Source organism: Myotis yumanensis, unplaced genomic scaffold (assembly GCF_028538775.1).
Source record: "Myotis yumanensis isolate MYYU_CA2020_CCGP unplaced genomic scaffold, mMyoYum1.0.hap1 SCAF_2, whole genome shotgun sequence".
Classification (NCBI taxonomy): domain Eukaryota; kingdom Metazoa; phylum Chordata; class Mammalia; order Chiroptera; family Vespertilionidae; genus Myotis; species Myotis yumanensis.
The window spans coordinates 66582282-66654370 of NW_027223753.1; positions in this window are offsets into that span (position 1 = coordinate 66582282).

Below are 72089 nucleotides of genomic sequence, written 5' to 3' on the forward strand. Positions count from 1 at the left end.
CCACTGGAAAGCCAGGCCACAGGCAAGGCGGCCCCCGGGACCCAGAATCCGCCTTGCCTGCAGCCTGTGATCGTGATCGTGATCGTGATCGTGATCGTGATCGTGATCGTAAAGCCGGGCCACAGGCAAGCGGCCCCCTGGAACCCAGGAGCCCGTTGGCAAGGTCTGCAGGCGAAGCAGCGATCAAGCTATGAGAGGGAGGGTGGGGGGTGGAAGGAGCTACAGGAGCAGCTCTAGCCAGAGACTGAAGACTCCAGCCAGAGAGAGGAGTGAAGACTGAAGGCTCCAGCATCAGTAAAGACTGTGTCCAGAGCGAAGATGGAAGGCAGTGGCCAGAGTAAAGGTCTGGGTCTTGGATGCCAGAGGAAAACTGGTGCTGGCAGCCAGGGGAAAGAAGGCCTATTGCACGAATCTTCATGCAACAGGCCTCTAGTATCAGATAACTAGAGGCCCTGTCCAGGCAGACATCCCTCTAGCAGTCCAGGACCCCTCGCTCCTTACCACCTGCCTGCTCACACTTCCTTAGCACTGCCACAGAAGTGGGAGAGTCTCCCACCACCCCCTGGTGGTCAGTGCACATGATAGTGACCGGTCATTCTGGTTTGCCACCATAATGGTTGCTTAGGCTTTTATTATATAGATATTTATTCATATGTACCTGTGTAATAACAGTACAAAACATTCGTGGAAATGATGAACTTCCAATTTAGGATAGTGATTTTTCTGGGGGAGGGAGCAGTATTGAGGAGGGCCAGTCAATTATATCTACAATTTATTATTATATTTTTTAATCTATAGCAAAAATGATGAGTTTAAGAGTTGATACAAGAGAGATTAGGTGGGTGTTTATTGTAGTCTTCTCTATAACTCTCTGGGTGTTGGCAATATTTAATTTAAATAAAAAACATTAAAATCTGTTGAAGTTGGAAGAAACCTGATGTCAGTTTTTAGTTCTAAATTGAACACTTGCTGTTAAAATTTAGAGCTTGCCATTGGTTCTATAAATAAGATAATAAAATGTAAGAATTACACTTAATCCCCTAATTACTCTAAACTTTAATCAAGCCTTTATTAACATAATGTGTCTAGCTTGGGGTCTTAAAACCTGAGAGGGGATTTAGAGAAGAGTAATCAAAACAATGAAAAATAAGTAGGTAATATAAAGGAAGGCTAAAGGAACTGGGATGATTTAGACTAGTGAAAGAAAGCAAAGGGGAAAATATATTGAGGAGACTGTAGAATTTGCTCTTTTATTACTGAAGTCTGTGCCTCAATTAAGGCCCAACATTAGCTGTTTTGGTTATTTATTGCTAGGTAGCAGACCACTCTAAAACATAATGACTTAAAGCAATAATAATCATTTATTTTGTTCTTGAATCTGTAATTTGGTCAAGACTTCAGTGAGAATGGTTCTTTACTGATCCTTGTGGCATCAGTTGCAACAGCTCACCTGGGGCTGGAAGATCCAGTTTCAGGATGATTTACTCTCATGTTAGCAAGTTGGTGCTGGCTATTGGCTGTAACTATGGGGCAGGACTGTGGGCCATGATCCTTGCGGGCCTCTCCTTGTGGGCCTATCCAGGGCTTGGACTTCCTCACACCATGATGTCTGGATTCCAAGAGGGAGAGTCCCATGGGGGAAGTATATGACATCATTATATATTATCCCTGGAAGTCAGAGTGTCATTTTCACAAAGACCCACCTGGTTTCAAGACAAGGGAATGTACTCTCCACCTCTTGATAGGGGAGGGCCGTATTTGTAGAACTTTGGGTGGAAAGGCATTGTTGCAGCCATCTTTGTAAGATACAATTTGCCCCACTGACCTCCTTCCTCAAATCTCTCTCCAAGTCAATCTATTTTTCTCACTGCTCCCAGAAAGAGTTCTGATCACATCATTCTCTTATTCAACAACAGAGGAGAGTGTTCTCTGCTCTTCATCCCACAAAATCAGGTTTGTTCTGTGTGGCTGCAAGTCTTCATGGAGTCAAAATGCATATAATTCATTCAGAGGTCTTGAAACTTTCACTTCTGTGAAAATTTAGGAAAGGCTGACCAAAATATTGATGTTTCAGATGCTTCTCTACTTGAGTTTAACAAAGATAACATGACAGGGCATTCCTATTTCATGGAACCTGTTGTCAAGTTCATGTGCAGACATATGAGCAACCCAGGTGAACTTGAGGAATTCACACAGCACTATTACCGCTATGCTCTTCACATTCAAACAGAATGTAATTCATCAATCAAATCTGATTTTTAAATTTTTCTAAGCCAGAGAAAGACAAAATAGGCTTTGGAAGTTTTTCTTTCCATTCCTTTCTTTAAATTGTTTGATTTGAGATTTTTTAGCACAACAGTCAAAAGTGGAATTTGTCAACTCAAGGGTCTGATACTTGGTCACAGCATTAGGTTTCCATTTTTTACCCAGTCCACCAAATAAATACATCATCTTCTTATTCTTTTACTAAACTTGGAAAATTAACTACCATTTCACATCAGAACAAGTTCTCCCAATTCTTTCTTGCTGAAATTGCTAAGCATGCTACCTAAATGGATACCAGCTGGAGTTGTCTGATATGTGAGATTAGTTTGCCATAGGGACAAATTCGGACTCTACCTCTATTAGGTTGAACCATATTAAGTTGCTGTTTTGACCATCAGAAAATGGAAATTTCAGATAGTTTGATTTGTATTCATTGATCAGATTGAGAAATTTCCTTGCAGAACCCAAGAAGTCATGGATTTGAATTGAGGTCAGTCTAGAATGACTCCTAACTGAAGATACAAACTGCTTTTCCATGCACATAATGTTTTAATATAAAAGCCCAGGAAAGTGGTACCCCTAACTCTTGAGCAAGTTAACCAGTTGAGTTCTATATGTGGGGGTCCACCTATAAGGGAAAAAATAAGAAACCCTTGTTTATCTAGACTGTTTTTTAGCTGCAGCAATGCTATTGGTTAGACCTTTTATGGATTTATTAATAAACAATATTTAACTGGGTGGTTGAAGATTTTTGTTTCCTAATCTATGAAGTAGAGAAACGAATTGTGTTATATCCCAGAATTAGAAGCAATGAAAAGAATCTTTAAGCAATAATTAATAAGTACTTAATACTATTATTATTATCTGTAAATTAGGTATCCATAAAAATATGACCACAATGATTGGGAATTATGATTAGTGAAATGTAATAAGGCTGTGGGCAGAGTATAGAAGATAAGCAACTATTTCAATTGTTTTTTAAATATCATATGCTAAGAAAATTAACATAAAAGAGATGTATAATTTAAAAACACATTAACTTAATTTGGTAATCTTTGGGAATAAACATAGGATTAGGATAAAGCCTTTGTGAGTGTTTTTGGAGGAATACGATGTTTACCAGTTGGTTAAACTTTCTGATTAAGTTTTAGTATTTCTAATGTTTTTTTATAAAGCCCTCATTCTACATGGGGTATTCCTAGTTCTGTGGCTTAACAATAAAAGGATAAAAATTACATTGAATCTAATATACATAATATAATACTTCTTCTAAGTACAGTAAGTAGCTAATAGCATGACCCTCTGCATATCTGAGGAAGACAGGGTATTTTGCACAACCAACCACCCAACTCCATCCCGCCATTCTTCTCTCTAATCACAGTTAGCAGATAGAGAAATATGAGGACAATTCACTTATTTTTTCACAATGGTGACAAGAACCCCATGATCCACATTTGAATCTATACTATTCATATTTATTCAAATTCCTCAAAACTTATGTATAGATTGCCCTATCTTATCTTGAAGGCTGGAGCATTTTTGAAACAGCATTTTTGAAAGTTTGTTTCATGGAAGTCTAACTCCACAAGATGTTAATAGACTTCCGGAGAACAAAGATGGCAGCATAGGTTAACGCTGGAGTTTGCTGCCTCGAATAACCACTTCAAAAATACAACTAAAAGATGGATCGGACATCATCCAGAACCACAGGAAGGCTGGCTGAGTTGAAGTTCTACAACTAGGAGGAACTGAGAATCAGAGGAGGCGCAGTGCTGAAGTAAATACTAAGGTGCGGAGTGCGCGCGCGGCGTGGGCTGGTGGCGGAGGGCACTTTTGTCTGTTTCAATCCGGAGGGAGCCTCAGACTCTGAGCTCCAGATCCGGGCAAGTCTCTAGGGACCCAGACGCAAACGGGAGAAGTGGGACTGTCTGGCTTCGGTCCCTCCAAGGTTTGCAGCAGTTGCTGGGACAGAGAGGCAGAGCCCCTGGAGACGGACTGAGAGCAGCCATAACTGCTCCCTCCTCCGCCCTGTTGATCCCGTGGGACCCCTTCCCGCCCCCCCTGCCCCCCCCCCGACCCCGCTGAAGCCCTGCACAGAGCCATTTGCCGGATAGCCTCAGGCAAAAGCTAGATTAGCACCTCCCTAGAGGACAGAAGTTCTCCCACTGCAAACACAGCTGATTCTCACAACCAGTCGGCCTGGAGGTAAAATCCCTCTAGTATTAACTACAATAATCAAGGCTTAACTACAACAAGACTGCCCACAAAGACCACTAGGGGGTGCACCAAGAAAGCATAAAAAATGCGGAGACAAAAAAACAGGACAAAACTATCAAGGGAGGATATTGAGTTCAGAACCACACTTTTGAGGTCTCTCAAGAGGCTTCTAGAGTCTGTTGATAAACTTGATGAGATGTACAGGAAATCTAATGAGACCCTCGACGGTGTGATAAAGGACCAACTAGAAAGTAAGCATACACTGACTGAAATAAAGAATATTATACAGACTCCCAACAGCAGACCAGAGGAGTGCAAGAATCAAGTCAAAGATTTGAAATTCAAAGAACCGAGAAACACCCAACCGGAAAAGCAAAATGAAAAAAGAACCCGAAAATACAAAGATAGTGTAAGGAGCCTCTGGGACAGCTTCAAACTCACCAACATCAGAATCATAGGGGTACCAGAAGATGAGAGACAACAAGATATTGAAAACCTATTTGAAGAAACAATGACAGAAAACTCCCTCCACCTGGTGAAAGAAATAGACTTACAGGTCCAGGAAGCGCAGAGAACCCCAAACAAAAGGAATCCAAAGAGGACCACACCAAGACACATCATAATTAAAATGCCAAAGGCAAAAGACAAAGAGAGAATCTTAAAAGTAGCAAGAGAAAGAAACTCAGTTACCTACAAGGGAATACCCATACGACTGTCAGCTGATTTCTCAACAGAAACTCTGCAGGCCAGAAGGGAGTGGCAAGAAATATTCAAAGTGATGAATAGCAAGAACCTACAACCAAGATTACTTTACCCAGCAAAGCTATCATTCAGAATTGAAGGTCAGATAAAGAGCTTCACAGATAAGGAAAAGCTAAAGGAGTTCATCACCACCAAACCAGTATTATATGAAATGCTGAAAGGTATCCTTTAAGAAGAGGAAGAAGAAGAAAAAGGTAAAGATACAAATTATGAACAACAAATATGCATCTGTCAACAAGTGAATCTAAGAATCAAGTGAATAAATAACCTGATGTACAGAATGAACTGGTGATTATAATAGAATCAGGGACATAGAAAGGGAATGGACTGACTATTCCTAAGGGGGAAAGGGGAGTGGGAGATGCGGGAAGAGACTGGACAAAAATCGTGCACCTATGGATGAGGACAGTGGGTGGGGTGTGAGGGTGGAGGGTGGGGTGGGAGCTGGAAGGAGGGGAGTTATGGGGGGAAAAAAGGAGGAACAAATGTAATAATCTGAACAATAAAGATTTAATAAAAAATAAATAAATGAAAAAAAAGATGTTAATAAAATTATGATGATAGCTCTGGCTGGTTTGGCTCAGTGGATAGAGCATTGGCCTGCAAACTGAAGGGTCTCGGGTTCGATTCCAGTCAAGGGCACATGTCCAGGTTGTGGGCTCAATCCCCAGAAGGAGGTGTGCAGGAGGCAGCCAATCAATTATTCTCCCTCATCATTGATGTTTCTATCTCTCTCCCTCTCTCTTCCTCTCTGAAACCAATAAAAATATACTTTTAAAAAGTTAAATTATTTTTGTCATCATCTTTTATGATGACATAAAAGAATTTCATGCCAATGCCAGGTTAAGCAAATTAATTACATTTAATATATGTATATTATCCTAATATATAAAAATCCTGGGTCCGTCATGACCGGAGGCTTGACCAACCGGAAGTCAGTCCTGCAGTCAGAGCTGGGTTGCTGTGGTGACCCAGCACTGACTGCTGCAGCTGCAAGCACAGTGACCCAGCACTGACTGCTGAGGGGCCTGCAAATCAGGCCTGGAGAGAGGCCTGAAGAGAGAAGCAAGGCCTGATCCATAGCCTGTGTGGCAGCTGTTGATCAGCACTTGCCTCTCTCTTTCTCTCCCGGCCGGGCCAGCAGTGGTGCCTCCATTTCTCTCCAGGCCTCCACAGGGGCTGTTGATCAGACCTGCCTTTCTGATCAGGCTCTTTGATAGGCCCAGAGATGCTGACTGGCATAGAAACTGAACAATCAGAACCAAATCTAGGTGAACTGTGAGGAGCCAATGGCTGCCTAGGATGTGGAGCTTCTTTTTGATTAAGTTATTATTTATTGATTAAGTTATGACATATGTGTCCTTATCCCCACATTAACCCCCCATCCCCCCACTCATGCCCTCACCCCCCTGTTGTCTGTGTCCATTGGTTAGGCCTATATGCTTGCATACAAGTCCTTTGGTTGATCTCTCCTCCTTACCCCCACCTTCCCCTACCTTCCTTCTGAGATTTGACGGTCTGATCGATGTTTCTCTGTCTCTGGATCTGTTTTGTTCATCAGATTATGTTGTTCATTATATTCCATAAATGAGTGAGATCATGTGATATTTATCTTTCTCTGACTGGCTTATTTCACTTAGTATAATGCTCTCCAGTTCCATCCATGCTGTTGCAAATGGTAAGAATTCCTTCTTTTTTACCTCAGTGTAGTATTCCATTGTGTAGATGTACCACAGTTTTATAATCCACTCATCTACTGATGGGCACTTAGGCTGTTTCCAAATCTTAGCTATGGTGAATTGTGCTGCTATGAATATAGGAGTGCATATATCCTTTCTGATTGGTGTTTCTGGCTTCTTGGGATATATTCCTAGAAGTGGAATCACTGGGTCAAATGGGAGTTCCATGTTTAGTTTTTTGAGGAAACTCCATACTGTTCTCCACAGTGACTGCACCAGTCTGCATTCCCACCAGCAGTGCACAAGTGTTCCTTTTTCTCCACATCCTCGCCAGCACTTGGTCATTTGTTGATTTGTTGATGATAGCCATTCTGACAGGTGTGAGATGGTACCTCATTGTTGTTTTGATTTGCATCTCTCAGATTATTAGTGACTTTGAGCATGTTTTCAAATGTCTCTTGGCCTTTCTTCTGTCTTCTTTCAAAAAGTATCTATTTAAGTTCATTGCCCATTTTTTGATTGGATTGTTTATCTTCCTTTTGTTAAGTTGTATGAGTTCCCTGTAAATGTTGGAGATTAAACCCTTATCAGCGATATCATTGGCAAATATGTTCTCCCATACAGTGGGCTTTCTTGTTTTGTTGATGGTTTCTTTTGCTGTACAAAAGCTTTTTATTTTGATGTAGTCCCATTTGTTTATTTGCTCTTTAGTTTCCCTTGCTCTAGGAGCAGTATGAATGAAGAAATTGCTTCGGCATATGTCTGAGATTTTGCTGCCTGTGGATTCCTTTTATGGTTTCTCATCTTATGTTTAAGACCTTTATCCATTCTGAGTTTATTTTTGTGTATGGTGTAAGTTGGTGGCCTAGTTTCATTTTTTTGCATATATCTGTCCAATTTTCCCAACACCATTTATTGAAGAGACTGTCTTGACTCCATAGTATGCTCTTGCCTCCTTTGTCAAATATCAGTTGAGCATAATAGCTTAGGTCAATTTCTAGGTTCTCTGATCTGTTCCATTGGTCTATATGTCTATTCTTGTGCCAGTACCAGGTTGTTTTGAGAACAGTGGCTTTGTAATACAGCTCGATATCTGGTATTGAGATCCCACCTACTTTGTTCTTTCTCGGGATTGCTGCAGCTATTAGGAGTCATTTTTTATTCCAGAGGAATTTTTGGAAAGTTCGTTCTAGGTCTGTGAAACATGCTGTTGGTATTTTAATGGGGAGTTCATTGAATCTATAGATTGCTTTGGGTAGTATGGACATTTTGATGATGTTGATTCTACCAATCCATGAACACGGTATGTTCTTCCATCTGTTTATGTCTTCCTCTATTTCTTTTTTCAATGTCCTGTAGTTTTTCGCATATAAGTTTTTTACCTCCTTAGTTAAGTTTATTCCTAGGTATCTTAATTTTTTTGGTGCGATGGTAAATGAGATTGCTTTTTTAGTTTCCCTTTCTGTAAGTTCACTATTGGTGTAAAGAAATGCCTTAGATTTCTTGGCATTAATTTTGTATCATGCTACATTGCCAAATTCATTTACTAAGTCTAATAATTTTTTGATGGAGTCTTTAGGGTTCTCTATGTACAGTATCATGTCATCTGCGAATAAGGACAGTTTTACTTCTTCTTTTCCAATTGGATGCCTTTTATTTCTTCTTGTCTGATCACAATGGCTAGTACTTCCAATACTATGTCGAACAGGAGTGGTGAGAGTGGGCATCCCTGTCTTGTTCCTGTTCTTAGGGGAAATGGTTTTAGTTTTTGCCTATTGAGTATGATGTTGGCTGTGGGTTTGTCATATATGGCTTTTATTATGTTGAGGTATGATCCTTTTATTCCCACCTTGCTGAGAGTTTTTATCAAGAAAGGGTGCTGGATTTTGTCAAATGCTTTTTCTGTGTCAATTGACATGACTATGTGGTTTTTATCTCTCAATTTGTTTATGTGGTATTTCACCTTTATTGATTTGCAGATATTGTACCATCCTTGCATCCCCAGGATAAATCCTACTTGGCCATGGTGTATGATCTTTCTGATGTACTGCTGGATCCGATTTGCTAGAATTTTGTTGAGGATTTTGGCATCTATGTTCATGAGGGATATTAGCCTATAATTCTCTTTCATTTTGTTGTCTTTATCTGGTTTTGGTATTAGGATGATGCTGGCTTCATAGAATGAGCTTGGGGTTTCCTTCCTCTTGAATTTTTTTGAATAGTCTGAGGAGGATATGTTTTATTTCTTCCTTGAATATTTGGTAAAACTCCCCTGTGAAGCCATTGGCCCCAGACTTTTGTATGCTGGAAGCTTTTTGATGACTGCTTCAATTTCTTCCATAGTTATTGGTCTATTGAGATTTTTAGAATCTTCCTGATTGAGTTTTGGAAGGTTAGTAGGCAGAGCTTTTGACACTGACTGGCATAGAAACCAACCAATCAGAACCAAATTGGCCGGCAGAAGAGGGCAGTTGGGGGCGAGATCAGACTGGCAGGGGAGGGCAATTAGGGTGATCAGGCAGGCAGAGGCAGTTGGGGCGAGATCAGGCTGGCAGGGGAGGGCAGTTAGGGGCAATCAGGCGGGCAGGCAGAGGGGTTGGTGCAATCAGGCAGGCAGGCAGAGGCAGTTAGGGGCGATCAGGCAGGCAGGCAGAGAGGTTAGGGGTGATCAGGCAGGCAGGCAGAGGGGTTGGTGCAATCAGGCAGGCAGGCTGAGGCAGTTAGGGGCGATCAGGCAGGTGAGCAGTTAGGAGCCAGCAGTCCCAGATTGCGAGAGGGATGTCCGATTGGAGAGGGTGCAGGCTGGGCTGAGGGAACAACCCCCCCCCCCCCGGACAAATTTCATGCACTGGGTCACTAGTACACATATATAAAAACAAAAATAAATCTTCTATGGTCTATATAGCATGTATAATTTCCCAGAGTTATTTCAATCATGAAAGTCATTTTACAAAAATATTTCAACAAACTAGAACATGCTGTGTGAAACTCAAATGTAAGGCATTTCTTATAATATTTTCTTGATACCAATGTAAACTATGCCTCATTTTTCTCTTTCATGGATTTTACTCTCATTTTACAGAGTAAAACATAAAGTAATTTTCTAAGCAAGAGTGACTTCAAGAATTCCAAGTCCTTGTATATTTGAAAAAGTCTGTTTTTGCCTTCATACTTTGATTGGCTATCACTCCTTGTCAGAACTTTGCAGGCCTGGTTTACTCTATTGTCTTCAAGATCCCATACATTTGGGATTGCCAAACGTCAACCTGATTCTTGTCACTTTGTAATTGACCTATATTTTCTCTCTGAAAGCTTCTCAGACATACTGTTTATTTTTGATATCTGAAGTTTTTATGATCCCATGTTTAGATGTGTAAGTCTTTCTGTACTCCTTTATCTCAACATTGCAAAGTAGGATTTTAATGCAACAAAGGCTTCTGTCTTTCTACTCAGCTCTGGATATATTTCTCCTATTGTTTTGATCAATTTCTTCCCTCTCTTCTGTCTTTCTGGTACACCTATTAGCTAAGGCTAAATATCTGGATGGATTCACTGTATATGCCAACTCTGAACTGAAGTTCCTTTATTTTTTCTTGGCAGGTGAGTTCTTTTCATGGTTGCAGACCCTGCTTTAGGGCCCTGGGCTGGCATTTTCAAGTTAAAAGAATAAAAAAGTGTATCAACAGGTTTCTAACCTATTCTCCTTCCATCTTTCAGACTAGTTGAAACACTTCATTCACAGATGGCACCCTCTCTTTCTCCTGGCTTATTCCTGTATAGTTCCTATATTTTATTTCATTTTCAGACATTTGTGTTCAGTCTGCCATTTTACCAGAACACACTAAAGTTTACCATGGGTGGCACAGTTTAAATAAAACCGCTGCACCAATTTCTCAGCAATACTGTCTTTAATATTTATTTTTACTTTTTTAATATGTTTTTATTGGTTTCAGAGAGGAAGGGAGAAGGAGAGAGAGGGAAACATCAACGATGAGAGAGAATCATCAATAGACTACCTCCTACAAGCTCCCTACTGGGGATTGAGCTCACAACCCAGACATGTGCTCTGACCGGGAATCGAACTGTGACCTCCTGGTTCATGGGTCCACACTCAACCATTGAGCCACACTGGCCAAGCAGCAGTGCTGTCTTTAAATACAAGAATATGTTGTACAACTTCAGTTACACAAAAACACAACTTTAAGTATGTAAGTATTTTATCACTGTAAAATAGGATCTGAACGGCAAAATACACCCAGGGTTTCTTTTCTTTAAAAAAAAAAAAAAAGACTGCTATTCTTCTTCTTCTGTTGTTATTTTTCATTTTCATGTAGAATGTAGCACTTGAACTTATATAGCTTTAAAACCTTTTTTTTCATCTAGGTGATTTCTTAAAAGCTTCTCTGTACAAAACCTTAAATGATTTTCAGTAGAGATTTTTCGTGTCCTTGGACCAATTTCTGATTCTTTTAAGACATGCTACCCACTGTGATATTAACGTATTACTGTAAGAGTTGTAACAGCGGGAGACAGCTTTTTTCTTCCTCAGAGAGATAGAAGGGATATGTGCCTACACTTTGTATGAGAATTTCCTTGACATCCAACTTATACTGTTGGCAGTCTAAGTACTAGAGTAACAGTTCTCTACTTTAGCGGGCTTTTAATGAACTCAAGGTTATATGAGCAAAACATATTTTTATATATCTAATACTCACATAACTAGTTGTTTATAGATGACTTAAATGTATATATTCAATAAATATCTGTGCTGAGCACTATATTTTTCCCAGGGATGCCACAGTAAACAAGGCATCATGCCCTTGAGGAGATCTAATGAAGGGATACAAACAAATAAACAGTAAATTTCTAAAATAATTAAGCAGTGCTATTGTGGAGTACCCATTAAGTGTTTAAGAGCATATAAAAGGACCAGTGAACACCATGGAGGAGGATGGGGAGTTTAGGTGACAGATGGCTCCCCAAGGAGATGAGTCCTAAGATTAGACCCAAAGGCCAGCACAGATTAGCCAGAAGGAAGTTGAGGTAGATGAGTTAAAAAGAACAGTCCAGATGTTCAAAACAATATGTGTGAAGCCCTGAGGCAGGACCAGGGCCTCATGAACCACAAACAAAGATGGAAACAGATGAAACTGGAGAAAAAGCAAAAGCTAGGTTTAAAAGAATTTGTAGTATAGCGTATCAAAGAATGTGGACTTTCTCCTGAAGCAAGCATAAAGAGCTATGCTCAGTATAAAAGCAAATCCTTCACGCTCTCTTCGAGCAAGTTCTAATTTTTCTTCATAGAGGAAGTAATAAAGTAACAAATTTTCATTATGGGTTTACTGTGTGCAAGACACTTGGCAGGAAGGAAGTAAAGATATTCAACTTCAGGAGTCAGTGTGAAAATACGTCAGAATATTTGGGGCTGCTGTGTATTCTGATGCAAAGAAAGCATATAGGAGCTCTGGGTGGTAGGAGATAAAATTAAAAAGTTATGTTACAGGCTACTATCATAGTAAGGATGTGGACTTTAAATGATAAACATGCTATCCAAGTGGTTCAGCAAGGAATAGACCTGACAATATGTGTGTCTTACCTAAAATATATATTCTTACTTTTTATTATAATGCATATGTCAAGAAATATATCACTTGGCTTGAAGCAATTAAAACTTTGCTCTCTTTTAGTTAATTAAAGACCCAGGTTATCTAAATGAGCCACTGTGGCTTGTTTTAAATATTGATGTTGGAAACCACTGCTTTCCAAATTGAAATTGAACATTTATTCAATTTGCCCTCAAGAAGTTCATAGTCTAAAGTTACAACCAGAACTTAATTTCCGGAGAGAAACCAAGATGGCGGCATAGGTAAACACGGGAGTTTGCTGCCTCGAACAACCACTTCAAAAATACAACTAAAAGACGGAACGGACATCATCCAGAACCACAGGAAAGCTGGCTGAGTGGAAGTTCTACAACTAGGAGGAAAGAGAAAAGCATACCGAGGCTCAGAAGAGGCGCAGTGCTGAAGTAAAATACTAAGGTTCGGAGTGCATGCGGAGTGGGCTGGAGGCTGAGGGCATGGTTGTCATTTTCAATCAGGAGGGAGTCTCAGGCTCTGAGCTCCAGTTCCGGGCGAGTCTCTAAGGACCCACACTCATACGGAAGAAGCGGGACTGTCTGGCATCGCTCAGAACCCTAGGGCAGCTTTCTCTCCGTGGAGCTTGCAGCGACTACTGGGACACTGAGAAGCAGAGCCTCTGAGGGCAAGACTGAGAGCAGCCATAATTGCTAACCCCGCCCTGTTGATCCCGTGGGACCCACCCCGCCCAAGCCCTGCAGGGAAGGCTCTTGCTGGATAGCCTCAGGCAAAGGCTAGATTAGCACCTCCCTAGAGATCCAGGAGCCAGGAAGCCCAGAGGTCAGAGTGGGACCATCCAGCTTGCAGCTCCATGGAACCATAAAAGACACACTCAGGGGGCAGACTCAGTGAGCACCAAAGCCCCATCGAAGCAAGTCTAGCCCCAGAGGGGTGTCTCCAGCACAGAAGTTCTCCCACTGCAGACACAGCTGATTCTCATAACCAATTGGCCTGGAGGTCAATTCCTCACAGAGATAATTACAACAATCAAGGCTTAACCACAACAAGACTGTGCACAAAGCCCACAAGGGGGTGCACCAAGAGTGTCTACCTCAGGTAATTGGGACACTTAGCACAGAAAGGCACTCTATCAACACAGCGAAGCATAAAAAATGCCGAGACAAAGAAACAGGACACAAACGACAGAATTGGAGGAAAGCAAACTGTTGGATATAGAGTTCAAAACCACACTTTTATGGTCTTTAAAGAACTGTTTAGAAGCCGCCAATAAATTGAGTAAGGCCCTCGAAAAGACTGGTGAGACCACTGATAAATGTAGTGAGATCTTCAAGAAGACTGGTGAGACCGCCGATAAATGTAGTGAGATCTTCGAAAAGACTGGTAAGACCGCTGATAAATGTAGTGAGATCCTCAAGAAATCTAATGAGACCCTTGATGTTGTGATAAAAGACCAACTAGAAATTAAGCATACTCTGACTGAAATAAAGAATATTATAGACTCCCAACAGCAGACCAGAGGGTTGCAAGGATCAAGTCAAAGATTTGAAATATGAAGAAGCAAAAAAACACCCAACCGGAAAAGCAAAATGAAAAAAGAATCCGAAAATATGAAGATAGTGTAAAGAGCCTCTGGGACAGCTTCAAGCGTACCAACATCCGAATTATAGGGGTGCCAGAAGATGAGAGACAGCAAGATATTCAAAACCTATTTGAAGAAATAATGACAGAAAACTTCCCCTACCTGGTGAAAGGAATAGACTTCCAAGTCCAGGGAGAGCAGAGAACCCCAAACAAAAGGAATCCAAAGAGGACCACACCAAGACACATCATAATTAAAATGCCAAGAGCAAAAGACAAAGAGAGAATCCTAAAAGCAGCAAGAGAAAGAAAATCAGTTACCTACAAGGGAGTACCCATACGACTGTCAGCTGATTTCTCAACAGAAACTTTGCAGACCAGAAGGGAGTGGCAAGAAATATTCAAAGTGATGAATACCAAGAACCTACAACCAAGACTACTTTATCCAGCAAAGCTATCATTCAGAAGTGAAGGTCAGATAAAGAGCTTCACAGATAAGGAAAAGCTAAAGGAGTTCATCACCACCAAACCAGTATTATATGAAATGCTGAAAGGTATCCTTTAAGAAGAGGAAGAAGAAGAAAAAGGTAAAGATACAAATTATGAACAACAAATACACATCTATCAACAAGTGAATCTAAAAATCAAGTGAATAAATAATCTGATGAACTGGTGATTGTAATAGAATCAGGAACATAGAAAGGGAATGGACTGACTATTCTTGTGGGGGGGCGAGGGGAAGAAAGGGGTGTGGGGATGAGTGAAGAGATTAGACAACAATCGTGCACCTATGGATGAGGACAGTGGGTGGGGAGTGAGGGCAGAGGGTGGGGTTGGAACTGGGTGGAGGGGAGTTATGGTGGGAAAAAAGAGTAACTAATGTAATAATCTGAACAATGAAGATTTAATTAAAAAAATTTTTTTAAAAAGTTACAACCAAAAGGAAGTGTTATAAGCTCCCATTATATTTTTCTCTGTTATTATTCAATGATGGTATAATTGAACAAGCACCAAATCTCCCCATGGCTCTTTCTCCATTTCTCCATCCATTTCTCTGGGATTCTTATTGAGTAATCAAACTAAAGATAGTGATTTAAGTCCTTATTCCTTCTCCTACCGAAACTGTCAAGACATCATTTATTTTCTGGAAACGAACAAGTCCTTTCTACCTCCTTCTCGTGAGCAGGAGCAGATCCAGTTTCTAGGGACATGGACTTTATTCATTTGGGGGAGGGCAGGACTCATTAAGAAAACAGAATAAATTTATACCTACAGATTTCCTAGCTTTTCTCTCTGGAAGAACTTGGAAGGGGTTCTTACAAATAAAGAACAGGCCTTTACTACCTTTATGGTAAACTCTCCTCTCCTGAAGAGCAAATATGTTGATATGCAATGTACTTTCAAGAGTTATCAGTAAAATGGCATTGGCCATTTGGGTGTAAGAAATATAACAGAAACATGAAGGTCCCTTAAAGGCCCCTGTATTCTGTTATGCTCACCTTCATTTGCCAAAACCCTGACTCATCACCAGGAGCAGTTGTCATCTGAATATTCAATGAACAGAACATTTTTGTGTATTGCTTATCCTCTTTCCCTCTCTCCTGGTCTTTTAACTATTTTACAGATTCTAGATTCCAGTCCCCAACACTTTAGCAATTAACCTTTACTTCATATCTGCCTTTCCAATAAGTTCCACCCAGAGAGGTAGGCCATTTTCAAATGCTGGCACCCATAGAGCTAAGATAATAAGGTAGAGGAGATGTGTTTTATCAGGTAGAAAAAAACAACAAGGAAAAAGCTGTTTGGGCAATGTCCTTAAAAAGTCTGTCTCTGAAGCCAATGTTGGCTGCTGCCTTTAGCTGCTTAGTTCCGTGGAAACCAGTTGTATGACTCTGCAGATAAAAGGCTGAAGACCTCTGAAATACAAGCAAGTAGCACCTCATTATACAAATAGAAGCAACTCAACTATGCGTGCCCTCAAACTGAGCTCGGTGTTCTGTTGCATTTCAAAAATATCCATCTGTTCCAAGAGAAGAAACAGGAAGTTTTGTTAATTATCTCTTACAACCCACTAGTTAGTTTCCAGAAAAATCCCTAAAGCCATATTTCCTGAATAAATTTAACAAGTAAGTTACAAGATGCAGCACAGTAGATAAACCTTACATTACTCCTTCTAAATGAACCATATCTATCAGTCGGCTAGTTGCATCCTCACTGCCGCTAAGCCCCTTCCCATGCCCTCAGCACTCAGCAGACAAATATTTTCTGTACGTATGTTTTTTTCATATGACAATATTGACTAATAAGGCAATATCATACTAGAGATACACAAAACACTACTGAGATATGAGACAAGCACTTGAGAGATATTTCTGATTTATTTGCTGTAGGCACAATTTTGCTTCAAGATTCCATTAAAATACCTCACAAATTTTTGCACTATTAGATAGAATAAATTCATGGGCAATATTTTGTTGTTGGTTATTAGTTAATTTTAGGTATCTCTAAAACTTCTTCCCCAGTCTAATCATGTTGCCTTAACTAAGATTCTACACCAGAGTATTCTAATGTTGTTAAGGATACACATGCCCAGTTGGACTCCTGCCATTATTCTATAAATCATTGCCAATTATGCCAATAAAGCAGGCTGGGTAATGATTGATTTCTTTAGTTAGGCGGTCAGCTGTTCTTCAACACTTTATTTTCCTTCACATGTCTCACCCATGGCCTAGTTTCCTGAAACCATGATGGTTTACATTGCCCCAAAAGAGACATTTGTACACATCTGTTGGTGAGAAAAAGAGTTTAGAAATTCAGTGAAACCTCATTAATCCCATCTAATTGTTAGAGTGGATAACCCAAATTTGTGAAAACTCTGGATTGTAAAAGATGTTTTTAAAAATACAAAGTAGTTTTTTTTTTTCTTTTTAAAGTGCTCAGAGTTTGTGAAATGTATGGTAAGTTTATAAAACTGTAACAAACATTTAGCATTATCATGACAATTGACTATTAACTACATTCATTTCACTAGCAAAGAGATAATAGTATGGAATTTTTGAAGCAATCAGCTCTTTTATTTTCAGTAGAATGAATTATTTTGCCAAAACGTAAATGCATTTTTGATCAGATATCATGGATTAAGGCTGAATGTTTGATATTTATTCAGATATTAATACTAGACCAAGCTGGAAAACAAAGTGATAGCGTGGAAAGTCCTTAGACCGTGAAACCAAACAGGCTTGGGTTCAAATCCCAGCCTTATCCTCTGCTAGCTCTACAGCAGTGGTTCTCAACCTGTGGGTCACGACCCCTTTGGGGGTCTAATGACCCTTTCACAGGGGTCACCTAAGACCATCGGAAAACACATTTATAATTACATATTGTTTTGTGATTAATCACTATTCTTTAATTATGTTCAATTTGTAACAATGAAATTGGGAGTCACCACAACATGAGGAACTGTATTAAAGGGTCACGGCATTAGGAAGGTTGAGAACCACTGCTCTATAGGATTTATCTATTAACAAATATGCATTGTACAGCTACTCTGGGCTGCAGATACAAAGGTAGAGACTATACCAAGTTCCCTATTTCATGAGGGTGAAATGTCCATGGAGAGAAGGAAATAATCAAATAAAGGAACAAGATAATTTCAGACAATGTTAAGTCTATAAAGAGTGAAAGGAGTGAGGGTCGGAGTGGGATGATATGTGTAGGTGGTGAGGGAAGACCAGTAGAGATCTGAATGACAAAGAGAGCCAGTCATGCAAAGGCTAGAATGGGGCAGATTATTCAAGCAACTGGAACAGCAGAGTGATCCCAAGTTGGAACAAGATTGGCATATTTAAAGAAAAGAAATGAGGCCATGGCACTTGCTTTCTAAGAGTGACAAATGTCTTCAGATGTGCAGTGGAAATAATAATCATGCCAATTTTTTCAGGATTATTATTAGAGTTTTTATTTGCAAAGAACCTCAGCAATGCCTAGCATATCTTAGAAACTCAAACAAAGTAAACATTATTATTATCATTATAATTAATGTTTGGGGCACTGAAATCTTATAACTATTTCAATATCTACAAAACCAAAAGAAGTTAACCACCCAATTATAGATGATTCTCAGGTAATGTTAGCAAGCTGTGTTTATCTAACATGCCAAAACTGAGTTTTGCTTTATTTCTTCATAAAAGCAGTCATTCATATTTAATTTTAAATACTCATGAATATATATATTTTTTTAATTTTAAATATTCATGAATATATGTCTGCCATGTTCAAAACATTTTAATAAAACCAACATTGAAAGGTGCTTCATAAGCCTTGAGGATGTGCAATAAAAATTAGTATTAATAAAATGGCAATGTGTCCACCTAAGTAATTTATAAATATGCATATTCTTTGCATTATCAATACAAAATGGTCCAAACAAATAGACTTGTTGCACCACTGTAACTAGAATTAAGTGTTAATAACACACTTTCTAAAATAGCAGTCTAAACCTGTTAATAGTACTAAGCACAAGAAAATTCATAAGCATGCCTCTTAACATTTAACTTTAAGTCAACCCTGGGTGATATTCAACTCAATCATACTACTTCATAATAATTTCCCCAATATTTACTAAGGCCTAAGCTACTTAATTCATTCAAACCATAAAAATGCCTGCATACCAAGAAAGCTACTTTCAAATACAATTCAAATCAAATAGGCAAAACCTTGCAACTGTAAAAAAGAAAAAAACAAGCAGTTTCTAATTCAGTAAGAAATTACTAATTAAAAGAAGCCATCTTATTTATTAAAAATGCTAGAGACAAAATGAAAACTTGCCAGCATGCATAACCTTCTCTCTCTGGGTTCTTTGAAAGCCACAAATCACAGAGAAAATAAATCATCTCATTTCCATTTAAACATCTGTCTTAAAAAAAAAAAATCAAAAAAGAAAATAAGTTTGAACGACAAAATAAAGTAGCATTAGATTATAATCCAAAACATAAAGTAGATATCAATGTGTCCATACTAATATAAATGATTAAATAAATAAATAAATAATCTATAGATAGATAGATAGGTAGATATGTATATATATAAAAGCCTAATATGCTAAGTGTCCCTCCAACCATCCAACCAGTTACTATGATGCACACTGACCACCAGGGGCAGATACTCAATGCAGGAGCTGCCATGACGTGCACTGACCATTTACCAAGAAATGGCACCACGCACCTGGCGCCGACAAAGTAACACTCAGTTTCCCTGAAGTGGGACACAGACCCCACCACCACCCCAGAGTGACAGCCCACCAAATCTCAGTCAATACTGCCGAGACTCCATGGCGCAAAATGTGGCCCACAGCCCAGCCCAGAAACGGTGGCTGTGGGCACCAGGTAAAGACATCACGTAGCAATGCCCAGCTTCCTCTCCCTAACAAGTAGCCTCCTTGCAGTTTCTTCAGCCCAGGAACACAACTTGCTTTATAGCTAGATGCAAACATTTTACACTTTAAACAAATGTCTGTGAAGCATTTTCCCATGCCTCATCTCATTTGATCCTCACAGAAGTCCTGGAGTTGATAGATAGGAGACTCAGTAGAATCCTATTTTCTTTTCATTAGCCAGAAAATGAAGGTTTAGAAAGTTTAGAAACTTGACCTGACTGAAAAGATGTAAAAAATGGACCTTGAAAATGACTTCAGGTTTTCTCACTGCACAGAATATAGTCAAACACTGCTGCAGTTAAATATTTTACCCTTTGTTCTCCCTGTATGATCTACAATAATAATCTGCTTCGTGTTGATATTTACTGCTGTGTTGTTGACAATTACCTGAAAGAGAAGTTGGGGTGCTTCACGGGGCTGGAAAAAGTTTAGCTAAACCAGAAAGCAGGTCTAATTAAGCAAGTTTATTCTATATATATAAAAGGCTAAGTTGACTCGTGCATGCACAATACATATAAAGCTCTCGCTGGTGCCAATCACACGCATGTGTTTCAATCTGTCATTGTTGATCATGAATTTGGTTGACACTTTTATTATAGAGAAAGCGGTGAATAGCAATATTAAAATATTTCTTCTAATTAATTTCAATGTGCATGAATCTGTGCACGAGGCCACTAGTAAATACATAAATAAGTAAATTAATAAGGGAGAACAGACTAATATTCCATTCAGAAAAAGTTTAAATAATTGATGTATTATTTCCACAAACAGATTAAGCATAACTTCACTTCTTAAGCGTGGGCAACACATAGTAACTTCCTTCCTTAGAGTACGGTATGGAAAGTAGGCAAAAGGGTAATTTGACAGTGGAGAAGTTTGACAGATGCTACCACAGCCAGGTGATCAAGGTCAGCATCAATGGCAATATCATGTTGATGGTATGCACTCCTGGTATGATGCTCTGAGAGGTGACATGTTGAGAGTTGTACTTTACCTCTGTGGTCTTCCTTCCAAAAATCCATAACCCCAGTCTAATCATGAGAAAAACATAAGATAAATCCCAATTGAGGGGCAATCTACAAAATACCTGACTAGCATTCCTCTAAACTGTCAAAGTCATAAAAAACAAGAAAAGTCTGAGAAACTGTCACAGCAAGGAAGGTCTAAGGAGACATAATGACTAAATGTAATGTGTATCCTGGATGGGATCATAGAACACTAAGGAAATCTCATTAAAATATAAACTCTAGCTTTAAAAAAACAAACAATGCACATTCACAAGGCTCCTGAATCCTTTGAAATGAGCCTAAGTAAACCAGAAGTGAAATGTACTATTTTCATTATCTTATTTTCAGGTGATTGGTTAACTCAACATAAGACCCTATCAATAACTGAGAGGTAACTTTTGAGGAAAGCATTAAAGTCGTCAAAACTGTATCCTCGCCGAAACCAGTTTGGCTCAGTGGATAGAGCGTCGGCCTGAGGACTGAAAGGTCCCAGGTTCGATTCCGGTCAAGGGCATGTACCTGGGTTTCGGGCACATCCCCAGTAGGAGATGTGCAGGAGGCAGCTGATCGATGTTTCTCTCTCATCGATGTTTCTAACTCTCTATCTCTCTCCCTTCCTCTCTGTGGAAAATCAATAAAATATATATTTTTTAAAAAACTGTATCCTCATAAGTTGCTTTAAAAATGTACTGATTTAAATAACAATGGAAATGTTTGCAAGTGATCTATTTGGAGAAGCAAGAAAAGAAAGCTCAGGAATCTCCACTACTCCACAGGAATTGTTCCCCTTCTGTGGTGCTCTTCATAATATGAATGCTTAAAACAATATTAAATATTGGCAGACTTTTATTTAGCACTTACTATGTACCAGGAATTATTATAAGTCCTTTATAGACTATATAATAAAAGTCTAATATGCTAATTGACCAATCAGAAGAACGACCAGTCGCTATGATACACACTGACCACCAGGGGGCAGACGCTCAATGCAGGAGCTTCCCCCTAGTGGTCAGTGCACTCCCACAGGGGCAGTGCTGCTCAGCTAGAAGCCAGGTTCATGGCTGGAAAACACAGTGGCAGTGGTGGGAGCCTCTCCCACCTCCACGGCAGCACTAAGGACCCCTTGGAGAGTGTCTGACTGCTGGTTTAGGCCCACTCCAGCAGTCAGACATTCCCTGAGGGGTCCCGGACTGTGAGAGGGCACAAGCCAGGCTGAGGGTCCCCCCCACACCCAGTGCATGAATGTCATGCACCGGGCCTCTAGTACTATATAAGCTCATTTAAGTCTCACAAAATCATCATTATTATTATTATCATCATCTTCATTGTAATAATGAGGTGAGTCACTGAAAGGTTAAGTGGTAGGAAAACAGACCAGTGACAGAGCCAGTTTTGTAACTCAGGCAGTCTGGTTCCAGAGCATGTATACTGGTTTTCTAAATGGACTACACACAATCCTCACTTCTTTCCCCTGAAGCCTCTATCTGAGCTGCTGAAAGTCTGCCGTGACCATTCCCCTTGTCCCATGCTGAGTGCTCCCTTTTTCAGCCACCACCACCAACTTTGGGAAAACTTACCAGGATTTCCGAGTAGGCAGATCAGTTTCTTTTCTATAGAAGTTTAGTTTTCCAGGAAGCAGATTCCGAAACAGCTTTGAGTACAGGATGTTCATTAAGGAATCCCAAGGAACCGACACTTGTGGGAGGGAATGGTGAAAAGCACAAATGGGCGGAGGGAGAAGTCAAGCTGTGTTGTGCCCCAAACAACCTCAGCAAATTCTACAGGGGCCCTGGGTTTAAAGTGGCCCTTGAAGTTATTTTCAGGTGGGCTAAGGTGGTCAGACTTTCCTAAATTGCATGATCACCCTACCTGAGACCCACCACAATCAGCACAGAAGGTACAAACTCCAGTTCCCTTTGTAAGACAAGCCAATTCTACAGCTGGATTCCCGTAGTTTTGTCCAAGGAAGACCAAACTGGAACAGATAACAAACAGAGTGATTTCATATCATAGATATCATCTCCCTCTCTACCTATGGGTCAAGCATGAAGTTTGAAATTCCACCACTAGAAATACATTCTTTTTTTCTACTCTGAAGCTTTATTGTCATAAAATAACCTTTACCAAATTTTAAATACCCCTTCAAAAAAGGCAATATAAATTATTTTCAGCTAATCTTAATGGAAATTAACTGATTATAGCTGAAAACAAAGAACAGAATATCTTGAAAGAGAAATGAGACACTAGAAGAAATAAGGTGGTGCCAACAAATACTACCATACTTCACAACATTAATTTCAACCCTACCCCTGACTTCTCACAAAGAGGCTATTCCCTTCTCTTTCCTACATATGTCATGTTAGTTCCCTCAGACCTCTAGAAAACAACATAAAGACATTGCATGAAACATCATCCTATATAATAAAAGCCTAATATGCAAATTGATTGAACGGCGGAACTACCAGTCGCTATGATGCACACTGACCACCAGGGAGCAGATGCTCAATGCAGGAGCTTCCCCCAGCCCACAGGCCTCAGGCCAGCCAAGGTGGGTGCCAGCAGGGACCCCCCGCCCCAATCACCCTGCCAGTCACCCCACAGATTGGCCCTGATCACTGGCCAGGCCTAGGGACCCTACCCGTTCATGAATTTCATGCACCAGGACTCTAGTGTTTCATAATTACATTATAGTTTATAAGATAGAGTCTAATTATTTCTCTGAAATTGACCTCTTCCCACTCGGACAATGTTTGTTTCTTCTTAGATCTTCTTGATTTCTGTTGCATGCTGCCAGGAGAAATATGCCTAGAGATATCTTTGACGAAAACTTTAGTCCTAGCAGATCGTGGGTTCCCACAAATATAACTAAGGATTTAATATGTACCCTTATATTTACAGATGTCAATGCAAGTTGAAGAAGATGTAAAAATTACTGGAAACCAATTTACAGCAGCTGAAGCAAATTAGGGCTTTAGGGCAAGTTGCAAATTTTAAAAAGAAAGGAATGAAGTAATGAAACAACCAGCTGTAGGCAAACCATATGTGCCATCAAAATCTTTATTAATGAAAGTTTAGCTACATGTTAAAGAGAATTTAGGTCCTACGGCAAAGATCCCAATAGCGATAAGCAGATTGTAATACTTTATTTTCCAGATAAGTTGCCAAAATTTTTACAGAGATTTAGGGAAGTTCCTATAGTAGCCTTATACTCATATGTTTGAGAGACCTCCACATTATTCACTACACTGCCCAAATATCAAGGTACATTTTGAAATTTGAGAAAATAATACATTTAATTTGCCAACTTAATTACCTACAAAGAATGTTCAAAGTAGTTGGCATATATAGCTTGATTACAACTGAGATTTTTAGCAGTTACCAAAACTATGTTGGTGATAGGTCAAAAGTTACCTTCTAGTATTAGTGTTAATCTATATAGGGTCATAGTTTTTATATATGTTAAGGGACATTGGCTAGAGAATGTGGCATCTCTGAACAACATTGAAGAACCAAAGGAATTTTTTGCTCAGATGATACCCAAAAATGACCCTTCAAATGAGCTAATTATGCACCAGCCCTTACCAGCATACAACAGAGGCAAAAAAAGATTATACAGCAGACATAGCTAAAGGTCAACTTAATCTCAGCAACTTTTAGTCAGTTGGATTCTGACTCATAAGCCTTGCTCAACTTTAGAACTGATCCAGCCATTTTAGACTTTATCTGAAAGGTTCTTTGTCCCCAAATAATCACATTTTGCAGTTGTTTCAGTGAAAAAGAAAAAAAAAACAAAACATGGAAATATCATTGTAGATGAGGACTGGATTAAGACCTATTATGTGTTATTCTCATCAGAATGATTTTCTTCTGGTTCTCAGCCCCATATACATGCCTAAATTCCTCTGGTTAGATTTTTTAGCTCTCCAACAGGTTGTTCTATATGTGAGGACAAAGTCAAATTGCCAAATGTCTCTTAAACTTACCCAGCCATTGGCTACAGTTACTTTCAAAAGTTTTATTATTAATTACAACTCACTATTATCTTGAATTAAATATTATTAAAATAACACTGAAAAGATACAGATTACCCAATTCTCCCCATTATTTGTAAATTGGTATTACAAATTAAAGTTAGATTATAATTCTTATAATAATGCCCGAATGTTACGTTATTAGTAGTGTGCTTTATCTAGTATATTTGAAGTGTACTTGTTGATATTCCTAATCATTACTTATGAATTAGAATAAAATATTATCAGAGTCTTACTCTATAATTTGATTTCTAAAGAGGAATCAGATGCTCTTTGATTCCTCCAACTGCTAGATCTGAAGGTTGCTCTTAACATTTGAAGATAGTGGCACAAAACCCACCAATCACTAATCATTCGTATACATGTCTCTCTGGAACACTCCATTACCAAGGCAATAAAAAATGATGGTGCTTTTGAGTGCAGCATCAGTATTTATATACTGGAGATAGTTTTACAGTTGAACATGTTATTATGTTTATGCCTAGCAGTTATAGCAATGTTCTCTGTTTAGTGATGACATACTATAGGAGAGTACTCATAGTAAAGTGACTAGAAATAATTCACAAACATTCATCATGAGATGGACACGCTCACACTAAAAATCCTATTAGCTACAACATTAAATGATCCTTTGTATATTGCTTACTCTAGGATTTAGATACTCTGAGGTCAACTAATTAAAAAATTAGACTGCCTTGTAATTACACAAGCCCATTTTTCCTATTTAATGTGTTGAATCTCAATGTGTGGTTTTAATCATTTTACATCATTAAACCCTTAACATGTAATTCATGTAAGTTATGATGGCTGCAGAAGTTTTGATCCGTGTGGCATACTGATCACATGGTCTTTAGCAAAGTTCTCTCAATTTCTTCATTTCACTCAATGTGTGTGGCACACATGTTATGCACCTATCAAAAGTTTCACTACTGTGTTTTATTAAAAGCATGGAGGGTGTGATTTCCAATCCTTTATAATTTCCGGATTTACTAATTAAATTGCTTCACTCATGTCAAAAGCACTTTTTATCACTTGGAATATTAAAATCAGCCCTTTTTGGAGAACAAAGTCAATCAGAAAAACTCTAAAAGCATGAAAAAGTGTTTCCTGTGTTCAGATGACTTGAAAGGAACTCAAAGGAAATCTACCAAATTAAAATAAAAATCCATTATCCTACAGAAAATAAGCCTGCAAATTAAAGCCACAGCAGCCAGTACACTGAAAACAAGCCTAGGTAAAAGGCAGTCCCAACCTACAAGGGGCACACTCTCCTACTGTTCTTATTATCATCTTTTTCCATGCCCCTAAATCTGTTTAGACACATAGTTGATTTTTTATCTTGAATGGTCAGCATACAGGGTATTTTGTTAATATGTTTAACTCTTGTGCAGGGAGACAGGAATTAAACATTTTCCAAACCTGTATGTGGTTAGCATGGTCCAATGTATTTTAGATCATTTTGTCTTCACAGTGTCCTGCAAAGTACATATTCTCATGCCCATTTTTCAGATGCAAAGACCAAGGATGAGTGATATTACATGTTACGTAACTCTTCTGAAATTATTGGTCTAGCTCTAGCCAATGAAGAACTGTGATGTAAATCAAGTTATTTGACTCCAAAGCTTCTGCTTTTTCATTTACTAACCCGAATATATATATACAAATTACTACTTTCCGGAGAATTAGCATATGATAAAAAATTAACTTGGATCATAAGAAACATAAGTTATTCCCTTTGAAGATTCAAAAGACATTTAAGAATTTAGTCATACCTCAGAGTCATCATTAGAAACATTAGCCATTTTTTCATTATCAGTGTATCAGAAGTTCTTATTAACAGGGTTTTATGATGAATGGAATGACAAGGAATATATCTGTATATATACAGTCTTCCTATAGAAATATGACAAATTTCAGATTTCCAAGACTATCTAAGTAAGCACTTCATGATTGTACACTACAGTATGATTTCTCAGTAGCATGATTGTACAGGGTTCTTTGCATATTGGTCTTGCATGAAGACTTTAAAATTTATTCAAATCACAGAACATGGTCATCATACTTTTGCCCTTTAAACTCCATGGCACATTAGGTTCAAGCTTAACTTTCAAATGCCCAGGAAGCTACTGTTTTTCATTCCTAATTAGAGAATGATCTCAGGTAACCCCTAACATCATTCAAAGGAAAAGATTGTTTCATTTGTTTTTCCAATTTGTCAGATTAAAGATAACCCTAAACAAAGTCACTTTCATCACATTACCACCTTAGGGCCAAACACTGCTCAGCTCCTCTAGGCAGAATTTGGATTTTTAAAGTTGTTTTTAATGATTAAAATTTTTCCTGACCCACAACATAGATTCTCTACCAATAGCCATTCTAGCCCTGGGTGTGAGTTGAGATTACCCTGGGATTCCCTAGCTCTTCATAGAAGTTGGAGAGTTGCCAACTCTACCAGGCTGACTCTGATCCCCCCCACCCTAAACTTGATTCTTGGTGAACACCTATCTCTTCCAAATACAAAGTTCTAACCATTTCTGTTTCAGTATATTTGTATTTCTGCATTGCTGTGGAGTGTTCAAATAGGCAACCTGATAAAGCAGAAAAATAGGAATGTGTAACCTATGCATATTTACATTATACATGAATCTAGATCTATTGGTGTTTTCTCCCCAAGTTCCATTTTAAATGATACAAATATATGCCATAGATGGAAACTTTTCCTCTTCAAATGACTTAGCTGAAACTATGATTAATAAACCATTTCTGATTTATAGGAACTCCCTAAAAGATCTCTTATTTGATATGTGTGAAAACTAGGAAATATGTAGCCTTTCATATCAGAGAAGGAGGTAAACTGGGAAAAATCATATGGTCAGATTTATTAGTGATCTAGGAGATGCAGAGAAAGCAAGCAAATTTAAAGCTTTGCATATAACATGAAGCTTAGGACATATTTCAAACTTTCAGTGCCTAGTGATATTTGGGAAGTTGTAACAATTTAGAAAATCAAGGAAGTTGCATTTGTTTTCTAAGGTTGCCATAACAAAGTACCAGAGACTGCATGACTTAAACAGCAGAAACTTGCTTTCTCAAAATTCTGGAGGTTGAAAGTCTTAGATCAAGTTGTTGCAGAGTTGGGTTTTTTTCCTGTGGCCCCTCTCCTTAGATTGTAGTTGGGCATCTTCAATCTGTGTCTTCACATGGTCTTCCATCTGTGCATGTCTGTGTCAGAATTTCCTCTTTTTATAAGGATGCCAGTCATGTTGGATTAGGGTCCACTGAGTGAGTTCATTTTAACTTAACAAGCTCTTTAAAGACCCTAGCTCCAAATACAGTCACATTCAGAAGTACTGGGAGTTATAATTTCAATATATGGATTTGGGGTGAACACAACTCAGCCTTAAGGGAATGAAAAGTATAATCCCATTCCAAGAATGCCTGTGCCCTCAGATGATTTCTGTTATGAATGATGCAGAGCAAAGTGACCTACTTTGGAATGAGAGATCTGGACCTGTAGTATAGATATCAAAGATGGTTACATGAACAAAGGTAATATTAAAAGAAGCCAGGAGATCCAAGATGGCAGTGGAGTAGGTGGAAGCTACCTCCACCCAGAACCAAACAGGAATTACAACTAAAATATACAAAAATCAACCTGAATAACCAACTGAGGACTAGCTGAACAAAAGTCTTAAAACCAACGATTTATAGAAGAAACCACATTACAACTAGTAGGAAGGGGCAGAGACGTGACAAGGGCTGGCCCCACCTCCACGGACAGTGACTGAGGTTCCAGAGGGATAGCTCAGCTGCACAGGTTCCACCTGAGGAGTATGGGGTGTCAACCCCACACCAGGATCCCCATCCCAGAGCACATAATATCTGGCTGTGAAAATCAGCAGGGATTCTGTCTGCCAAGGAGAGACAAGAGTTTTCTAGAGACACAGGTGCACTCTTAGAGGGCCAATGCACAGTCATCAGGATCCCTGTGCTGTCCTTCTCCCATACCTCAGACACCATCTTTCTTGGGTAGAGCACTCCTTTCCTTAGACATCAGCCTCGGGTAATAAAATGGCCCCAGCCTCTAGACTCCCTGTCACCCCACCCTGCAGAGCTCACTTCCTGATGAGGAGTTAGCTGCCTGGGCAGTGGTGTAGAAGTCCAGGCAGACTCAGAGGGTGTCAGTTACTGAGTTATGTGTCTCTGGGGCAGGAGCCACAGCTTCATCCTTCTCCCAAGCCTGACTGGCACTCCCCCTGAAGGGAAATCTACTAGCCCCACCCTCCTGATTTCTAACAGCCCTGCCCTGCTGATCTCAAGCTTCTGACTAAAGCTGCTCCAGATTGAGTTGTGTGGCTCTAAGACAGGGGGCATTTTTCCCTCAAACACCCAACTGATGCAGAGCCCATCCTTCATGTGCCTAAATCTTGGTCTGTGTGGGCTTCACCCTATTTCCTGAGACCCTGCTCTACCACAAATGTCTGTGGACACCAGGTGGGTGGCAGCAGACTTGGTATACACTGAGACTTTGCTGTGTGGCCTCAGACCAAGCACTGGCACTGAGATTGAACCTGTACCAGAGTCCCTCCTAAGTGGTCCCGTAATCAACACATCCAGTGGCCGGCTTCAGACAACATCAGAGCAGGATGCAGTTAGATTCACGAATGGACTATTGAAAAGGAGATCTCAGCAGGCACCAGACCCTGTTGAAGTAAATTCTACTTAGTATGTTCAGCACCTACAAAGCAGCTCATACATTGTGGTCAAGGTCAATCCTCACACTCACAGTCAGTCATCAGCCTAAGGATTGAACCCAAGCACAAATGGGCCAATAGCAATCAAGACTAAATTACAATAGGAGGGCTCACATAACTCACACAAGGGACATTCTTGGAGGACCCAGCTCAGGTGATCAAGGAGAATGTGCCAATGGGTCCCACAGGGTATCTACTACACAAGGCCACCTAACAAGACTGGGAGACATAGCAAATCAACCTAATGCACAAAAACAAACACAAAGAGGCAGCAAAAATGGAGAGACAAAAAAAAACATGCCCCCAAACAAAAGAAGAAAAGAAATCTCAAGAAAAGGAGCTAAATGAAATGGAGGAATTTATCAAATACAGAGTTCAAAAATATGGTTATAAGAATGCCCAAGAAACTTAGTGAAAACCATAATAGCATGAAAAAGGGCAAAGAACCATAAAAAAAGAACAATTCAGAAATAAAGAATACAATACCTGAAATAAAGAATACACTAGAAAAAATAAATAGGTTGGTTGAAGGATATGATCTAAACAGCAATTTGGAAGATAAGGTAGCAGAACACATCCAATCAGAGAGACAAAAAAAAGAAAAAGAAAGAAAGAAAGAAAGAAAGAAAGAAAGAAAGAAAGAAAGAAAGAAAAGAAGAAAGAAGAAAGGGAGTAAAAAAAGAATTTTAAAAAATGAAGATAGTTTAAAGGATCTTTGGGTCAAGGCAACATGAAGCTTACATCTACATTACAGAAAGAGAAGAGAAAAAGCAAGGGGTCCAGAACCTATTTGAAGAAATAGTCACTGAAAACTTCCCTTACCTGGTAAAGGAAAAAGATACACACAAGTTTAAGAAGCACAGAGAGTCTCAAACAAAATCAATCCAAAGAGGCCCACACCAAGACACATCATAATTAAAATGGCAAAAGTTAAAGACAATAAGAGAATCTTAAAAGAGAGAATCTTAAAAACACAGCTAGTTACCTACAAGGGAGCTCCCAGAAGATTTTCAGCTGATTTTTCAATAGAAACATTTCAGCCAGAAGGGATTGGCATGAAATATTCAAAGTGATGAAAAGCAAAAACATATAATCAAGACAACTTTACCCAGCAAGGCTATAATTTAAAATTGAAGGAGAGATAAAGAGCTTCCCAGACAAGAAAAAGCTATAGGAGTTCATTACCAACAAATCAGTATTACAAGAATTGTTAAAGGATCTTTTTGAAGAAGAGGAAAGAGGAGGAGGAGGGGAGTGGGACAAAGAGAAGAAGGAGACAAATAAAATCAGAGGAACATAGTTATAAAGAATAAAATGGCGCCCTAACCGGTTTGGCTCAGTGTATCCACTGCAGATTCAAGCGTCAGCCTGCGGACTCAAGGGTTCTGGGTTCGATTCCGGTTAAGGGCATGTACCTTGGTTGCGGGCACATCCCCAGTGGGGAGTGTGCAGGAGGCAGCTGATTGATGTTTCTCTCTCATCGATGTTTCTAGCTCTCTGTCCCTCTCCCTTCCTCTCTGTAAAAAATCAATAAAATATATTTTTTTAAAAGAATAAAATGGCAATAAATATGTAACAATCTATAATCTCTTAAATGTAAATGACTTAAATGCTCTAATAAGAAGACATAAGGTAGCTGAATGGATAAGAAATAAGACCCATATATAGTCTGTCTAGACGACACCCATGTCAGAATGAAAGATACACACAGACTAAAAGTAAAAAGATGGAAAAAGATATTTTATGCAAATGATAATTTTAAAAAGCTGAGGTAGCAATACTTATATCTGACAAAATAGACTTTAAAACAAAGATGATAATAAAAGACAAAAAAGGATATTACATAGAGATAAAGGACATAACCCTTTTAAATATTTATGCATCTAACACATGAGCACCTAAATATATAAAGCAAATCTTGAAGGACATGAAGGGAGGATAGACCTAACAACCCATTGACATCAATGGATAGATCTTCAAGACAGAAAATTAACAAGGAAACTGGCCATAAATGAAAAACCATAGCAATGGATTTAATTAATATTTCCAGAGCATTTTACCCCAAAGAAGCAGAAAATACATTATTCTCAAGTGTATATTGAAACATTTTTTAGGGTCTACCACATGCTAGGACACAAAATAAGTCCCAATAAGTTTAAGAAGATTGAAATTATATCAAGCATCTTCTCTTACCATAATGGTATGAAACTAGAAATCAATTACAAAAAAAAACCTGAAAATACACAAAGACATGGAGATTAAATAACATGTTACTAAACAATGAATGAGTTAACAATGAGATTAAGAAAGAAATTAAAAAACATCTTGAAACAAATGAAAATGTGAACACAACAACGCAAAACTTATAAAACACAGCAAAAGCAGTCCTAAGAGGGAAATTATAGGCCTACCTCAAGAAGCAAGAAAAATTTCCAATAAACAATCTAACTTTACACTGAAAGAAGCTGGAAAAAGTACAACAACGCCCAAAGTGAATAGAAAAGGGGAAATAATAAAGATAGGAGTAGAAATAAACTAGAGTCTAAAAAACAATACAAAGAACAATGAAACTAAGAGTTAGTTAGTTCTTTTAAAAAATAAACAAAACCAGACTCTTTAAGAAAAAAAGATAGAGGACCCAAATTATTAAAATCAGAAATGAAAGAGAAGTAACAACTGACACTAAAGAAATATAAAGGACATAGACAATAGGGTGCTGAAGGCCTGGGGCAGGACTGGGAGTGGAGGTGGGTTAAAGAGGTCAATGGGTGAAAAAGGGGGACATATGTAATACTTTCAACAATAAAGATTTTTTTTAAGTCATACAGGGAATAAGGATTCTTTATAAATTTAAAAGAAAAGAAGTTGTGGTACACAGACAATTATGACTAATCCTTCCAAGTTACCAACTGGCTGCTGACAATTCTGTGTCATGGGTTTTCAGGTAGTTAAATCCAATTTTCAAAATGTCATCTTCAAACACCAAAGCTTGGTGGGGAAATTGCAAAACCCACAAAGGGAAAAATCACTGTAATGCAGGTTGTCTCTGTTCATTCTTAATGGACTCCTATTACTCAAACAGACCATGTGACTTGGAAAGTCTTTGTCTGCATTAAATTGCAGAGTGGTTTGAATATAGTACAGATGCCATGGAAAGCAAAGATGGACATTTTTTCAAATTGAAATCATGTAATTGTTGCCTCGTACAGAAATAAAGACTTGGCTAATGGAATAACCCAAATTGACTTGTAAAACTCTTGAAAACAAACAACTTTTCATTGCACATCTCATTTCTCATCTCCAACCTTTGGCAGTGAGCATTCTTTCTTTGGAGGGCTGGACTGATGGAGAAAGCTTTTACTGCTTCATTTCATGAAAACCCCTGTTTGTGTCTCTGAGTTCAATGAAAAGTCAAAATTATCAAGAGAGCAGGAAGAGTTAACATGAGAGAAGGTCCCAAAAATCCTCTCGAGATTATGAATCTGTTAGATGAGAGCATCGCCTGTTCTCCGTGACATTTTTTTCTTATAAATGCAGCAAGCCTGACATTGCCTGCAAATGTCAATGCCATGCAGAGAGAATAGATAAATTTAGAGTGAATGATTTCCCAGTTAAATAGGGACCAACGGTGAGTTTATAATAAAACAATTTGCACACAGTTTGCAATGACAATGGTAATTGTTCTTATGTTGAAAACAAACCTTTCCTGAGCTGTGCTTGTGGCAGAGCAGGTCATGTCCTAAACACAGTCCTTCCTGAATCTCTATACAGTACTAGGAAGGCCATTAAGTATTTGTAACATTTGCTCAGCTCATCTGAGAACATAACACATTGGGAGGCATGATTACACACAAGAGTTTTCAAACCTCATTTTGTGCTGAAAATATAGTATTCAACACCAGACATTTGAAAGCAGAGAAAGAATGGACCGTCCTTTCATCCTCGGCTGGTGGTTGATGTCCTGTTATCTAGAACTTCTGAAGATGTTTTAATCCTGGCTGCACAATGAAACCACCCGAGGAGCTTCGCTGAACTGATGTCTGGGCTCCGCCTCCAGAGATTCTACTTGAAGTGACTTGGGGTGTGGCCAGGCACAGGAATTTTTAAAAGCTCCCCAGGTGATTCTAAAGAGCAGACAAGGTTTAGAAAGACTGTTAAAAAAATAAATAAATAAAAGGAAACTATCAGATGACATTCTGTCATTTATAACTACAAAAGTTAAATCTATCTAAATAGTTCAGGCCCATTTTTATTATTTGATAGCCACACAAATCATCATAGAAAATGTGGAATAATAAAATATTTGAACTACAAGGAACCCAAGAGATCACTTAATCCAAGGATTCTCAACCAGGGGTTCTTGGGCTCCTGGGAATCCTTTAGGTGGTGTGGCAACCCCTTGAAGTTGCAATACATTTTTCTGATAATATCCATAGACTCCATCAGCTTCTATAAAGAGGCTCCTTCCCATCCCCTTCAAATTAAAAACCACTTATGGGGTCTAAATCCCTCAATTTGCTCCCAATAAAACTGAAGGCCAACATAAAAAGATAAAAGAATATATTACGCACCACCCCCTTCAGGGCCTCTCAGACCTAAGTCCAGGATGGCTCATAAGTTTTTGTACAAACTTGGTTAAAATTCCAAACAAAACAAATTAAGCCCCAAAACAGACTGACATTTTAACTAAATCAAGATTTCAACCAGGCAGCTGAAGTATAGAGAACCGCAGAAGTCGTAATATTTTTGTAGACTTCACAGAGAAAAACGTCCACAGAATGGGACCTCTGACTAAGAACTTTCGGCTCAAGATTTTATCAGATTAAATATAACGTCAGGAAGTGAGCAAATGTTAGCCAAGTCCAAGCAGAGATCATCTAGTGCTCCCAAGGTAGCATTGTAAACTCGATTTGATTTTTCCCAAGTTTGTATCGTGTTTAATTTATATTGTTTCATAACCTTAGTAAAGTGTGGTTCCTATGTGTATTCATTGACAATGACCTCACTGGTCATTCATAAAAAAACAGATTCTCTAAGGGAGCTCACTGATGTGTCTATACATCACTACATAGCATGTTACAACTTTGGGTGACAGAAACCAGAGGGAGAGAGCTTTTAGGTAACAAAGAACCAGCTCTAAGCAAAGTAGCCATAGGCGAGGGTAGAACTTTATATGACATTTTGGTCTTTAGTTGTTGGTGAGACTATTGGGAATTATTTTTAATACCTAATTTCTTCAATTTTCTGATTCTGGCATATGCTAGCGGAATTTTTTAGGTGTCCTCTCTGATAAGGTGTATATTTATATGTAATGTTATGTGTATGTGTATATGTATATGTATATGTAATGTATATGTATATGTATACACATATGTATACATATATTGCATAATATCAAAAGCTATTCTTCACTCAGTATTTATACACAAAGAAATCCATCAGACTAAATAGATATAAGTTAGTAAGTTTGGGAAGTTGGAGTCAAACCTGTGTCCAGCTGATTCCCATGGAGGTTATGATATAGTTATGATTATAATTCAGTAATATGATTATGGATTTGGGGATCAAACCCAGGTTTAAATCTTGGTCCTGCTACTTATTAGCTGTGTGAACCTAGGCAAAGTACTTAAATTCTGTGAACCTCTATTTCTCTTCTGAAAAATAGGATTAATTGCACCTCCATCAGAGAATTGATATGTTGGTGGAAAATACCTAATATAGTGCCTTATATGTTATAGGTTCTCAAATATGATTCACCTTCTTTCACTACCTCCTAAATCTTGTGTTCTCTCCAGTAGACCAAGTAACGTTTCAGAATGTTTCCTTTTCTTCCCCACTTCAGCACTACTAACCAAAAATGAGCATTTTTTAAAAATTCAAAATCATGTCAGGCTCACTTAAATGGTCTTTGATTTCTTGATTTTTTTTATATAAACTTCACACTTGTCCACTGAAGCTTTTAAAATCCAGAGCAGAAAATATTGTATTAATGAATAAAAGATCTTGAATACTTTTGTTCCCATGTGCTTTGAATTCTTACTCCAAGTGCAATAACAAGGTCAAAGTTGATATCATGAATCAAAAAGAGGACAGAGAGAAAGAGAAAAAGCCAAATTTAAGGAAAATATTAGGATAAAGAGAGGTATTTTGGCAGCTAGTTATATTTCTGAGTTGAGGTTTACTTACAAAATGGTATCCAGTTTATTCACTCATTCGCTAAATGTTCCCTAACAACTTAATATGAAGTCAAAACTATGTTACGGCTGAGTGTGGGGTGGAGTGTCTAATAGATATTTCATTTTGTCTTGTTGTTTTTTATCATAAAGGGAACATAAAATTATTGAGTAAAAATGTAAGGACATATGTGACTTTAATGAATGATACAAACATTAAAAGCTATAATTACTCATATAAAAAGGAGAGTGAGCTGAGAGAGGTGGGCCTTGAACTAAGGCCTAAATGACTAGAAATGCCAATCTAGAGGACATAAACTTTGGAGCAACTGAAGAAAGCAAAGTATTGGGGGGCTGAAAGGACCAGAGGATGTCAATCCATGAAGCAAAGTTGGGGAAAGGTTCCCTGCAGGTGAGACAACATCCTAGAGTTGAAACTTGTTCAAGGGCATTAAAGAAACTAATCAGACGGTGCTTTGGAGTCTGAAGAGATATAATAGTAAAAGAACTTCAATGTCATGACCATGTCATATAGCCCTTGGGCATTCTCTAAGCCTAGTAAACACATTCATTGACCTAAAGAAGAAATAATTAATAGTAGGAACAATTCTTCAGAAGTTTCCTACGAACTTAAAGAAACTCTAAATGAAGAAAAATCTAAATATGGCCCATTTCAGGTTTCCCTATGCTTGTTTACATGTAGCCATTTCCCAAAATACTTCAGAATTTCAAATACACCTCTGACTACACATATAAACCAGAGACAAGCCGATGTTGCAGTTTGGTGATTCTAGTCTCGATGTACAAGTATTGCTCAGTAGTCAACTGTCAAACTCACCTGAACATATTTGTGACATTTTCTCATTCCTCCACCATTTTAAAAGCAGCAGACTCAAAATTGTTTGCTAAAGCACATAGATTTTATTTTATTTTATTTTATTTATTTATTTTGCTAATTTTACTGTGTTTCACTTGACAAAAAGAGAAATTGGTTATTGGCTATATTATCAGAGTTCTTAAGGAATGGCGGTATTTTCCCAGTGATTTTTATCCCTGAATTTCCTACACTAGTAACTCTCTAGGCTGGAGACATGGGTCAATCCGACCTCAGAACATGGTCTATGCCTAGAATACTGTCCAGGGCTTATTTAAAATTAAATAATAATACTCAGCATGAATGATTCCAGTGCTTGCAGAGGAAAAGGGACTGCTGCCAAGGGAAAGTGGCCCTCCTCAGTTTCCCTTGGAACTGCATGCAAACAGCTTGAAGTCAAGGGACATAAACTAATGTTAGCTAGTAAGATCAAGAATTATGTCCTTGCCCTGACTGGTTTGGCTGAGTGAATAGAGTGTCGGTCTGTGGACTGAAAGGTCCCAGGTTCGATTCCGGTCAAGAGCATGTACCTTGGTTGCAGGCACATCCCCAGTAGGAGGTGTGCAGAAGGCACCTGATTGATGTTTCTCTCTCATCAATGTTTCTAACTCTCTAATTCTCTCCCTTCCTCTCTGTAAAAAATCAATAAAATATATATTTTTTTAAAAAAAAAAGAGTTATGTCCTTGCCCTGACTGGTTTGGCTCAGTGGATAGAGCGTCGGCCTGCAGACTGAGAAGTGCCAGGTTCGATTCCGGTCAAGGGCATGTACCTTGGTTGTGGGCACATCCCCAGTGGGGGGTGTGCAGGAGGCAGCTGATCGATGTTTCTCTCTTATCAATGTTTCTAACTCTCTATCCCTCTCCTTTCCTTTCTGTAAAAAATGAATAAAGTATATTTTTTTAAAAAAAAGAGAGAGTTATGTTCTTGCTCTGGGAATGCTAGCTTGCCCTGGCTATGATGGAACCTAGACAGAGGAAAACATCCAATAATGTTATGTAAATGTCTCCTTCATTGTGAGTGGGAAAAATCAGGGGAGCAAGAACAAAAATAATAATAATAAAAGCAAAGCAAGAGTGAATAAGCAGAAACAAAGTTAAATTCAAAATGAAGGGAGCTAGTGAGAAGAAGAGTGAATACGAGATGAAAACTTCATGCTAATAGAAATAAAAAAGAGTGGCTGAGATAAAGATAATGATGCTGCCAGCAGTGTTAAGCACGATTACCTTTTTCTCCTTCTTAAAACACCATTGGCATCTTTGCAAAAGTTGCTATCTCTTCCCAAAGTTGAGTGCAATTTATCTTAAAGGCATCTTACTGGTTAATACATCTTTACAATAAACTCTCTGCAAAGTGTAAAGAACTGGAGAAATAAATTGAAGTGGCTTTTATGGTGGCTGGGGGTACCAGATTGACAGCTTTGAAAATGGATGGTTTCTTTTTCTCCCAAGAACAGATACAGCCCGATAAACAGAGGTGTGAGATTCCCCCCACTGCTTCACCAATGTGCCTTCAACCTGACAAAGTAATGGCTGCAAGAAAGAAAGAACAAGTCACCTCTCCCAGCCAGTTCTCTGCTGACACTGCTCAAGAGCTGCCATTTAGCACCAAGGTGATAGGAGCATTTTCCTTACCACCAGCAAAACACAGGCACAACTCACTTATTTCCCTTGGAACGGTGAGCAGTCAAATCAGATAGTAATAATTTTTGACTCCCCTCAACTCCACTGGATCCGAGGTGCTGAACTTAAAGTGAAAACTAACTTGAGTTTCCCATTACAATTTCCCACAGCCATCTAGTTCTCTAACAGTCCTCGGCACTAAATCAGGTAATGCAGTATAGTGTATCTATTTTATCTGGTTCTCCCAAAGATACTTGAAATGAGCACTCTGCCATCCATGAAATCAAATGAATCTCAGGGACATTTCTATTTATGCAGTGTGAGGGGGATCTTTCAAAAGCGAAAGAAAAAAGCCTAAAAAGGGATGGAATGTTTCCAAGAGAACAAGTAATGTGCATTTTCCTTTCTGAAAGAAAATCCGCAAATATGTATGAAAAATTGAGGGGCATAAGTTAAAGTGGAGTCTTAACATCATTTATTTATGTGTTGAACTTAAGAACCACTAAAGTAATCTTCATCGCCTAACCTTAAAATGAGCAGAGAGCAATATAGCATGACTATCAGATTACAGTCAGTAGATGTTAGAAAACATATGCTTTGTTTATCTTATACTTTTCCTAAACAATCATGCACAGCTTTCTTTTGTTCCAGGAATCATTCAAGCATATAATAAGAGTTCCAGCAAGTTGAAACCTCTCATATCTGGTTATTTTCAGGGCATTGTAAACCTGCTGCTGCCAAGTCAGTAGTTGTCAGGGAGGATTTTAAAAAAAAAAAGCCATCATTCCAATTCTGGTAGGTAAAGAGCTTCTCCATCTTCAGTCCTTCCATTAACTCTAGTTAACAGTTTGTATTTACTTTTTAAACAATTTCAAATACCCCTGATGTTTTCAAAATAAAAAATGCTCACAATGCAGCCTGCAATTCTCATTTATTGTTTCCTCAGCTATTATAGTTTTTCACCTTGGCTTTCCTCTCTTGTGTATCCCAGAGCACATCTCCAACCATCAGCCTTCCAGGCCTCAACTAGTTTTCCTATATATCCTTGTCTTTACTCAACTATTCACTTTCTCTCCTTCTCTTTTTCCTTTAACAGACATTTACCTATTATCTCCTCTAGCCTTTACATGTCCTACAGACATGTTGAATCATGTCCAAGAGAAAATATTGTGGAGGTGAAAAGGCACTAGAATAAAAATCCTGGGTCCTAGTTTTAACACTGTTATTCACCGACTATGTGACCTTGAGCAAGTCACTTTCTCTATGTATACTTACTTCTGTTAATAGGGATAGGACTATCATATGTCTAATATCCCTTAGAGCTCTGAAATTCTACAATTTTATTGTCACCAAGGATCAGTGCAAACAGACAAATCTATAACACAATGTCAATAATTTTGAGATACTGATTTAAGGATATTTACATTTTTAATCATTGAGTTCACCGGGAAGTAAGGAAATGTTAACTTTGGTAACTTGGGCACAATAATGAGCCAATGGAGGAATACTTGAAGAAAGAGGTGCTCAAATTCTGACTAGCCTGGACTACTAGTCTATTTGCTGTCTCCAATTCATCTCCTTCAATTCTCCTTTTATCCACTCCAAGCAGGCTTTCACTCCCACACAGCCAGTGAAACTGCTCTTGTCAAGGTTACCAAATAACTTTCAGAGTTAAATCCAGTAGTCAACTGTTACACCTCATGTTACTTGACCCATCATCAACATTTGACATATTTGGTCAATCATTCATTTGTACACTTTTTCCATTGGGCATCTATGACTCACCTACTTCTCTTCCTCCATCACTGGTCATTCCTCATTTTTCTTTGCTGGTTTCTCTTCTTCAACTCAATTCCCTACTGTTAGAGTACCCCCAGCACTGAGTTGTTGGTCCTCTTCTCTATGTGCACGCACTCCCTTGGTGATCTTATCCAATCCCATGGTTTTACATTCTATCTATATGCAAAAAAAACCACAAAATACAAATTTATACCTCTAGCCAAGGCCTCTTACTTTAACTCCAGATTTGAATATCCAGATGGCTAATAGACCTCTAAAAGAAATTTCTGATGTTCTTGCCCAAACCTAATACAAACAGTTCAGTTGATAAAAGCTCAATTTTTCAGATGCTCTGTCAAAAATGTCTTGTAATTTTGGTTCCTTTATTTCCTCATTCCCTACATCGCATCCATTAGGATATTGGCTTTAGATTAAAAATGTATCAGAATTGAATTACTTCGCACCTCTCTGGCAACTCTCTCTTGGAGCTGCAATAGCTTCCTAACAGGTCTCCCTGCTTCTATCCTTATCCCTTAGAATCTGTTCTCAACACCGAAGTCACAGTGGTCTTTTAAAACACGAACTCAAACCCTCCATAGGATCACCAACGTTTTCATAGTGGCTTCCAGGCCTTATATCATCTGGCCTTCATAACCCCTCTGATTTCACCTCTCACTACTCTCCCTCTTGCTTACTCCAATCTAGTTATACAGGCCTTTTTACCTCAAACATGACAGGCATAACCTTCAGCTATTTGCACAACCATTTCCCTCATCTCCTTCAAGTCTCCTTAGATTTCACTTCTTTAATGAATCCTAACCTTGACCATCCTACCCTATTCAGGCATTCCTGATTCCTCTTTCCTTGATCTACCTTTTTGTTTTTCCATAGCCATTCTCACCATCCAATGTTCTACTTAATCTACTTATACTTACTGCTTATTTTCTGTCTTTCCATGTTAGAATGCAAGCCACATGATCTTTTCTACTTGTTCATTGATGTATTTCGGGTACCTGGAACTGCCTCAGGTACCTCCTTAAATGAAAGATGAATCAAAAGATCACTGAATGAGCAAATAAATAGATAAGACTGGTTCTATAGCTATCAAGTTACAACCAACCTCATAAGAAGCTACGAATGAAATAATAAACTTACTACAGCCTCACTCTAAGTATGCAATCATTGCCCAATCCTGCTGTGTCTTCTTGATTATTTGATGCTCCTGATCCCTTCTTCCCATTGTGGAGACCCTTGACCTTCACCCACCAGAATCCTCAGAACAAATTATAATCTTGGGCTGAAGTGACATAAGAGTTCTGTATCCATCCTGAGTGACATAGAATCTGTATATATAAAAACCTAAGCAACCATCCGACCATCCAACCAGTAGCTATGATGCACAATGACCACCAGGGGGCAGACACTCAACACAGGAACTGCTGAGCTGTGGTGATTTGGCAACTGTGGTTCTCGGGTGACGCACCCGGAACCAGAGAGGAGGGAGCCCGATTCCAGGGTGTGTCACCTGTGAACTTCCCTCTCGCAATCCAGGACCCCTCAGGGGAAGTCGGAGAGCCGGTTTCGGCGCAATCCCCGCAGGCCAGGCAGAGGGACCCCACTGATGCACAAATCCGTGCACTGGGCCTCTAGTCTATATATATAAAAGGCTAAGTGTCCATCCGTCTGACTAGTAGCTATGATGCACACTGACCACCAGGGGGCAGACGCTCAACACAGGAGCTGCCATGACACACAGCGCACTGGCCATTTAAAAATAAACGGCACCACAGACCTGGCACCAACAAACCAACACTCGGCTTCCCCCAAGTGGGACACCACCCTGGAGTGACAGCCCATCAAATCACAGCCAATGCTGCTAAGACCCCATGGAGCAAAATGCAGCCCACAGTCCAGCCCAGCCCAGAAATGGTTGCTGTGGGTGCTGGGTAATAAGATCACGTAGCAACACCCAGCTTCCTTTCCCTAGCAACTAACCTCCTGGGAGTTTCTTCAGCCCAGGAACCCAATTTGCTTTATAGCCAGGTGCAAACATTTTACAGTTTAACCAAATGTTTGTGAAGTGTTTTCCCATGCCTCATCTCATTTGATCCTCACATAAGTCCTGGAGTAGGTAGATAGGAGACTCTGTAGAAACCTATTTTCTTTTCATTAGCAAGACGTGAATAGCAATATTAAAAAATTTCTTCTAATTAACTTCCTTTCAATGTGCACAAATCCATGCACCAGGACACTAGCAAAGTCTATACAATAACTACCTTATATTTCTTCTGTTAGAAGTATGAAAGATAAGTATAATAGTTAACAGTTATTGAAGCCGGATTATGTGGCAGACATTATTCTAAAATTTCAGAAATATAAACTCATTTCTTCCTTACATCAACCCCTACCTCAGACCTCTCTCCCTATTATTGGATGTGATTTATCTGGACAACAATCTGAAAGTTACAAAAGTTACAAAAGTGCAATGGAAGATTCAAAAATAAGGAAATAGACCATGGCTTTTAACATTTTTACAGAAAAATGTGATCTCTGTCAAGCACAGCTACCGTATTTCCATGAAACCAGGTTGAGAAAACACTTATGTTGACACATTGAAGGTCAAATAGTCAAGGGTAATTAGATTTCTCCAAGGTAAATCACAGAGATGGCCTAGTTAGAAGTGGATATAGAATTTTTGCTGCCTACCATAAATTTACACTGACTTGCCAAAGTGTTTAATCCATTACCTAATATATATAAAACCCTAATATGCAAATAGACCAAACAGCGGAACAGTGCAAATATGACATGCACTGACCACCAGAGGGTGTGTGCAGAACATGGTGGGCGTCAGCCGCAGCAGGATGGTGGACCAGGTGAGTGGGGCACCAGACCAAGGCGGGGCACTGGTCACTGTCATCGGGACAAGCCTCTGGTGGTTACTGAAAATTTTTTGCTCCCACACACTTCAATCCCACCCGGCACTCGAACTGCTGCTGGTGCCCAGTGCTGGCCCGGATTGCTAGCAGCGGCTGCCAGCCCCAATTGGTGGCTGCCAGCCCCGATCACCCCTCAGGGCTTCTCCACCTCCCTCTGCTTCTGAGGGGCAATCGGGGCCAGCAGCCGCCTCTTGCACCTGCTGCTGGTGACGGCCCCACTCACACCTGCTGCCAACACCTGGTGCTGGTCTCAATCGCTCGGCGCCGTCAGCAGGTGTGATTGGTGGCTGCCAGCCCCACTGAGGGCTTCTCCAGCTCCCCTTGCTCCTGAGGAGTGATCGGGGCAGCAGCCACCACTCACACCCACTGACAGCGCCAGCCCCTCTTGCACCCACTGCTGGCGCCAGCCCCAATTGCTCTGCGGGTGCAAGCAGGGCCAGCACCATCAGCACGTGGGAGCAGTGGCAGCGGGAACAGAGCTGCTGGCAGACAGGGGACTGAGGGCCATGGTGGGAAGGGCAGGGCAGGGGTGCGGAGGATGGGCCGAGACCCATCCCTGTGCCCACCATGGCCCACAGTTCCTTTCAATGTGCATAAATTCGTGCACTGGCACCTAGTTTTTACATATTTTCTGTTACTTGTCTTTTACAAAACTGATTAGCTTCACACACAAAAATGTACTAGCTTACCCATACTCAACTCAGTATTATTTCAAGTGGCTTTTTATTACCCTATTTCACATCACAGTAAATACAAGAAAAAAAATGTCATTTCAACTAACTTCCTTGAAGTCATCCAATCATGTAACATTCTTAAAGTTGAATATTTTTACTTCCTCTAGATATTTTTCATCAACTCATTCAGTTTACATTTATTGAATGCCTATTGAATTGCAGTTACAGTGCTAAACAGCACAGCCCCTCAATCAAAGAATTTAGTGTCTAATAGTAAAGGAGAAACCAATACACTGAAAATTTCACATAAAAACCCTAACATCTGTAAAAAGAGGACTATATAAATAAGACATTTATGTTCATAAAATGAAATAATCTAACATATTTTTTATTTTATTCAGGTTGTTATGAAAGCAAGTTTAAACAGCATTAAAAAAAAAACTTCATGAGTCTACACAATGCTGTGTTATGTGAATGGTATCTAGTACTCTGAAAGTCCCCTGGACACTTTGATCATATCCAGTGTCAGTAAAAGGAAGCTACATCCACATGATTCCCAATCACAATGCCTCTCTCCAAAGCAGACTGAGGGTCCCTTGCCACTTTACTGAGCCAGCTGCAGCATGATCTCATCCCAAATTTGGACGATTGAATTATTTTTCTCAGTGAGGTTTTAGCAACCATTATCACTATCCCAGGAAGCTGTCCTTTCTTGGAGATAAATTGCCATAGGAAACTATGTTTTCTCCTTCAGCACATATTTCCAAATTTCATTGCTCTGCATGGAGGGGAAGAAGCATATGTCGCTTCTCAACACCACTCACTTCAAACAACATGGTTGTTTAGGCCAGAAGAGCAATGGACATATGCCATCCAGAAATCTCCTTTATTCTGACAGGCTAAAAATGCCACAAACTTGTATTAATAACATACTGTTTTTGTCCATCATCAACCCACTAACACTGCCACCAACCCTTGAAAACAATATCAGGACTCAAAAATCCTCCCCAGTTTCCCACCCTTCTTCTATACATTTTTCTTTTGTCTCCCAAAGAAGAAAGAAACATGTCTGTGATCTTATCAGGTTTACTTAGCAACATTTATTAAAGTTACCGATTTTGTCATATTGTCTTTGGTTTGCAGTAATGTTGTCACAGAGGTTATTGGTAATAAACTAACTTTACATTTCAGGAAAACCCACTCAAAACCACAGCCAGGGTGGTTTCAGTTGTTGACATTTGGATCAAAAGACAATCCTTTTAATCAGCAATCCATTTAATCCAACGTCCTTCCAAAATGAAGGGTAGCAGAATATGCCACCCCAAAATTTGCCTCTTTGGCATAAGGATTATTTTGAGCTGAAGGCAATTGAAAAGAAGCAGATATAAGAAAAGCTCTCTGTTCTCCCTCTATTTGACTAAAAACAGGCTATAAATTTGTAAAGCTGTCCCCCCCAACCCCTCCCCCACTTCCCCTCTTTACCAGGAAGGACAGACATTACCAAAGACAAGTATAGACCCTTATCAGCACCACAGGAATCCACATAACAAACTTACTAACTAGCCCTTATCTTCCATTAATTCCCCATATATTAATCTTTCCACAATTTGCCACCCTAGAAACTCAAAAGTCCTTTTCCTTTGTCTTGTCACTTCTCTAAAACTCTGTTGTTCTTTTGCTAAGTTGCTATATAAGCCAAGTTCTAACCACCACTTTGAGATGTTCATCATTGAGTAGTCCCACGCATACTCACAATGCACATGCTAATAAACTTGTTTGTTTTTCTTTTATTACTTTGTCTTTTATTAATCTAATTTACAGGACCCCAGCCAATAGACCTAAGATGGGTAGAGGGAAAAGAGTTTTTTTCTTCTCTTACAAAAACACACTAGAGGACAAGGAGGGGTGGTAAATTGCTTTTCTCTACCTAAACAGAGATATTACCCATCCCTGAAATTATTGGTCTAGTGTCTTTCATGGTTACAAAACCTCCCAACAATTACAGATAAGGGAATAAATGGAAGATAAGCCATAATTTTCATATTTTTAGCTTTGAAAACTCTAAAATTAAAATAATTTTTTCTCTTTATTTAAGAGAAGCAGAGACCAATAGGCACAGTACATCTAATGATCCATTGAAGGTAACATTTTAGAGTTCATCCCCAAAGACAGGCCAAGCAACAGTAGAGAAATCTATGGGATTTTGACTAGCCATCACAGTTTCTCATTTTATTTTTTTATTAGCTTTTTCCATGCATTGCTGAAAAACACCAAACAGAATCAAAGGCAAGTTATGTAATTAGACTAGATTGCCCAAGGCAAGAGGAAAAGAGAGACAGGCAAATCCTGTAATTCAGTTCCTAAGTAACATCCTCCACATGATAGTTTCTTCATACATTTTTAAATTAGGTTTTTAAGTTTTGCATAGTTACACTGAAATAAGAAAGTGTTTCTGTTGGGAAAATATATTATTTTGCATCAAGGGTTTTTTTTTCTCTTAAATATACCATTTCCCCCCATATTTTAAAACATCAGTAAATAGAAACAGGTAGAAGCAATAAAGAAAGGAAAACTATCATGAGAGCTAAATAGATGATAATATTTACACACATGAATTCATTAATACATACATTAATACATATATTAAACTATAGTATGAACCAAATCACATGCTCTGGAATAGCAAATAAAAATCTGTCATATGCTTTTTATATGAAAAGCAATATAAATCATATAGTAAAATATCTAATTTAAAGCAAAATACATTTTAATTTATCATGTTATTTCTTATGGTCAAAATGGAAAAATGTAGACTACATGATAGAATAGTTGCACAAATATACCCAAAACAGTATTGATGAGAGCATCAAGGTCATCCTGGAGCAAAGATCCTCATAGGATGACACAGCTCTCTGCCTTTGAACCACCAGTTTTTCTCATCAACAACATAAATTGAAAAATAAGCTTAGCACATTAGTAACAAGCACACAACTGAAAGGAATAGCTAAGATGGTAAAATATTAAGATTCCAAAAGGACTAGAAGTATACTCTAAAACTAATAAGATATAATTTTATAAAAATGATGGTATAGTTCAACAACAGGATCAAAAACTCAGGTACAAAATTAGAAAATGGTAGAAAACAGGAGTGAGGATCTCTATATTAGAAGAAGTCTCAAATGTAATAATTTGAACACACCTATGGCTTCAAGCATTTTAACTCTCTTATCTCTGTCTGTTTTCTCATCTAAAATCTGGGCAAAACAGTATCTACCTCTCACGGTTATTGGGCAGTTCAAGTGAGATAATGTGTGCCATAGAATCTTATACTGCCGTCTATGTGGGCTGAGGACTTGTGAGCCCACACGCAATGTCAGAGTCAGATCAAGAGGTATAAGACCTCCACTGTGCTTGCTACAGGTCAAACTAAGGGAATCTATATATATAAAACCCGAAGCAACCAAATGGCCCAACGACCAGTCAACTGGTTGCTATTGTGCGCACTGAACACCAGGGGCAGATGCTCAATGCAGGAGCTGACCCTGGTGGTCAGTGCTCTCCCACAGCGGGAGCGCTGCTCAGCTGACTGACAGGGCTCAGGGCTATGAGCACAGCTGCAGCAGCCGAGACTCTGCTGCCTCTGCAGCAGCTACTGGCAGGCGCAGCAGGCCAGAATGAGCAGGAGCAGTAGGCAGGAGGAGAAGGTGGCGTTGGACTGCTGGTTTTGGCCAATCCCCACAGGCCATGCCAAGGGACCCCACCAGTGCACGAATCTGTGCATCAGGCCTTAAGTAACATTATAATCAGGTTTAGGTGAACTCAGTTTTAGAGGAATAGAACAAAGTTAGAAAACATTTATTGAGTACCCACATATGTGTCTAATAGCAGGTTCTGGGGTATTCAGGTGACCCCATGGTCACTCAAGGAGCTCTCAACCTAGAAACAAATGATAGGACAGTTTATCTAGAAGAAGCCAGTCCCATGTTGTCAGTTCTGTATGCAAAGTCAATGAGAAATCGTTGTCTGAAGCACCTTTAGGTCACCTGCTGCATCTAACCCAGCTTTTGCTCGTTGTACCTACTCAGTAAACATTTTTTTAAATGAATAATAAAAATTTTGCCTAGAAAAGAGATTTGGGGAGAACAAAAACCTCTCTTTAATATTTTGAAATTTTAACTTAAGGGAAAGACCTATATTTGTAGCTTTAGAAAGCAAATCTGAGACAAAAAGATTGAGGGGTCAAAGAGGCAGATTTGAGTTTTTGGTGGGAAAACATTCAAATAATTAGAACCACTGAAACAGAAAGGACTGGCTTAAGAATTGCTGAGGGCCCGTCACCGAGAATATTTGCAAGAGGCTACCTGAGATGATCAGGGTGTTGTAGAGGGGATTCTTACAATGGGTACTGGGAGCTGAACAATATGAGAAAAGATACTTTCTTTCCCAGAGATGCTGATCTGAGGTTTAGAAGGCTGTAGTCCTGATACCCAATGCCAGTATTATAAAGCTTGTCGTTCAAGGTGCTGGGAAATTAAACTGAACAATAACATTCAGTTTAAAGAATCAAAAAAAAACCTAAGAGGGAAAATGTCAATTTAAAAATACTCCGGTTATAATGAGGATTCCACTAAATATACAGCATCCAGTATTGGTATGTAGAACCTACAGCTCTGTCTTCATGCAATTTCACAGGAAGTTCTCATGAAGTCCTTGGTTCCACAATGGAAGACTGATTTGGAGCAACTATTCCATAGTTGATCAAATGCATAAAAGGAATTTTTGCCAGTGTGCTTGCAAAAGAGTGTCATTGCTTCATATGTAACAATCTATATAACAATTCCCAGATTCAGGTTCAGATCCCCCAAGACAGCAACTTCATTTTGCCTTGAATAACAAGAATCAAGAGCACTTAACCCCAGACCAGAGTGAAAAATGTGCCCATGTCTTCATTATGGGCTGCCCTCCAGGCCCTAATATCTGCATACCCCATGCTGAATCAATCTAAAGAAAAATACTGATAACAGCACTGCGGGTTCTCAGTCATAGTAAGCACCATGAGGATGTGCATGAATGTCCTATACTTTATGAACGTTGTTCTATAACAGTAAAGATATTATTGCTGTAAGATTAATTAAGGGTATTGTATTTTATCTGAGTCTAAAGTTTGGTCTTCTTTGTGCACCTCTATTCAAAGACCACAAGCCATGGTGTCCTTTTGTGAGATATTTGCCTTCATAATTAAGACAAACTCTCTGAGACCTTAAAGAAAGATTTGGATAATGGATGTAAATTATACCTTCAGAGAATTTGTGTACTTGTCCTCTTCTAAAAGTTATATAGTTTTGCTTTTCTTTGCTTTAAATAAAAGGGAAGGAAGGAAGGAAGGAAGGAAGGAAGGAAGGAAGGAAGGAAGGAAAATAAGCCAGTCAGAGAAAGATAAGTACCACATAATCTCACTCATATGTGGAATCTAATGACCAAAATAGATCCAGAAACATAGAAGCACAGAACAGACTATTGATTCTCAGAGGGAAGGGGGTTGGCGGGGGCGGCGGGGGGAGGTTGTGGCAGTGGGGAGAGATTAACCAAAAAACTTGTATGCATATATATGCATAAACTATGGACACAGACAATGTGTGTGAAGGCCTGGGGGTGGTGCAGGGTGGAGGAGGTCAATGGGAAGAAGGGAGATACATGTAATACTTTCAACAATAAAGATAATTTTTTTAAGAAAGAAAAAGAGCCCTAACCTGTTTGGCTCAGCGGATAGAGCGTCGGCCTGCGGACTCAAAGGTCCCAGGTTCGATTCCGGTCAAGGGCATGTACCTTGGTTGCGGGCACATCCCCAGTGGGGAGTGTGCAGGAGGCAGCTGATCGGTGTTTCTCTCATCGATGTTTCTAAACTCTCTATCCCTCTCCCCTCCTCTCTGTAAAAAATCAATAAAATATATTTAAAAAAAAAAAAAAGAAAGAAAGAAAAAGAAAGAAAGGAAGGAAGGAAGGAAGGAAGGAAGGAAGGAAGGAAGAAAGGAAGAAAGGAAGAAAGGAAGAAAGGAAGAAAGAAAGAAAGAAAGAAAGAAAGAAAGAAAGAAAGGAAGGAAGGAAGGAAGGAAGGAAGGAAGGAAGGAAGGAAGGAAGGAAAGGAAGGAAGGAAGGAAGAAAGAAAGAAAGAAAGGAGGAAGGAAGGAAGGAAGGAAGGAAGGAAGGAAGGAAGGAAGGAAGGAAGGAAGGAAGGAAAGGAAGGAAGGAAGGAAGGAAGAAAGAAAGAAAGAAAGGAAGGAAGGAAGAAAGAAGGATCTTTTTTCTTTTCAGGTCTCTTAATTAAGATCCAGGGTTTATGAATGACTGACAATCTGCCGGATCCTTTGCCTGGTCCCCTGTGGGAAGAGCTCAGGAGATTTATCTCAGTGCAGTGGCAGATGCAATGGCGTGAGCACACTCCGCCTGTACAAGCTTCCTGGGCACACCGGGAAGTGGCATCGCCCGCCTGAGCTGACCTCCTAGAGCCACTACATAGTACCCTGATCTTTCCTACTATTGGTTGCCCTAAGGATAGTGTAAACTTCTGATTGGTCTGGAATGTTATATATGTTGCTGCACTCACACAATAAACTTGGATCTGCGTCACTGAACCTGGTCTCCGGAGTCGGGCATGCTTCGTTAGGACTCCGTCGGCCTCACCCCCACGGGACCCCCTGCTTCAGTCCCCTGCTCTTTTGTGTTTGTTATTATATCGGGAATACTGATATTCCATCCCAGGCCACTTCAGCAGCACATGTCAACACTTTTATTTAAAAAGCGGTTTGAAATATTCCCCAATTGAGTTTAGCGCATCCCAAAGTACATTTCCAGAGTAAGTCACTGCCAAATGGCCAGCCCTGCTGCAAACACAGGTAGGAGCAGCTAGACCAACAAAAGAGGTTACATTGGTTTGGCAACTTTCTCCAGACTATTAAGAGTTAGGACTGTGAGAAGCTCAAGTGAGAAGCGGTTCTCTTAGTAAACTAAGCAGAAGAGCAAAGAGCACGGCCCAAGGCCTGGAACAAAGGACAAAGCAGGAGAGGGATGTGCCACCTGAATGTTCGAGCTGCTCAGCAGGATCACAGACCAAAGTGCTGCTGCGTAAGGCCCACGGTGCAACTTGACCGCATGGCCCTGCCGGAACCCCGACCAGAAAATCCCAAACAGCTACTTCAATCCACCTCTCCAACCTATATTTAATTGTTTAACTAAACATGGTGAAAAATAAATGAGGTTGCACTTAAGCTGTCAAAGGCCTCACAACCTTACCTCTCCAGGGGGCTTCTGACTAGTTGGCTCTCCCTTTCTGCTACCTGCATTTGCCACAACTTGCTATGGTAAATTCAGGCTCAACCCTTCTTAGGCTATAATCCACAATCCGTTTTTTATTTAACTTCTAAATGTTAAGATAAATAGAAATCTCATCAGTAAACATTGTGACAGCCATCTTTTTAACTGTCATTTATATAAACGTATGCACATCTCTTTCTAAATCACGCTGAGATGGATCACTTGTTCAAATATAAACATATTTAGCAGAATTCTGTCATTTCCTCATATGTATATTCATTTGTGAATGACTCACTTCATACATCTTTATAAACCTGAGAAGCTATCTTTTGAGTTATTCACAGATCCAGGCGATGATGCCAGCAGAGTCACAAGCTGACAATGTATGCAGGGTCAGCACTGGAGAAAAAGTAGCGGCGAGTCATGGCTCTGGGATCATTTTAATCTGTGTTTGGGTACAAGAAATGTCACAGAGGTTCACCTGAAATTAAATTATCCCTTTCTCTTAGCTTGTTTTGTACCACTTAATCCTCTAACTCTTTATTAAACATTATCTTTCCCATCTGCTCTAGTGAATGTTCAACACCTTGTGGACCAACTCCAGGCTGATTGGTTTTTATGGGCAACATGATCTCAGTTTTATGCACATACTTAGGATTATCTCAAGGACAAAGGGGATGAACAATCCATTAACTATAATAAGGAACTACACATCTCAAGATAGCTACAGTATATATTTTATTTTAAAAGAAAAGGCTGAATTAAAATATGTCTGCCCAAAAATGTCTAACCTCCAACACATAGAAACAGCATTTTCTGTTCTCCATGCTCTGCTGAGCGGTGCTACTAGAAATCACATTTCAGTCCCACTCAATCAGGCTTTCCAGCCCTTAAATCTTATTTTAAGATCTGACACTACAGCAAGAAAAAGATCCTCTTGAAAGCCCTCTTCGTGATGATCTGTGAGCAAAGCATGCAGAATGTACACACACACATACATACACACACACACACACACACACACACACACACATGCACATAAGCACTTTTTAAAGGAAAATGCATTGTTATTGTTTTATGTAGAAAACTTACTTCTTTAGTTACCTTAGAATTACATTTTTGCTTACATTTATAAAACATCAATCTTGAAAATTCAGTCAATACACAGTTATCTGAGAAAGGCATTATATAGCAAGTCAATGCTAATTACAGACATTAGAAAACCATTGCTATTATTTATTTCAATATTTAACTCAATTAGAAAGATCTACTAGAACCACATTTGCCCACCTCCTAATTTAAATACAAACATTATTGTAAGTCTCTGCACTCCTGTTTTATTAATAAGCTCTGTTTTCTTGGCTGACCCTTCAAACAAAGGTACTTGCTTTTTCTCTTGCTCTAAAGCTTTATGATCCTGTAATCATAACAATTATGGGGACATCTGATCACACTGTATATATTAATGACAAGACATATCTGGCCACATGTCTTCACAGCTTACTGACTTCATTGATGAGAGCTGTGAGGCTGCCTCCTTGCAAGATGTATCTCAAGGTAATTAAAAAACCAGCTTTTTTAGCAGTTTGAACTTCGTTTTGCAGTGAATTGGAAATAGCGCATGCCACAGGAAAAAATGTACCAGTCACTTGCTTGGTTTTGCACAAGGAAAGGTGTGAAAAACAGGTACAGGAGTTAATCATGTACCTGGAGTGAGGGCTTTCAAGCCTTTGCATATGTTTCTTTATTCATTACTTTGCTTAAGGAAAGAATTATAAAGTGCAGAGCTGAGTGTCATCTTGAAATTGCAGTTCAAGCCCTTATATCACAGGTGAAAGTCAAGGTAAAGCCAACGTGAAGAACAGATCGGCACCAGGCATTCAGAAGAATGCCCATAGGAACAGAAGAGGAGGGGTGGCAGTGAGAGGGAGAATTTCTTTTCCCTGGGTTCCCTTTTATTCTCTTTGAACATGTTACCTGATGCTCCTATGACCTGAAACAAACAAATTTAGCAGGAACTAAATAGAACTGGTATTTGCCCCTTCCAAGTACTGTGACAACCCACACTGATCCCAAAAGTCAGCACCAGCGACAGGCCCGCCTCTCACTTTTTTTCCTTCTGATCCCTTGTGAGGGTCCACTTCTCCCCTGTTCTCTCAACCTCAGCCAGGGCCCTTGGATTTTCAACCTGTCAAAACAAGTTTCCAAGACACTATGGGAATCATTGAGTATAAATGCATGCTAACAGTTTTGCTTTCATACACATACATACAAAAGCCTTGTCAGACTGAAAGAAAGCATTCAAATCTTCATTGTGAGAACATTGGAAACAAATTTCCCTAGATTAAACAGTTGGTTGGGGAAGATGGCTGTGTGTGTTCTGGTTTGGGATATCTAAGACAGGAAGGGAGGAGAGCTGAGATCATGAGCAGAAGGGTTAGCAAGTACATGGAATGCTGTGCTGGAGAATGGCCCATAGGGCTCGTAGCCCGGCCTAACTGAGTACATCACAGCTGGGTCTGACCGAGCTTAGCTCTGGGAAGAAAGCTAAGAAAACAGGATCCTTGCTCCCAGCCCCTCCTGGTGATGCTGGTGTCTGCTGGAGCCAGGAGCATGAGGTATGCATAAAACACTACCACTGAATGTCTTTGCTGTGTTATAGCAAGGTCACCTACCAGGACCCTAGGGGGGTTAAAAATATTCTGTGAACGCTCTCCCTGAGATCGCCCTAACCTTCCTTAGCTACCTAATTTTACCATTTTCCCCCTTCTCAGTGCCCTTTTTGGAAACTTCAAACCCTAAGTTTCTCCTTCTATTCACACACACATGCATTAGAACACAGTAAGACAAAAGATTGCCTACTTGAGAATTAAATATTTCACCTTTAGGTGGTTAGTAAGGCCAAACTCATTAATCTTCTCTTATTTGCTGTTTTCTGCAGCATAATTATATGGCACCAACCAGTGAAATTGCTGGGTAAAGGCTGTGATATGACTCTGTGGCTGCCTTTCACACCCATGTCATTATGTAGAGAAATTGGCATGAGAATGCTAGCTCCTGTTGCGGAACAATGCATGTAAGATCTACCTTAAGACATCTGCTTTTGTGTGCGACTGGGAAATTATTACATTAAGATTAAGCATAATTGACTTTTTTTTCCAAAATGGAAACACCTTTATTGTTTTGCTGGTTTTAAAGTAATAAATACCCACTTTACAAAAGTCTAACACTAGTTAACAGTACAAAGTTGTAACTGAAAGTCCTCTTTATAATCTTCCCTGATTGGGATATTCAGTTACTGGTTTGCTATAAATCTTTAGAGATATCTATTATGCATAAATATTAATGAAAGTATAGAATACATACTATGTCACAATGTTATTGCAAGTGACAAAATCTAATTCATGCTAGCTTGAGCACAAAAGGTCTCATATAACTAAAAACCACATCCAGATTCAGGCATAGCTTGATCCGGGGACCCATATGATAGGACCAGGATTTGCTTTTTCTGTATCTCTCACCTTTGCCATTCTCCATGTTGGTATTATTCTTGAGCTCCATATGTGTCCTCAGGTTAGATTCTAGCAACAAAAGGCAGAGAATCTCTTCCTGTGATTTCTTACACAAATCTTATGATTTGTATGGGTCACCAAACCAATCAGTAGGACCAGGAAAATGAAATATTCTGATTGACCCAGCTTGAGTCACACATGCAGCCCTGGAGCCAGATCTGAAATCAACTCCATCTTAAACACATGGACGGAGGGGAGATGTGCCCAGAAAATCAGAGACTATTAACAGAAGAGTAAATGAATGCCAATAAACAAAGGCAACAGATGCCCCCAATACCTTTGCTTCTTTTATCATTGGCATCAGGGCCAGTTCTATAATTTGTGGGCTCAGTTCAAAACAAAAATATGGGGCCCCTTGTTCAAAAAGCAGTAAGAAAGTGGTATTAATGGTACTAATATATAAAGCCCTTTCTGTTCTACTGCAGTTGCTCCTATAATTAGTCATGGTGTTTGGTTTTTGCTATATAATGTTGTTCTAAGTAAAGAAAAAATAAAAATTAAATGTATTAACATGAATGTTACCATTCATCTTTATATTTTTCTACGTCAGTTTTAAATGCAAATATAAAGCTTTTAACTCATACATGGATCACAAAAATTACACAATTTATATTTTGTAGCACATACCTGCATATGGACTTCATTTTTAGCAGAACAGCAAAAACTAACTCAACTCTTTTCATTTCACCTCTTGGCCCTGAGTAGGTATGTACATTCTACAACATTGTCTACCTTCAGCTTACTGATAAGTTAGCAAAGACTTAAGGGAAAAGTAATTATGTGTTGTTCTTTCATTTTACTTCTCTGTCTTCACTTTCAGCATAAATGGTTGGCTATAAAAGGATATGATAGGGTTTCTTGGTCATTCATATCTCTGAAAATGTCATTACCTTCTTTCTGCATTCAAAGCAAGTTCTGGTTTGAATAAAAAGCACGGCCTCTTGGAGATGTCAGGGACCTGCTTGTCGGTCATAGATAAAGCTCTCTATACTCGCTTTGAATCTCACTAACTCCCACATGTCATGGGTTAACTGGAATTCTCTGCTCAGGAGCATAGAGAATGCTATGCGCAAATGAGGTGGCAAAGAACACAAGTATCCCATGTATCTTCTCTTTTCATGCACATGCTTCATTGTCTCGTCAAGTTTCACATACAAAACAGAAATTCAAAAATACAACTCTTAAGAATTCTAAGAGCAACAACTGAGTATTAAACCAAGCTCAGGCTCCTCTGAGTATAGACCTTTTGCAATTATGCAGGTCATAGACCCATGATGCTGGCCTTGGGTCTCAATAAACAGAAAGAGACTATTTAAATAACCAAAAGAGATTTAAGGTTCTGTGGAAAGACTGAGATGTAGTTAAGGAAGCCCACTTCTGATATAAAAAAAAGAGGTTCCACTGATAGCATTGTTAATGGCTATTGGAAAAAAAACAGAAATCATTTCAAATATATGCCCTGCAACTTATGACTACTCAATCAAACCTATTACACACATAAAATTCATTCATTTTTAATGGTTACCTAGTATCTCATTGTATGATTACACTATAATTTATTTTAACATCTAGGTTCTTTCCAATTTTTCAATAAGATTTTTATGGATATTCTTGAAAACTTATCTGATTATTTCCATAAGATAAATTTTTAGGAGTACAAATGCTGAGTCAAACAAGATGCCTTAAATATTTTATTCACATCATCAAACTGCCTGTCAAAGTGGTATGTCAGCTTATGCAGTAGCTGCATATGAGAAAGCCTTTTTCCCCATAACCAATACTAGTATTACTACTCTTTTTCATCCTTGACAATCTGGATGATGAAAAATGGTATCATTGTATATTTCTTGAATTATGGCCAATGATGAGCATCCTTTTTATACATATTGTTAAATTTCATTTTTAACATTTCTGGACATTCAAATTCTACTTGAGGTGCCCTATCTCACACTCTATGAGAGATGAAGGGAAATAAATGAATCAAAGCAATATGCTATTATTTTCTACCAAAATAAGGGATAAAAATAACAGCAGCCATTTATTAAGTGCTTACTACATATCAATCATTTTATATACCTCATCTCTTTAAATCTTCACAATCTCATTGAATCTTAAAAATCAAAAGGACTATTATTATTCCCATATTACAGAGGATAAAACATAAGTTTGAAAAGTTAAATGGCAAAACAAAGACCTTATTGAAACGTGGGTCTATCTGAAACCAAAGTCCTATTCGTAAGAGCCTGCTATAAATTATATATCCCTAAACTCAACCTGATATCTCTAATTTTCATATTAATATAGCAAACTGTCCTGCATCTAGTTGAATTAAATCATAAAATAATCCTTATCTGCAGAATGACATTGCTTAATACTTAGCAAACCCTGGGGAGGTTAACCAAAAGAAAGAATGTTACCTAAACTCTATCTGTCTGGCCAGGAGCTGAAAGGCAGCTAGGAAAGTTGAGTGTGTATCATTCATCTTGAAGCCTCGTAAAAGAAGGGAAATTGTATTTGCAAGTCCAATTTCTGAATGTCTGAGGAAGCCTTGCAGGAACACAGCAGTGAGGAGTTAAAACGAGGACCCTGAGAGGGGGTGTGGATAATATAGTGTGTGAGGCTCTCCACTGCAGGGAATGTAAATGCTTTTTACACTAATTCAATTACATTTTCAGATTATGCAGGAAGACTGGTTTAAGCAACAGCCCGAACCACTGTCCCATCACCCATGCATACATGCAGGAGAACAGAGTTCAGAGAGCCAGGTCAACCTTAACTCTGGATTTCTTGACTTTTATGGGCTTAAGTTGGAACTTTAATGTTTTATTAATGTTGAGTTTTGGAGTTGGTATTCAAAATGTTTCAAGCAAAGATATGATGGGTCTCAAAGACCTGGAATCTGTTTACATTGACAGTTAATAAAAAAAAATCTACTATTTTAGGAAAATTATTAACCATTCAAAGAACTCAATGGGGTCATTTTGCATAAATTATTAATCTTCCAAAACATAAAAATATTTAACTTGCAATCATTGATAAATTCATGACTAATGTATAAATTTTGAACTTTTGAAAGTCCTTATTCCAATGTATAACTAAAAACATTCTTAAATTGATCATCTTCAGAGAGAGGGCAATAAAGAACCATAAATAATTTTGCTCAAAGCACAAAAGAAATAAACTAACCCATGTAAGTGCCTCAAAAAGCCAAGAAATTCTAGAGTGTCTTTCATATTATTTATATCTCATATTGATTTATGCAAGAAGTCCTTTCAAAACCTTAAGGCCCTGGTTGTATGTGTGATTTTCTAGAAGGAAATTCAAAAATGACCCAAGGATGTAATTTCTAGTAATAAAAACTTTTCTATCACACTGGTTCTCTTTTATTTCAAAAGATTTGGCCTTTGAAAAAAAGTGAAACTTATGTAATACATTTTTGAAAGAGAAGAAAAGAGTGGCATTAAGAGTTGATTTCAGCATTTTTTGCATTTAAATAAATAAATGTATTTTCTTTAAAAAAGATTATTTAACAACATATTTCCCTTTTAAAAGACTAAGAATCAATGTGCTGTAAAAATTTTAATCAGATTGCTAGCATTAATGAGTCTTAACACTTTTTCTCAGTGTTACTTCTGTTTTGCCACTGTTTATTTGACTTGCTTTACCTCTTTCCAAGTTCATTTGCAATACTCACAAGTTTTACTGGGGAGAGTTTTATTTTTCTGGAAACTGAAGATTTTGAGTTACTTTGTTTCCATATTTATAAATGTCTCCAGCATGAAAAGTAAAGTGAAAAGATATTTAAGCTGGGCAAAAACACTGCTTATAAAATAGTCACTTAGGAATAATCATCTCAACAAAAGCCGCTATTTGTGCAAAGACAAAAGGAGCCAAATTCTGTCCTTGGATGTGCACACACAGCTCCTATTAGCTTTTGAAAACAGCTACGTGAGTGTAGCCAGAAACAGTGTTTAGCCCAATTTGATCTAATTTATCCAGACCACTGCAGCCATGAAAGATAAAGACAGATTATAAGACATTTTGCATGTCAGTACAGCAGCATGCTTTGTGTTTTTCCAGTCCCCAGGGGCTTCCTTCATCAGGCCAAATGTCAGTGATCACATCTGAGAAGTTTGAGAAGTATATACATCAAATTTACTTGCATTGCTACTTGCCAGTGTTGGCAGCCCTAACTCAGAGGATGCGATTTTTTCTATGTTGGGAGCCAAGCTCTACCAAATTAAATTTACAAAAAAACAACTTGGTCATATGCAAATGAAATTAAATGCCAAGATGAACATAAAAGGACATTGATTTTAAACAGTTTTTTAAGGTCAATCAAGAGATTGAATAAAAGAAGGTGAAGGGGTTAGCCAAAGAACATATATGCATAATCCATAGACACAAACAACAGTGTGATGATGGCCAGACAGAAGGGGGCATAGGTTGGAGGGGGAGGTGGCAGGTAAAGGAAGGGAAAAGGGGGACATCTGTAATAGTGTCAACAATAAAAATAAAGTTAAAAAGGAGATATTGAATTGATATGTTTTAGACAATCTGAAGGAGAGGATTTTTTAATAGTTTGCTAAATTAAATTTCCTTCAGAAATTCTTATACCTATATACATGGTAGTCTACAATGGTAATTTACTCCAGAATGGAGCTTAAATTACAGAATTGCTTTGTCTAATTCAATGATAGAACACTGGTGAAATAGGTGTTGATTCCCCCTGCCAAGCTGTTGCCTCTGAGCAGTATACATATCTTGAATATCAGATGACCATCCTTTTATACAGTATGGTATAATTATCCAGCAATGAGACCATCAGCCTCCTCTTTTTCATTTCATTGGTATTCTATACAGAAAAAATAATAATAATTTGGCAAACTACTTTGTAAATCCATGTCAAAAAACACACTTCCAACTACACTCTGTTCATTGAAGCTAATGGGTACCCTAGGATGCTTGCTCTAATGATGAACAATTATCCAATACCTCTTAATTCTCTGGTACTTTTAGAGTGCTTCCGGTCTGCTGCATATGACTGGGGGCCTGATGCAGGGCTTTTTACATAAGTTAAATTTCTTTCCATATCAACAAAATGCTCAACATGAGTGTAAGATGTATCACTCAGGCCATCTCAGAACTTCTCAGGAAGTTTCAACTATAGATAAAAAGAGGAAGAGAGTTATATATAAATAATTTCTCAACTGTCACAAAATGTGAATGGATATTTTATGCAAATGGTCTACTACTTTCTAGAGAAAGAAAAATTTCAAGTACTGTGAATCTGATATGCTGATGGTAATGTGTGTTTGTGTGTAAAGGGAAGGAAGTACATGTGTGTGTGCATCACAGTTATACTATGTGCTCAGACTAGTCAGGTTTGTACATAGCAGTACTTCTGCAAATAGCTTAGCTTTAGAAAATTGAATATTTTAGCCAAAATAAGGCAACTAAATGTGGTTTCAACTTGTTCATACTATGCTTTAAAATGCCAGGTGAACAGTAGGTTAATAATAATGGTAGTAGTAATACAGAGAAAAAGGGGTGGTACAGTAAGAATATTAATCTATACCTTTCTTTCTTCCCTTAGAAGTAACATCCATGAAACTCCATGGTTCTTTTTTTATTTCCTTCCCCTGAATTTGCAAAAGTGAGCTGGAAAAGTCTGCTCCCAATATTGAAGGCTGAAGTTGATCATCTGGGTCATGGATAAGTGTAAGATAATGGTGTGTAGGAAGCACTTATGAAACAGGGACTAAATTTAATGCAGATGATACAGGAGACGTTCCAGACTTAAAAGACAGAAAGAGTCAGACGCAGCTTCAGGGAGTGAAGAACTAACAATCCAAAGTCAAACTGGAGAAGGCTGGAAGCCCAAGAACTTGGGCTACCTATGGAACGGGTGAGGTGTGTGCTCCTCTGAGACATTAGTGGCATCCCAAAGGGTTATTTCTTCTCTGCTCTCTGTTAGGCTTGAGTGGCCCTGGAACCACAAACGGAGGAGTGAAAAGACTTTCCTGCTTGGTACAAGGACAAATGTGCTAACTTGATCAGGAAGTTTCCTTAAACAGTCTCAGAAGCTGAGCCAGTCGCCTCAAAGTCATGATCATGTAGAACGCAGACTGGATCTCAGTAGCAAATTACACAGCAAGGAAAATGGACACCTGGAATTTTCTTTCTTAACTTTGTGGCTTAGTATCAATGCTCAGCATATTCTTTGGCAATTTCTCAGTCTGTGCATTGAAGTTAATAATGAACATACTAAAGTGCTTTGAGCTTTTGGGGAGTTTGAAAAGTATATAGAAGTGCTTATACCAAAAATTATAATGATGGAAATAGTTTCCATTGCATGAAGATAGTTCATGTGCCAGATAATGTGCTAGGTATCTGACACATGGTTTCACATGTGCAACAATTCTAGAAAGTGGGTTTTATTTTCCCATTCATACAAATAAAAATAATTGAAAGTTCAGAGAAGATAATAAACTTGCCCAATCACAGCAAGGAATTCAAGGTAAAAGTGGCAGAGCTGTTCCTCCTGCATGAAAACTGGCCCTCAAGTCTGTGCTTATCAGATCTCAGGGTACTATGAACCTAGGATTAATCTTCAAGAAGCTGCTGTTTTTACTTATGTGGCCACTCTTTCTTACAGTCATCAGAAAGATTTCTGGTTCCACAAATATGAATTTGTCTGTTTCCTTTTCTTGGTGTCTTCATGGATACATGAGGTTTTTCCTCCCCATAATTAGGTATTATAGATTGCTTTGTTTCTGTTTTTGTTTTTGTTTTTCTAAAAAAAAGAAGAAATGAAGAAATACTCACAACATGTTTGTATCCACAGACAAAGCTGAACTGAATTGGTAATGAGTGGACTCTCAAGCATTGTTGTCATTTGTTAGTGCTGCACCTTATGACTGACAATTACCTCATCTTTATTCTCAAACAAGGTCAATGGCATTGGTGTTCTTTGCATTGTATGAAGGAAAGACAAAGTCAGGGATTTGCTTTTATTTGATTGTCAAACTGATTTTTCAAAATTGGCAATTTGTATTCACACCTTGATATTCTTTGAGAACTCATCAGGGTCCTCAGTTACACCAAACAGGACAATAACACAAAAACAAAGAACTGTTAACTATTTACTGTGTCACCAGATATGTTCCCAACATGTCATACAATAAACTGAAACATTGCCAGTTGAATTTTTTAAATCATCTTTGAAACCTTCTCCTTAGAATTATTGTTTATGATTTCTCCCTTTCCTCCTGTCAAACCTTTTGAAAAATAAAAGTTCGCTAGAGTTTAACCAGAATAATTTTACAATCCTATCTACCTCCGTGGGCCTATCTCCCTGCTAAGTCAATTGGTGAAGGCCATGTCTCCTTTGGGGTCTCTCCTTGAGCCCTCCAGAATTCAAGGCTGCTTTTTAGGGAGAAAGAGCAATTAGTATGGGAAGCTCTCTGAGCACTTGGATCCACAGGAGAAGAAATGACCACCCCTTAAATCTCCTCTTTTTTTCATTTTACTCATTGTTCACCAAATTATGGGGGGGTGGGGAGAAAGAAGCTCTGAGAAAACAGGAATCTGGTGTGCCTTAAATAACACTCTATCCCTGGTGCATAGAGTAGTGCCTGAGAATTTGGTAAATATTTATGAAGTATTTATTGAATAAATGAAGTCATATGATTATGGGGATTACCAGGAAATTTTTATTATCCAAAAACTTGATTCTCCTTTCCTCATCATAACAAACTCATGTAATTGGTATGATTACAGGAAGCTCACACTGTCTTCCCTTCCATTCCTCATAGCTGAAAATCTTTGTCTAAATGTTTCAGGTCACAAAATCAGATTGTGTGCATCATTGGGATATTACTGCCTAGGCATCTTGGCTACTGAAGACCTGATCTTTTCCCCATTCATTACAGTAGTTTTAGATAGATGATAGAAAGATTAAATAACCAGTAAATCTAAAATTTCAGTAAGTAACAAGATAGATAAGTAGGCATGATGGATTAGATAGATATAGATAGATAGATAGATAGATAGATAGATAGATAGATAGATAGATATAGATAGATAGATAGATAGATAGATAATAGATAAAATAAGTGGACACTTATTAAGAAAAATTTTGCTGAACACTACTAATTAGTTCATAATATGACATTGTCGTGGGTTTTATTTAATCTATACTTTTTCCAACTTAAAATAAGAATGTGGTAGACAGAATTTCTAAAATGGCCTCCCAAAGACATCATGCCCTAATCCCCAGACTATGAATATGGTGAAATATGACACCATATTTTTATGTTACATTACATGGTAAAAGGAACTGCAGATGTAACTAGGGTTACAAAGCAGATGTATTTAGAATATGGATATTATCCTGGATTTTCCAAGTGGGTCCAATGTAATCACAGGAGGGCTAAAAAGCTGAGAGCAAGATTAGAAGGGAAGTCAGAGGTAGTCAAAGCATTGAAACAACTTAACTAGCTATGGAAATTAGTTAAAAATATAATATATGTAAATATCTATATAGATATAAATATATACATCTATATGTAATGGAATATTATTGAACCTTAAAAAAATATAAAAATCTTATCATTGACAATAACCTAGAACCTGGAGGGTATTATGCTAAGAGATATAAGTCAGAGAGAGAAACACAAAAACTGCATGGCATCACTTATATGTTGAATCTAAAATATAAAAAACTCAAACTTATAGAAACAGAGAGTTAAAAAATGGTTGTGAAAGACTGGGAGGTGGGGGATATAGGGAGAGGCTGGTAGAAGAGTTCAAACTTTCAGCTATAAGGTGAATAAGGTGGGAGGAGTTCATGTATATAATATGGTGACTGTAGTTGATAACACTGTATTGTACTGGTAATTCTGAAATTTTCTAAGATAGTAAACTGAAATGTTCTCACACACAAAAAGCGATGTGGTGAATGTGTTCATTAACTCAATGGGAGGAATCCTTTTATAATGGGTATGCACTTTAAATATCGTACTATTTTATTTTTCAATTATACCTCAACAAAGCTAAATCCTATATAATAAAAGAGAAACATGCAAATTAACCATCCCTCTGCTATGCTCAAGCCAAGCCCACAAGCCACTCCCACCAGGCAATCAGGAGCGAGTATGTAATTAACCCAACTAAGATGGCGGCGGCCACGGAGCTGGAGTGAGCAGGAGGCTTGGGTTGCCTCCAGCAATGGAGGAAGCCAAGCTTCCCGCCTGCCCTGGCTGGCCCTCGGCTCCACTCAAGGCTACAAAGTTTCAATTATAGAAGATAAATAAATCCCAGAAAAAAAAAAGGAGCAGCTGGGAGCTTGGGTCGGGGGTTGGCGTGGCTAGCCTGAAAACGGCCATCAGGCCCTCACCCGGGCTGGCCAGGCACCCCAGCAGTACTCCCCCACCCTGAAGGGGCTGTGGACAGCCTGAAAATGACCCTCAGCCCCTCACCCAGGTTGGCCACACCCCCATGGGGTGAGGGTCCCCACTGGGGGACTTGGCCAGCCTGCAAACAGCCATTAGTCCCTCACCCAGGCTGGCCAGGGACCCCAGTGGGGACCCCCACCCTGAAAGGGGTGTGGCCAGCCAGAAAACGACCCTCAGCCTCTCACCCAGGCTGGTCAGGCACCCCCACCCTGATCCAGGACACCCTTCAGGGCAAACCAGGCAGCCCCCACCCATGCACCAGGCCTCTACCCTATATAATAAAAGGGTAATATGCAAATTGACCCTAACAGCAGAATGACTGGGAATGACTGTCACTATAACACACACTGACCACCAGGGGATAGACGCTCAATGCAGGAGCTGCCCCCTGGTGGTCAGTGCACTCCCACAGGGGGAGCTCTACTCAGCCACAAGCCAGGCTGATGGCTGCCAGCACAGCAGTGGTGGCGGGAGCCTCTCCCACCTCCTCAGCAGCACTAAGGATATCCAACTGCAGCTTAGGCCTGCTCCCCACTGGCAAGTGGACATGCCTCGAGGGCTCCCAGGCTGCCAGAGGGATGTCTGACTGCCAGCTTAGGCCCACTAAGCCAGCAGGTGGACATCCCCCGAGGGGTCCCAGACTGTGAGAGTGCACAGGCCAGGCTGAGGAAGATTCCCCCCCCTCCCTCCCTCCCCTCCCCCCCCCCCCCCCCCCCCCCCCGCCGAGTGCACAAATTTTTGTGCACCAGGCCTCTAGCATATACTCACCATTGCTGGAATTACTGGTTTGAAGATGGGGGCGGGGGTGGCATTTGAAAAAAATATGAGTGGCCTTTAGCAGCCAATAGCAGCCCTTGGTTGGCAGACCACAGGAAAGGGGCCCTCAGTCCTATAGCTGCAAGGAACTGAATTTGTCCAGCCATCCGAATGAGCTTGGAAGCAGGTTATTCCCAGAGCTTCTACAAAAAAAAGCCCAAGTCAGTTAACATCTTAATTTTAGTTTAGGCATACAACCCAGTCAAGTCTACCTGGACTTTTAATCTACAGTAGCAGTGAAATAATACATTTGTGTTCTTATAAGCCTCTAAATTTGTGGCAATTTTTATAACAGCAATCGGAAGCTATTAAAAATACAATAGTGTGTTTTCCTTCATATTATTAAAAATAAATATTCATAATGAGTTTAAATGTAAGAAAAAGTTTCATTTGTAACTTAAAAAAACTTTTAATAGGTGAAACCAGCCTATTACCAAGTCTTTTCCTGTTTTTTTGCTTTGTTTTCTTTTTAATATTTTTATTGATTTCGGAGAGGAAGGGAGAGGGAGAAAGACAAAAGCATCAATGATGAGAGAGAATCATTAATTGGTTACCTCCTGCTTGCCCCCCACAGGGAACCGAGCCCACAACCCAGGCATGTGCCCTTGACCAGAATCAAACCCAGGACCCTTCAGTCTGCAGGCTGATGCTCTATCCACTGAGCCAAACTAGCTAGGGCAATTACCAAGTCTTTTCCATTATTTATCCTTCTTATCACTAAAATCCATCACTTGCTTTCACCTTTTTCTATCTCATTACTATTCCCCTGCATTGAGCCAGAACATCTGGCCTAGATTTCTACCACAGCCTTTTAACCCATAAACCTGCCACCACTCTTACAATCACCCAATTCATTATCTTCTCAGCAACCAAAGTGAGATTTCTAAAATGTGACTGATTCCAGGTCCCATCCTAGGTAGCTCCTAGTCATCCCTCAAGCCTCAGTTAAGAAATAAATAAAGTCCTCTTTCACCCTATGTGTACAAGAATGAGCATTCTTCCATGCATAACTTTATTTCTAGATTTGTACTTGCCTGTTTACTTGTCTCTCTTTTCCCCTATTGTAATGTCCCTAGAGGCAGAGGCCATCCTTTACTCCCCTTTGTATCTCAAAAACCAGAGCAGTAAAAATGAATTCTGATTGGTATTCTGGAAGCCAATGGGGGAAAAGCTTCAAAAAATAAGAAAAGTCAAGTGTTAAAAATCTGAGAAAATTATGAAACTTAAAATGGGCCATAGGATCTAGCCATCAGGAAGTCATCCATAATCTTAGGAAGACCAGGTGGTTCAATGGGATGAGAAGTGAGTGGGAGCTGAGGAAGTAGAGACAGTGTTTTCAAAATGCTTTGAAGTACAGGAAAATGTCTGAGACCCCCTTGCCTGGCAGAAAGGACCAAACTTTGGCCCACCAGGTCAAATTAGGACCCAGGAAGTACATGAAAGCTAAAACCAGAGAAACACACAAGATCAAAATTTGCACACCCAGAAATATCTGTCTAAAGCAGTGGTTCTCAACCTTCCTAATGCCACGACCCTTTAATACAGTTCCTCATGTTGTGGTGACCCAACCATAAAATTATTTTTGTTGCTACTTCATAACTGTAATTTTGCTAACTGTTATGAATCGTAATGTAAATATCTGATATGCAGGATGTATTTTCATTGTTACAAATTGAACATAACTCAAGCATAGTGATTAATCACAAAAACAATATGTAATTATATATGTGTTTTCCGATGGTCTTAGGCGACTCCTGTGAAAGGGTCGTTCGACCCCCAAAGGGGTCGCGACCCACAGGTTGAGAACCACTGGTCTAAAGGAAGTTTTAAGAACAAGAAAATAGAGCCCAGCCAGTGTGGCTCAGTGGTTGAGCATTGACCTTTGAACCAGGAGATCACGGTTCAGTTTCTGGTCAGGGTACATACCTGGGTTGCAGGCTCTATCCCCAGTAGGGAGGGTGCAGGGGGCATACAGGAGGTGTGCAGGAGGCAGCCAATCAATGATTCTCTCTCATCATTAATGTTTTTATCTCACTCTCCCTCTCCATTCCTCTCTGAAATAAATTTTTTTAAATGTGTTTTTTTAAAAAAGAATGAGGAAATAGAGAAGAGCATGATAAGCTAAGAAAGGAAAGGAAATAGGCAAAAGCTTTCAGGTAATTACCTGGAATAGGAGTGACCTTCTTTTTCTAATCCCCAATGGACAGAGAATGGGGAGGGGAGTTGCAGATGGAAGACAGAGTTGGCTGCACATAAAGGCCAAATGTGAAAGAGACAAGAACGGAGTTGGGGATGTTATAGTAGTAGATAGTGAAGACCAGACTAGATCATGTCTGCAGGCTGAACAGAGGGAGCCGGAGAATAGGGAAAGAAAGAGATTAACACCTAGAGAAGAGGCCAGTGGAATAGACTCCAATGCACCTGAAAGGATAATATTAGAATGAAGGGAAACATATCTTCCTTCAAAACTGAGGAAGAAAGAGGTTAAAATGTGTGTGTTTCTATAGGTGAGTCTGCAGGTAGAAGCAAAGAAAGTCCAAGGAGATGCTCGGAAACTGCTATATTCTCTGAAAATTATACAGCAGGGCTAAAGGTTGAGAATGAGAGGGGTGAAAAGAACGACACAAGTTTAAAGGTTTGGAACAGCCGCCTCAGGAGGAATTCTAGAAGCGGACCAGGGACAAGTGAGAGGATTGCCAGGCAGCATTGAGGGCCCAGCTGAAATCAGATCATTAAAGAATAATGATTTTTTCCTGATTTTTTATGTCCATACACATGCAGGTAATGTTGTCCTGCTCATCTATGTTCCTACTTCCACAAGAGAAAGAAACTGAGTTTAAATGAAAGAAAACGCTTTTGGATTTTTAAAAGTAAGTTCTGTATTTAAATGGTTTGGTGGATATTTATGGTTGATTTCCAAATATTGGAAAATTAAGCGTTTTTGTAAATCACAACCATATGTATTTTCTGCTTGTGTCTATTCATTTCTACTTTTTCACATTTGGCTTTAAAAAAAAATAGGTGGTGGTGGGGGAAGCATCCGCCAACAGGGTTTTGTGGATCACACAGCCCCAAGCAATTAAGGCGCCATTGTTAATTTTCAAATTGTCATAATCCATTTGAGAATTTAAGACAATTCAAAAAACAATTATGACTGAATGAAAAGCGAATTGGGCAATCAACTGAGATGAAATTCAGCCCAGAGAAACAAAACATTGAGAGGGGAAAAAAAAAAAAAGTAAAGTAAGGAAAGAATGAATGGCATATGGAAGTGACTAATTGTGTACGGATAGTCTTTAAAGACCGAGGTTAGTTGACAAGAAGGTGGTGGCGGTTTGTGTTATACTGAATGAGATTTAGTTGTTTTGTTAACTGCAGCAGATCTGGTTTTTCATGTTTAAGTTGCATAATAAAAATGTTGAAGCCTACCCAGATGCACATAGATAGAGCTATATGTTGTTTACCTAAGACTATCGTAAAGCAGCAAATAAACAAAACCAGTCCCCACAAACATTATAGAGCAGCTTGTAGCAAAACAGAATTTTGATTGCTTATTCTCACTCTATGAAGGAAGATTAATTTGTGATGCAGCTAAGTGAATTATTATACCTTCAATAAGCAAGTTCAAATAATCACAGCCTGTGATTTTATTTTTGGAATTTGAAATAAATGTAGGTAGCAGAACCACCTTTATCATCAACCAACTTTAAACAACCCTGAAAATACTGTGTAGACGGCTACTGTAATCTGTCCTGAATGAATTATAAAAAAAAGTCTTGCTCTCTGAAATCTTACATTTCACCCAAGCAAATAGTCCCAGGTAGAAGACTCGAATATTATGGCTCCTGTCATTTTCAATTCTTCTTACTAAACCTTTATTCTCCTCCACACCATTTCCTACTGTTCCAATCTTTAGTCTATGCCTTTATAAGGCATTAGCCAAGATTTATCTCCAGTCTGATGCTTTCCTTGGTAAATCACATCCCATCATGATCTTTTTCATGGTTCGAATTCCTTCTGAACTCATTCATTCACTCACTCATTCATTCATGCATCATTGTGCACTTACCATATAGGAGTCCCATAGCATCAAGTTCTGTGTTCTACATGCAATAAAAGTGCATATATTCTATGCCTCCGTAGGGCCCTGGACCTATGTGAGGCTCCATAAAGTTTATAGAAAGAAGTATATATAAGTATCTGTTTCTCTCAAAAAGATTTAGAATAACTGGCTGTTTAAAACAAATTACAGTACAATAACAGAGTCACAAAATAAAAAGAAAACTCAAGTAATAAAAAGGGAAAATTATATCAAAATTTTCCTATGAGTTTCTAGCAGCTAAAAAAGGGAAATTAAATGAATCATAAAGCTCTCATTCTCTAATAAAAGAAATGCTACTCATTCTCTAATAAAAGAAATGCTACTAAAACAAGATTCAAAGTTGAGCAAGGATGACAAAAACATGGCAATGCTGATACTAATAACACAACCTCAGAATCCTTCTTTGCACATTCCAGTGAACTACAAATTTATCAGAGCTGCCACTCAAAATAAATTCTCAACATCTCTTTTACAAATGTTCTTTTTCCTCAAGAAATTTTCCATTTAAAAATATAATAAAACATGCTTGCCTATAAAAATTAGAGAACACTTTAAACCTAAACTGTGTGTGCTAATTGATAAAGTCTTATATTTCTGTGTGTCCCTGATAGCCCTGAGTATAGGCCTTGCCCATAATGAGCACATGAAAACCTTTGCCTGGCTGTCTTACAACACAATATGAATTTGGAGAAGGAAGACCCTGGTAGTGAGAATTCTGCCTTGAAAAGGAGCTGAAGCTGAGCCTTGAAAGATGAGTGTTTGTTGAGTCAGTTAACCTCTAGAAGAAATATTTTTAAATAAGTAAACCTATTGAATCTATAGTCTTGCTTAGTGACTTCTCCATTGAAGGTGCACTTTCCTGATAATCCTTTGTTCTTCTCATGTTGAGCCCTGAATTCTTCTCTCTTCAGACTTGAATACATTAAAAATTCATAGTTAACAACTCAATTTTATTAGCCTTTGTTAGCCACCAACTCAAGAAGTTGGGGCATTTTGTTGATGTTTTCAACTTCATCTTCCTGAGATCCAAGCAGGTTTTGTGTCATCAAAGGAAGTAGAGATTCTTATAAGGTAAAGAGTTCAAGGAGCAAAAAGCCTATTTTAATTGCATCAATAACCCACTGACAGCACCTATATGATTTGTGTCTCAAATCATCCTTTCAGTTTTCACCAAAAAAAGGAACTCATTCTCATTTCCCTCCCATTGCTGGTAGTTAGAGGTTGCAATATGCAAAAGCCTATATGCTATAAACCCCTCAAATCAGTAAGTACTCAAAATTGTGTGCAAAATATGAATAAAATATTGATTTCATTAAAAATGTTAAGGACTACTTAATTCAAAAACATTTTATATGTTTGCATATTTATTTCTGAATTTGCATATTTGTTTGCATATAACTTGTAAAGATGAATGTTAATTATACTTTAAAATCATTTATAAATTGTAACTAAGAATGTTGTATGAATTTTTAAAACTGCCAAATTCTCAAGTACCACTAATTATAAAGTGTCATGTAAAGTACACTGGAGCAGGCCTCATATTGAAAAAATATTGAGATCTTGACAAATAGAAAAAGCAGAATTATTAACTGTGCATGCTGACTAAATGATACCTGAGGCAAGGGAAACTTAAGTGACACTCTGTGCTTTTCCAAAGCATTCATTTACCTTCACTGAATTATGATGAGAAACTCATGCTCATAAATAGACAAATATTTCACCTGATGCCTCCATGTTATTCCACATTTAAATGTGAGCTTCTGAGAATTATTCCATATTCTAGCTGTACTTATTCTGAAAATGATAAAAGTAAGTAAACAAGAATCACAATAAGCAGTAAGGCTACCTCAGTGGCTCTTAATGTCAAATGAGGTAAGCTGGGAAGATTTGACTGTCACTAATTGGATTTGTAAAATGTTTTGAAGTAATTTAAAAAACATTTACACAAGGTCAGATCTGAACTGGTTTCCAAAAAGAACCATTGAGAAGAATGAAATGTCCAAGTAATTACACTGGACATCACGATCTACGGCTCTACTAAATTGGGCGTGAAATTGGACTTTTTAAAAGCACAATAGGTCTTACATTTTAAATCTCTAGAAAATTCTCTATTTCTGATAAAATCCAAGGCATAGATATGCCATGGATAGGAGTTATTGCTCATGTATCACTTTTCCTAAATTAGTAACTACTATAAGTCAATTTCTCTTTAAATTTTTTAAAGAGTTGCAGCATAGTGAAAATTGTCAGTCAGTTTAGCTTATTCCAACATCTACAGTCTTGGCAGTAGAAAGGTCATGCTACCTACCAGTTCCTCTTCCTCCACCACACCACCATACCTCTTGTCTCTATTAGTTTAGGGTTAATTTGAAAATGTCTTACTACAGGAAGTAATTATGTTACATTATTCCATGTTATATTATCAGTGTCCTATCTGAATCCATACTAATATGATTAGAGATAAAGTTGACGCTGAAATAACAAGTAGCTCTTAAAGTTCTATGCTTATTAAGTAGCATTTACTGTGCTGGCAGAACAGAACTTAAAACTCGAAAATAATTTGATATTAAAAGACAAAAGTAAACAAATTAGATTGTAAGTTTGTTCTTTTCCTCTGGGTGTTATTCATCCCTAGTAAACCTTGTATTGTACTCTTCAAATCTGTGTTAATCAGAATTGAGGTTTTGAAAGGAAAAAGGATAAAATTGTCTCCCTCTGGTGGGGAATATAAGATTTTCTTCTTTCTTTTTTTCCCCCATGTGAAATTTTTTTTTCCTACAGTCAATGTCAGATAAGTTTGATGAAGCTCTAAAAGAGTACTCGTGACTAACCAGATTTTACCATTTTTTAAACAGATTTTATGTTTTGAACATGGCTGACACTCAGAAAATTCAGATTAAAAAATGACCTTTACTTCCTTCACTATTTTTCCTGAAGAAAATAAAAAGATAAAAGAAGGAAAATAAAAACCAGCATCAAGAATTATGCAAACCACACTGGTGGCAGGAGTGGGTGGGGAGAGGTCAATGAGGGAAAAAGGAAACATATGTAACACTTTCAACAATAAAGACTTTAAATAAGAAAGAAGAAAAGAATTAGGCAAACTTGGTATTACATGAAATACCCAGCATCTTAATAAATTGGATTGCCAAAATGCACTTTAGAATCCGTATTTTTGAATAAGGAGTTTCAGAAGAGGAAGGTTCCTAGCAGGGCCCCTCTCCTTCCACCAGATCATCTATCAAGAGTTCCCTGGACTTTCTCCCCTCTCTGTGACCCTGAAATACTTTCCCATAGACTTCACTATATCACCTATTACCTTACATTGTTTAAATTACAGTCTCTTCAGTAAGACTATGGGCCCCTCAAAGGTAGAGTCCATGCCTTATGCATCTCCAAGTCACCAGTAGTAGGTTTGGTACTCAGCACAAGGGAAAACTTAT